This window comes from Hibiscus syriacus, unplaced genomic scaffold (assembly GCF_006381635.1).
Source record: "Hibiscus syriacus cultivar Baekdansim isolate YM2019G1 unplaced genomic scaffold, ASM638163v2 tig00112236_pilon, whole genome shotgun sequence".
Lineage (NCBI taxonomy): Eukaryota > Viridiplantae > Streptophyta > Magnoliopsida > Malvales > Malvaceae > Hibiscus > Hibiscus syriacus.
In genome coordinates, this window is record NW_024063279.1 from 260,047 (window position 1) to 332,135 (window position 72,089).

Sequence of the window (72,089 nt, forward strand, 5' to 3'; positions counted from 1 at the left end):
ATTTTCTCACTATGCCATCCGGTTCTCGCAGTGCTTTTGGTTTTCTTCTTCATTAGACTCTGTAATTTAAAGGATATGGATAAAAGAGGTTTTCAAAATGGGTATTTTCACAAATCTGCCTGCAGGCTTGTATAGTGAACAACTATGGCTTTTCAGCTAGGGGTTGATGATCATCAAGATCAAACCATCCATGCCCTGCGACTACCAACTAAAGAAAAGAAATGGTAAAGACGTTGTTTGAAAAATAAATTTATCTGAATGAATATTCTGTCATACAAGTGTTTTAAATGTAACAAAATGTGGCCCGTAAAAATCGAAATTGACGAACATTAAAACCAAACGGTCATAATGATACATAGGTAGTAATAGCAAGTGAAATATATCCGACAGCAAATGCCTTCACCTTTCATGAGATGATCAGAGTATCCCTTTTACATTTACTGATCATCTCCAGGTGTTGTAGGTTGCCCAGAAGATTTATCAGTGGCCACACTAGCTTTCTTACTCCCCGGTCCTGAAGAAACTTTAACCATCGCTGGTCTTAACAGCCGCCCCCCAAGGAGGAATCCACGACGAAATTCTTGAGTGATAATCCCTTCTTTGAACTCTAGAGACTCTTCTCGTGCTATGGCTTCATGTAGCTGTATCCGATAAGTGAGACCAGATGAATCAATAACAGAAATGACTAGGAATATCTTATCACTACAAAGTCCAAAAGCTACAAGTTTATTGTTCAACCGAATTTCTGGATAGTATATGTCTTTTTTCCAGAAAGAATACGCCTAAATCAAGAATGTATTCCGAAGACCTAACTAATGACAACTATACTGGATGATCCAGACTAGAAAACTACAGCTAAAGGGTATATGTACTACCAAGCATTGTAAACTTCTCATTCATGATCTAGAACAACCCCTAATATGGACTCGTCCTCTGAATCCTAGAGGCATGCTTTTGCTGCTGACATCCCCACTTCAGAAGTCGAAAGCATTTTCAAGCTATCATAGGAACCTAGGAGTAGCACAAACACACAATATAGTTTCCGAATGAGATGTGACTAACATAACAAACCCCATCACATGCAAGCTTCAAGGATTATCAGGCTATGGGCTTAGAAACTTAAAAGAAAATTTGAAAAAAAAATACAAAACTAGCAATTGAACCAACGTGTTTACTTGACTGGATATTTGGTTACTATAGTACATATTCTCAGAAACATTCATACAATTAACCAAATCATGTGTGTGTACATAATATATCCCAGTATGCTACACTTGCAATATGTTTTCTAGTGTGACTGAATCAGATGAAACCCTATAGATGGCTAACAGAAAAAAAGCAAGCATTATGAATAGCATTAAAACACTTACAGAGGGGTCAAAGGGCTTTCCAACTGTTGGGACAACAGCTACTTGCAAACTCCTCATGATCTCCACAAATTGCTTGTATATACCCTGATAACTCGTATCTATCTTCTTTTCTTTATCTGTTTCCGGTTTTATTTGTTGCTTGGCTCTCTCAAAACTGTCAACCATGAGCAAAAGACTCTTGATCACTTCGCCTTGAGCATCAGATCTCGTCGTAACTCTCTCCTTCTCCGATCTTTTTCGATAATTATCAAAATCAGCTTGCAAACGGATATACTTCTCTTTCCCGGAGGTTATCTCTGCTGATAATTCCAAAACTCGTTTTTCCAATCCATTCTTTTCATTTTCTAAAATGCTTATTCTATTCTCAATCTCAGCTACAACCCTATCATCTCCATTAAGAAGAGCCTCCTTGTAAACTCTAATCATGGCCTTTAAATTGCCTCCCGGTGTTTTTATATTTTCCTGATAAATTTCCTTAATGAAATTATTACCATTACATACAATTAAACAGTAATAAGCAACTCTAATAAATTCAATTGCCATCTCCAACTAATTTTCTTCTACTTCGTAATAGTAAAAACTGGAAAATTCTACAAATCCTTTTTTTCCCCTATCCAAAGTTACGACTCAGCTCACAAGAAGTATAATGAAAAGAAAACAAACAACCCAAGAGGGGGGGGGGGCTGAACTTACAGTGCGAGCAGATTCCTGGGCAGAAAGAGAAGCATTGAAAGTCGTCCTATTGGGACACTTTGTGCTGTTCATAGGGAAGGAAAGATTAGACGGAGAAACCCCAGAAAATGGTTTTGGAAAACGAAGCTTTTGGCAGGGAAATTGAACGCGTAATAAAGATGATTTGGTGTGGCTTGAGGGTTTTAAAGAAGAAACTGAGAAGTGAGGAGACAACACAGAGTGATTAGAGAATGAAGCGGCCATTTGCTTGTAATATTGATAACACTAAGTTTGTGTTAACAGATTTTAGTCGAAGATAAGGGGTCCTTGTCGGCCGACTGCCCAACGCCGTTAGTGGAGGATTTCTTCCTCTGCTCCTATGTTTTGAAGAAACAAACTCCCAATGGGATTAAACTATTCTCGAACATTCTCAAATTTTACTGCCTCCTTTTTCTGAATAAAAAAAAATCTTTACTATAATTAACCTCGGGAATTTATATTTTTATTTTATATAAAATTCATAGTAATAGAATTTCTTTTTAATTTCAGAGAAGTTTAATTAGACATAAATTGAAGACCGAGTACAACAGAAATTCTTCAAGATTAACATATTAATTCAAGATGGTAACTGATAACCGCATCAATCAAAAATTCTTTTAAGATCAGATGTGAAATCAAGCATCACAAAGTAATTTAATTAAAACTTCTGTAAAAAGCATTTAGATGCGAAAAATAATCAATCTAATATATAATTTATTAACCTTAATTAAGACTTGTATATTATAATTCTCCTCACCGCTTCTCTATCTTTGCCTTCCAAACAAAATAGAATATTTAAAAACTAAAATCGAAATATTTTAGTTAAAATTTTAGAAATTAAAAATAAATAATACATATAAATCTTGATTAAACAACAAAAATAAAAAATTGATTAAAGACTTCTTAAAGTGTCACGTAATTGGATGAAGATATAATTAAATGGCGAAATCGATAAAAAAAATTCTTGAAGTGCAATATTGTTAGACGGATGTATAATTTCTTTTTCAAGTATTCTTATGTGATCTCGTGATGATATTTGTTATAATTTAACTTTGAATAAATCCATGCGTAAATAATTTTGTTTGAACTCGGATCACTTAAGGAAACTTGTCACTCTTTATCATTGAGATTATCATTTAAGTTTTGAAGTAAATATAAATTGAGTGTTTAAATTAATAAAAAAAATCTTGAAGATTCACATTGTTACGACCTGTTGACAGTGCTTTTGAAAATTAATTTTAAAAGGTTGTAAAAAAACTTTTAAAAGTTTTGTTTAAAATTTGAATGTTTTAAGATTATTGTTAAAAAATGAGTTTAAAAAAATAAAATGTTCATTATAGATATTTTGTTAAATTAAAATATAAAATTTAAATTATATTTACAATATTGTGATGTATAAAAATATAAACTTAAACTATAATAAAAATATAAAAATATTTTAAGATAATTTATTAATAATATTTTTATAATGAAATATTTTATTAAGAAAAATATATTATCAAACTTTTTAACATGTGATATAAAATCATTACGAAATAATAATTTAAATACTTGTTTTGATAAAAAGAATATTACAAAAATATACATTAGTACTTGTAAACTAAAGTGAATTTATTAAACTAGAAGATATGATATCTCTCATTAATTCCATTTGATAACGAGAAAGAATGTTTAGTTATTCCAATTCAACATCAATCACTCATTTAAAACTTAAAATAACATAATTTAAATGATATATTTGTCCTTTTTAACCATTCAAAAATTAAAAATATATATTATAAATAAATTTTAAAAGAAATTATTATTATATATGAAATATATCAATTTAAAATATAAAAAATATAAAATACAAATAAAAATATATAATTATAATGAAAATATATTTTATAATAACTCATTATTAATATTTTAATATATAATATTATTTACTTTTAAAAAGTTAAAATAATTTATTAAGTAATAAATTATTTTTTAAGGATGCTATTATTAAATTATTAAAATAAAATGCAAATACATAATTGAGTGAAACCCATGCATTATAATTTGCTCCCAAACGCAAAGTTGAACATGAAAAGTCTAAAAATCATAGCTTTTACGATTGGTTTGAAACCACTATTTTCACTGTAATTTATTTTTTTATTTTTCACTCCTTTGACATTGATTTTGCGATCAAAATGAACTTTTAAATTAAAAGTTTTGTTAGAAAATCACACCAAACGTTACCTTAGATAAAATACAATTAAGTGGTTAAAAATTGTATTAATCACTCTATTCTTAAAGAAAACATTTTTCTATACATTGGTGATATTCGAGTTTTAACATTAACTATATATATATACAGTAAGAATGAGACCGAAAAATATGAACTTACATAAGTCCTTTTAAAAACTTAATTTGTATAAAAAATTATTACATATTTTATTACACTAGGATAAAATTTAATAAAACAATAACGAGTTATTTTTAGAAATATATTAATAATAAGTTTACAAAAAAAAATTAAATTAGAGATGATAAAGTAAAATTGAATAATTTTTTTTACCGAGGATAGGCAAATCAAATCGAGCATAGAAAACAAACGTTTAGTAAAAAAAATACTATGAAGTGACATGAAACACATATGTATATAATTCAAACTGATCATTGCCTTTATGACTAGTATTTTCTTCTTACTCGTTGAAAATCTATAAACGAATCAGAGTTTTTTACGAAGTTCAATTAACCATAACAAGCCAAACCTCAATCAAAGAGTTCATAAGTTCATCCCTACACGTAAAACCCAAAGGCAGCACAAACCAGAGAGCAAACCTTCAGAAACAACACCATCTAGCACATCACGCGGGTCGGTCTCAAATTGATAACAACTTTGTCAAGAAGAAATCCAGTAGACCAAGATCCTGATTCCAGCTTATATACCGCATTTTTAAAATATATTATTGTCTAATAATAAAGAAACTGGAAACGGGTATCATATTGAGCCAAGGCCAATTCAGTTCATGCAGGAGTACCAAAAAAACAATGCTTTATAACTCGAGAAAAACATAAGAAACTCAAACACAATGTGACAAACTAGATTCAATTCGAAGATTTCAGCAACAAGGAACAAAGTCGGATGAACCAACCCGGAATACCAGACTCAAAACAGAACAAAAACCATGAAAACCAAAAGCACAACAGAGAGCACATCGCTCACCGTATTTTATTCAAATTACACAACCAAGTGCTGAACACTGAAACTTATATAGCCACGGTAGAGAAACTTATTGCTACTTCAAATATTATCTTCCATAAAAGTACAATATATGCTGCTATATATTGAGCTTCAGAATCATTCATCATCGGACTCGGCATTCTGCAGCCATTCAATGAAAGGCTCGACATTCTTCCAGATTGGAGAGCTCTTATTACCACCGGTCACACCCTTCTGGTACCATTCCATTATGAACTCTTCTTCCACGATGTCATTGTCATACAGCGTTTTAAGAACCAAAGCCACCTCCTTCACCGCATCGAGGCTTGCATTGCCACAAAAAGTCTCGATAGAATTGAGGAGCACCATTTGACATCCCTCCTCTTTAGCTGCTGCTGCTGCAAGGTAGTTCTTCTTTTTCATTGCTTCCTTTGCAAACCCCTTACCGACATTATGAAAGAGTGCAGTAAGAAGGGCATCCATGATTTCTTGGGAGCTCCCAGAGAGTGAACCCAGGAAGGACTGAAGCTGAGTAGCGGATGACCCCTTGTTCAGGTATTTCTTCATCTTATCTACTAGTTTCTCATGGGCACTGATACCATTTTCATGTGCCTTAACCTCTTGCTCCGGCGACTTCTTCCCTGATTTCTTTTCTTCATTGGTAGAAAGCATTACCATATCAGCTGTAACAGCACTCAACTGCTCTTGAATACGCTGTTGAGCAGCTGCCAGTGAAGTATCTGTTTGCCACTGCACGTCGTCGTCGTCGTCATCGACACGCTGTTCATTCTCATCAGCCTGGCTGTGTGCCGGGGGAGTGATCCTCGTCAGAATGTTTGCTTTTCTTCTTGGTTACTACACCTTTGACGTGAGCAGTAGCCTTTGAAGCAGTGGACGAACCTTTCTTTTTTGCTTCTTTTTTGTTCTTCTTCAGCTCTTCATCAGCAGCCTCACCCTCCTTGAGTCTTTCCTTCTCAGCCCTCCTCATTGCCTTCTTGTCTTTCGACGACTTCTTCGACTCAGGTGGGTTTTTAAGAATGAAAGTTGTAAGCTTATCTCTCATGTCGACATCGGAAACAAACCCACATGCAGCACATTTCAGGGTAATCATCTGCGTCTTGGTAATAATTATCTCAGTTTCAGGGTTCCCACAGCCATAGCACTGAACATACTTCTTGATGAAGTTCTCAAGAAGCCCTGCAAGTTTGGCAGTGTCATGGGCCCCATTTACAAGAGATGTTCCAGTCTTCTCATCGAACTTGGATTGGGCTCCCAGTTCACAACCAAAATATTTTGTAGTGTAAGAAGCAGGTCTAGTCAAAGCCTTTGCAATTTCGACCATGTTAACCACATTAGTCTTGATTCCATTTCCTCTCCCTTCAATCTTAGTTATCATTTTGGGCATCTTATACCTATAAAAGGCATCATCACTGTTTGAAGCACCAATATTTTGCAAAGCCATCTTGATCAAGCTGTGGGAGACTGTTAATCAGAAAGGACAGATCAGATACTGGTGTTCTCAATTGTGGCGAGAGATCCTTTACTAGGCAACCTCCTTGCTCTTGGAAGATGTTGCATAAAACGGAAACCCAAACCGTGTGTGTGATTGGCCTCAATATGCATGCAGCTAATTCCAGAAGAGGAACTTCTAGTCTTTTTTCTGGATGCGGGACAATACTCTCCGAGCAATCCAATTGATGACAAAGAGGTCCGTTCAGACATAAAAGACAACTCAAAAGTAACAAGCTCCACTTTGACAATCTGCAAGCACAGCAGATTAAACTGTCAACTTCCTAAAAGAATGGAGTTTATTCAGACAAAAGTCAAAGTAGAATATATCAATAACTGGCGGCAAAAAATAAAATGAAGAATGAAAATACAAACAATCAACATCAGGAGAACATGAAATTGCTACATCAATAAAATAAACCTTGTGGAAAAAATATAACACTACAAAAAATAATATCTTAAAAGCTTACAACATATTCAAATATATTAGATAATCAAAACTTCGGATACTAATTAAAACCAAGATTAAATTAAAATTAAAATGTAAATAAAATAATGCATACAATTTGTTAAGGGTGAAATAAAGAAACAAAATTAAACAGATCATTTAAAGTAAATAAAAAATTCCCACTTCTAAATCTCTTATCACACTAAAGTATTTACTAAACTATGTTAAAAAAATCAGGTTAACCAAATGAAATTCAATAAATAATTATGAAGTACAACAATATCGGTATGAATTACTTAAGCATTGCATCCAACTTTAGATAATGAAATCTTAAGCAGAAAAAAACATATAAATCAATATCTGCACATGTATCATCCAAATCCCATAAATACAATCAGAGAAATAGAAAATAAAACATCCGATCATCGATCGAATCATAAAAAAAATAATCCAAAATCAAAACTAAATTAAACATTAAGCTCTTAAAACATAAGAACATATGCAGATCTACAACGATTAACAAAAGAAAAGAAATTTCTAGCTAACAGGCAAAGAAAGAAAAATTAAACAAACTACATAACAAGTAAATAAATCGAAAAGATTGATCGAAAATATAAGAATAAAAAAGAGAATAGAAGATCAAACCTTGATGAGAAGGTAAGAAAAGGTATGAGATAGATTAGGAATTTCGAATAAAATCAGAGGCAGGAGGTTTTCGAGGGTAAATAGATATCGAGGGTTTTATTGTGGATAAGGGAGAAGCTTGGAAATTTATACACGCCAAGGAAGGGAAACGTGAAAAGTAGGGCAAACTCAGCATCTTGATTTTTCTATACTAATTATTCTAGTGGACTTATTTTATTACATTATTGTCTTTAATTCTGTTTCCGTTATATATTTTAGATTTTTTTTAATAATTGAGGTAATTGTATTAATTTATAAAAGATCTATTGTATTTGTAAAATTATCTTAATTCATTAATGACTCGAACCACTTTACATAGATAATTGTTTAAATTTGGATAATTTAGATAGGATAACATTTCTTTTTATTGGATACTTGATCATTTGGTAGCATAAATTACTAATTCAAACTTTAAATATGTTATTTCTAAAAATTTCATATAATCTTAGCTCATTTAATACACATGATTTTACTATAAAGTAAATTTTTTTGGAATAATTTGGGTAGTAAGGTAGTATCTGTTTAAAACCTTTTTTTAGTCATTAAAAAGATAACGTTCTATAGATATAATTATTTGAACCTGTTAATTCAACATTTTTTAATAAAACAACTAAATAAAGATAATTTTATTATAAAAAAAGAAACTTATTTTTAATGTACTTCAAACTATTTTTTATGCTATTCGAAAATATATATTTTACTATTAACATCCGAATGTTATTTTTTTATGATATTCAAACTATTATTTTAAAATATTTATATATTTTATAAGAGAAATCGCCTCAGTGACAAAAATGTCTTATATACGATTTTAACCAACTTTTTTTTTTTGCTATTCGAAAATATATATTTACTATTAACATCCGAATGTTATTTTTTTATGATATTCAAACTATTATTTTAAAATATTTATATATTTTATAAAGAAATCGCCTCAGTGACCAAAAATGTCTTATAATATACGATTTTAACCAACTTTTTCCGGATTTGCCAAAATGACCAACAAAATCGCAATGCGATCGCTAATTCGCAACGCGATCTCCATTATCGCAAATTCGCGTTGCGATAGTTGGAAATCGCGTTGCGATGGTCTACAGTGTCGTTGCGATTTTCCCAATTCGCAATGCGAATAAGTAAAATCGCAACGCGAATTGGGAAAATCGCAATGCGATACTGACTATCGCAATGCGATACTTACTATCGCAAGCGATAATACAAAATCGCAACGAGATACTGACTTCGCAACGCGATTCTGACTTTCGCAACGCGATAATACATAATCGCAATGCGATTTTCAAAGCGCCATTAGTATCCTGGCCAAGTATTTTATTTTTAAATTCCAAACACGAATATTAATATTGGAACACTGAACCGTCCACAGTATATCCCGTAATCGCAACTCATAACCTAAAACCTAAAATCACAACTCAGTCCATCTCCATCTCTCACTCTCTCACCCATCTCCGACGAAATCCGTCCCCATCTCCAGCGAAATCCGTCTATCTCCATCTCTCAGAGCCACCCTCACAATCAGAAATGGAAAATCAACCAAATCAACCAACGAGGGTTAGTTTTTTTAATTATTTTTTTTTTTGAAATTTTTGCATTATTATTAGGTTTTCATATTGAAATTGATGATAAGTTTACTGGTAATTTCAATAATAGATTAACCATTTCACTTAGATTGCTTATTAAATCAACCGAGAATCGCAACGCGAATTTTAGTTTCGCGTTGCAATTTTCTCGTTGCGATAGTCATTTTCGTGTTGCGATTTTCATTTTCAGAAACTATTCTTCTTCTGCAAATTGAAACTTGAATGAATTGCATTACTTCAACCAAAAACAAAGACAAATACGAAATTCACAGTGTTGCAAATTTAAGTTTGAAGAATAAACTACTACTCTTTATGTTTATTATTGTTTTTGGTATATCTTCACAGTGTAGTTTTTGGTATATCTAACTTAGTATGTTTATTGTTTTTGTAGAACTTTTATTCGGCTCAATTGACCTTAAGAAATAAAGTCAGCCTGGCCAAAACAATTGCGTCGAAGCTTTCACCTGCACAAAGAAAAATGTTTGAGGATACATGCTTCGGGCCATGACGAACAACCCCCGGTGGAGATGCGATGTTGACACACCTGTTTCTTCAAACCATGACTAGCGATCTACCAGAGACTATACAACGTCGTGATGAAGAGATATGGTTTGATTTTCCACGGCGTATACGTGTTTTGGGCGGGAGAGTTTTGCTTAATCACCGGTCTACGCTTCGGACACGATGATGTAGTCGGTACACTAGACACATTACACGCCCATCATGGCTATCCCGGGTTTTTCTTGAGCCGGAGAGGCCGAATCTACACGTAGAAGACCTGACAAGATTGTTGAATAAGAAAGATGGTTTTACTCGGATGGATGACGTCGACGTTGTCCGAGTATGCCTTCTAATTCTTTTGCATGCCGGTTTTTTAGGCAGAGAGGCCAGACAACCTATTCCAAATGATCTAATCAAATTGGTAGAAGACCTAAATGCGTGAAACCTGTTTCCGTGGGGCTCGTATTTATGGAAAGCTACATGGAATAAGTTATTGTCTGCCTTGGATCGAAAAGTTTGCATGGCGATAGTTCCAAATACACTTTGACATGGCTTTATTTGGGCCTTTAAGGTAAATTTTTATATAATGTTTCCAAAATTATAAGTAATTATTTAACAATTACTAATGTTTGTTATTATATTGTTTGTAGATTTGGATATTTGAGGCCTTTCCCGCCATGAAGACATATGCAATAAAAACTTCAAATGATATTCCCAGGGCTATTTCCTGGAAGAGAAACGACCTTGCAATGGGAAGATTTACTACGGTATACGACAATAAATAATGTAAGTTAACATAATACTACCATATGTTTATAAGTTATTACTAGTACACGTTTAACTTTGTTTGAGCTTTTATATTGTTAGGAGGCCAACACTCCTCTACAGAGGCTGACACCCACGGAAGCTGAGCTTGCCACTGATTGGTGGCAAGCTAGTAAGCGTTTTTTTGATGGAACGGTGATGAGCAGCACTCCACTTCGGGAGCCATCACCTCGCCCAGAGCTATCACCTCACCCAGAGCCATCATCTGAATTGACCCGACTATACACCTCCACAATGACAGCCATCACCTATTCTGTCACATCATCGAGCCTCTTCTTCCCATCACCGCAAGATAGGCGATCGGCAAAGATGCCACGACGTTTATCTCCCTGTTCTCCACCTCCACCTCAACGGGATGAGTTAGGGAATTACGTGATGAGGTCAATGCCTTGCGTGAGGAGGTCGATACTTTACGCAAAGACGATGGGCATGGCGTGTTGAGGTGTCTACATTACGGTGAGGTAGCCGCTCTACATGAGACAACGCGGAAATGGCTATCGCAATGCGAAATGAAAATCGCAACGACAAAAATCGCAATGCGAAATGAAATCGCAACGACAAAATCGCAACGCGAAATGAAAATCGCAATGCAATTGTGTTTCACGTTGCGATTTTGTCGTTGCGATTTTCATTTCGCATTGCGATTTTGTCGTTGCGATTTTCATTTCGCATTGCGTGCATTCCGCGTTGCGATAGTCATTTTCGCGTTGCGATTTAGGTTTCGTGTTGCGTTCATTTCGCATTGCGATTTGTCGTTACGATTTTCATTTCGCATTGCGATTTTGTCGTTGCGATTTTCATTTCGCATTGCGATTTTGTCGTTGCGATTTTCATTTCGTATTGCGATAGCCATTCCGCGTTGCGATAGTCATTTTCGCGTTGCGATTTTAGTTTCGTGTTGCGAAAGTAAACTATTCTTTTTCTGGAATGTTATATATGTTGTCCTTTTAAATGTTATATAAGTGCTTACTTCTGGAATGTTATCTGAGATTTTGTGAACTATGATAGAATAACTTGGGTGAATACAATGCTAGTTTGAAACATATTTGTCTTTGTTTAATATCATGTCGTTTATTTACTTATTTATGTATTAATTTTTTTAGCGGCTTGATAAGGTAGATGCTTTACGTGGGTTTTCCTTGCACGACGGGTTCACGCATTAGACGGCGTGGACGTGCTATTACGTCTCCGTTCACCAATGGTGTGAAGACTCCGCAAGAAGAAGCCGACTCACCTGTCATCCCTCAAGAGTCCCCTCCAATCGTTTAAGAGGCCCCTATCCTCCCTCAAGAGTCCCCCCCACCGTTCAAGAGGCCACTGTCATCGTTGAAGAGGTCCCTCCCACCATTCCAGAGTCCGATTCACATGGGGTAATATATCGAAGTATTGAGAAAACCCCACGGTTCTGGACATGATGGATGAGAGTTGGCTCTCGTATGAGTTACCGGCTAGTACCCTTCCGGTATCTGAAGTGGAGAGGAGACAACTACCGGAAACAATTATGGATAATACCCTTTGGGCTAAGACGCAGTTGATTTTTATCTACATGAGCGGAGCCAAGGGTGTTACACTGACATAAGCAAACTCAACGATGAAATGTTTTTGTTGCTTGATCGGTCTTGGTGGGGGTGCTATTAGGGGTTGAAGACAGTGGCTATTTCGATGGGGAGGTAACTCTTATATTTGTCTTATATATGATTTTGATTAATTTTTTTAAAAATGAATGTAATTCACTAATATATATTTTTTTGTAAAACAGCATATCGATGCGTGGGTGTCACGTCTACTAATAATAAGGAAGCTTAGGAAAAATAAAAAAAAATCGCGATATACAATAATGCCGGCGGCTTTTCACGCAGTTCACTTGAAGAATCAACGAGATGATCATTTTCGTTGGGCAATGGACAAGATAAACTTTATCCTGCATGGTGGGAGGTCGATAAGGTTAGTGTTTATTTTTAAATTTTTTAAAGGTGTTCATAAATAAGTGCGCAAATAAATGAATGATAGGAGTGGACTCTTGTGTCTTCGCACTATTGGGGTATACGGAGACTTAATAGCACGTGCACGCCGTCTGATACGTGAACTCTGTCGTGCAAGAAAAACCCGACGTAAAGCATCCACCTTATCGGTCCGCTAAATAATTAAATACAAATATCAGTAAATAAACAGACATGATATTTAAACAGTGAAAACAAGACAAATATATTTCAAACTTTCAACCAAAAGACAAAACAAAGACAAATACTAACTTCACAGTGTTAAAGAATACACAGTTAGCAGAATTGGCAGCAACCGAATAAATTTACTTCAACCAAAAGACAAAACAAAAAGACAAATACTAACTTCACAGTGTTAATAAACAGTTTAGCATATTGGCAGCAACCGAATAAATTTACTAAGCAATCTAAGTGAAATGGTTAATTTAAGTGAAATTACGAGTAAATTTATCATCAAGTTAAATATGAAAAATCTTAAACTTACCTCGTTGCGTAGAGTATGAACCTCATTCTGCAACGATACTACCATCTCACGTAGCGGCAACCTCACCACGTAAAGTAGACACCTCCACACGCCATGCACCATCGTTATCGAGTAGAGTACCGATCTCCTCACGCAAGGCATTGACCTCATCACGTAACTCCTTGACTCATCCCGTGGAGGTGGAGACAGGGAGATAGAAGTCGTGGCATCTTTGCCGGTCGCCTATCATGAGGTGATGTGGAGAAGAGCTCGATGATGTGACGGGATAGGTGATGGCTCTCGTTGTAGAGGTGTATAGTCGGGTCGATCAGGTGATGGCTCTGGGTGAGGTGATGGCTCTCGAAGTGGAGGAAGTGGAGGCTGCTCATCATTCGTGCCATCAAGAAAACGTGACTAGCTTACCACCAATCAGTGCAAGCTCAGCCTCCGTGGGTGTCAGTCTAATTAATGGAATGTTGGCCTCCTAAAAATATAAAACTCAAACAAAGTTAAACGTCTACTATTAATAACTTGTTTATATATGATAGTATTGTGTTAACTTACATTATTTATTGTCGCATATGGTATTAAGTCTTCCCAATCCAACAGACGTTTCCTCTTCCAGGAAATAGCCCTGGGAATATCATTTGAAGTTTTTATTGCATATGTCTTCATGGCGGGAAAGGCCTCGAATATCCAATCTACAAACAATATAATAACAAACATTAGTAATTGTTAAATAATTAATTATAATTTTGAAAACATTATATAGAATTCTTACCTTAAAGGCCCAAACAAAGCCTGACAAAGTGTATTTCGACCTCGCCCCGCAAACTTTTGCGGTCATCAAAGGCAGACGTCAACTTAGTCCAGGTAGCTTTCCATATACGAACCCCACGGAAACAGATTCCATGCATTTAGGTCCTCTACCAATAATTTAGCTCCTGAGGAATAGGTTGTCTGGCCTCTCTGCCTAAAAAGCCGGCATACAAAGTAGTAGAAGGCATACTCGGACAACATCGACGTCATTCATCCGAGTAAAACCATCTTTCTTATAAACAATTTCTTCATGTCGTCGACGTGTAAGTTCGGCTTCTCTATTGACTCATCAGGAAAAACCCTGGATAACCATGATGGGCGGGTGATATGACGAGTGTACCGGCCTACATCATCGTGTCCGAATCGTAGACCAGTGATTAAGCAGAACTCCTTCCGCCCAAAACAAGTATACGCCGGTGGAAAATGAAACCATATCTCTTCCTTACCACGTTGTATACTGTCGGGTAGATCGCTAGTCATGGTCTGAAGCCACAAATGGGTCAAATTAGCATCTCCACCCGGATGCTGTACTCTCAGCCATGGCCCGAAGCAGGTTTCTTCAAATAATTTTTTTTGTGCAGGTGAAAGCTTCGAAGCAATTGTAGTGGCTAGGCTAACTTTATTCCTTAATGTCAATGAAGCCGAAAAAAATTTCTACAAAAACAATAAACATACCAAGTTAGATGTACCAAAAACTACACTGTCAAGATATACCAAAACAATAAACATAAATAGTAGTTATTCTTGAAACTAAAATTTGCAACACTGTTTTGTCTTTTGGTTGAAATGAAAATCGCAACGAGATAATGAGAATCGCAACGCGGAAATGACTATCGCAATGCGAAATGACTATCGCGACGAGAGAATCGCAACGCGAAATGAAAATCGCAACGCGAAATGAAAATCGCAATGCGATTTTGGTTTCGCGTGCGATTTTTATTTCGCGTTGCGATTCTCTCGTTGCGATAGTTATTTCTGCGTTGCGATTTTCATTCTCGAAACTATTCTTCTTCTGCATTACTTCAACCAAAAGACAAAACAAAGACAAATACTAACTTCACAGGCTAAACAGTTTAGCAGTATTGGCAGCAATCGAATGAATTTAATAAGAAATCTAAGTGAAATGGTTAATCTATTATTGAAATTACCAGTAAACTTATCATCAATCTCAATATGAAAAACCTAAAATAATGCAAAAATTTCAAAATAAAAATAAAAAACTAACCCTCGGAGGTTGATTTTCCATTTCTGAATGATTGTGAGGGATTTTTGACTGTGAATGGTTGTGAGGGATTTCGCCGGCGATGGGGACGGAAATCTTCGGAGATGGGGACGGATTTTGCCGTAGAGAGTGAGAGATGGAGATGGGATTGAGTGTTGTGATTTTGGGTTTGAGGTTATGAGTTACGATTACTGTGGACGGTTCAGTTTCCGATTTATTAAGAAAAAATTCATGTTTGGAATTTGAAAAAAAAATACGCGTTAATACGAATGGCGCTATGTAAATCGCGTTGCGAAAGTCAGAATCGCGTTGCGAAAGTCAGTATCTCGTTGCGATTTTGTATTATCGCATTGCGATAGTAAGTATCGCATTGCGATAGTCAGTATCGCATTGCGATTTTCCCATTCGCGTTGCGATTTACTTATTCGCATTGCGAATTGGGAAAATCGCAACGACACTGTAGACCATCGCAACGCGATTTCCAACTATCGCAACACGAAATGCAACGCGAATTTGCGATAATGGAGATCGCGTTGCAAATTAGCGATCGCATTGCGATTTTGTTGGTCATTTTGGCAAATCCGGAAAAAGTTGGTTAAAATCGTATATTATAAGGCATTTTTTGTCACTGAGGCGATTTTCTCTTTTATAAATATAATAGCATCCATATTACATATTTTTATATATTTATTTTTAATAAAAATGTTATTTTTTTCATCTACATAAATGGGCTAAAATTTTAGGATAATGCTTTTGATTTTTTTAAATAATGTTTATTTGATATTAATTGCTTCAATGGGGTGAATGCTACATGAGGGGTGTGTGTTGCATTGGGGTCTCGACGATAAAATGGAGATGACATGTACTCTAAGTGTCCCCCATGGTGTGTCGCATGGCTTGTAATGTGTCTCCCACCTCCATCAATTCAGGTAGCACGAGCAGGGGAGTAGACTAGATGAGTAGGGGTTCAAACTAGGCGAGGAGGGGAGCAAGAGTAGATGAGTAGGGGTTCAAACTAGGCGAGCAGGGGAGCAGGACTAGGCTATTAACTTCGATTAGATAAGGTTTGATTCTTGTAGCTATCCTATGAACTGAACTAGATACAACTATAACATAGAAAAATATTTTTCTCGGCTATATAATTGTATGAATGAGCGAGCTTATTCGAGAATGAATTAAACAAAAAAAGGAGATTGAAAGGGAGAGCAATTGATAGAGGGAACAATTCATAGACAGGGCATTTCTTATGAATTTTGCTAGAGAAAAGGTTAAGTAAGCGTGAAGAAATTTTATTTGAAGTATTTTACGATCGTAATATATGTACATGTATTTTTTATTGTAAATAAAAATTTTTAATTTGTAGAAAAAAATGAGCAACAACTTTTTCACGATTGTCCATTATAATGGACATATTATACAAAATAAGGTCGGAGTTGTTTTCCAGTCTGAAAGACCTATAAATATAAATTTTAAAAGAGACATCACATTTGTAAAAATGAAGCAGATGATAGAAAGAAACATTCCAACTACAGTTGATGGTTCGAAGTACAGGTTTATGATATGTCCCAATCTAGTTAGATATGTTGTAGTACCACTTGAAGAATATGATGATATCAAAACCATGATTGGATTGCATGAGTCAACAAATATTGTAGTTATTGAGTTATTTGTCGAGGTGTGTAACATATATGATGTTTTAGGTCATCAAGAAATGTGGCTGAAAATTTATCTCAAATGGTTTTCAGAAGTGAATTTGAGGACTCAACATACAAGTTGATAAACAACTTTATGAATATATTGGAAAGTGGAAATTAAGTTGATGGGACATCCGCAACAATAAAGTATAGAGCAATAAACATATATAGTTCAAGATTGATTATTGATGTTGATGCTAAAAATCGATGTGAAAAATACATGATGATTCCAACAAAGATGAAGAAACTAAGGAACACATTTTGGCTGACGATAACAATGTCTGTGGTGGTGGTGCACCTAATTTGGCCATCAGTGAAGTTTCAACACCGTATCAACTTACCTCCCACATGTACGAGATAGATTATGATACGATGAGGGCACCTGAATTCCTAGACATGTCACATTTAACTCCATATCACATGGCAAAATCATTAAAAAATTTTGGGTGAATTTTCAATTGGGATATAATTTAAAGGAAAAAATGAAGCTACGTTGGCAATTAAAGAGTATTCCATCAAAGGTCATGTTGATGTACATATTGTAGAATCCAATAAGAAAACCATATATTTGAAGTGTGTTAAATATGTCACAAAATGCAAGTGGGAGATCAAAGTATCAAAAATTAAAAGTCGCAATGCTTGGGTCATCACAAGGTACAATGATCATCACACATGTTTGTGAAACTCCATCGAACAAGACCACTGACTATGAGACTCCGATGTAATATGAGAATATGCGAAGGTGATGGTTAAAAAATCTAATAATCCATTATTCAGTGTTAGTTTCATATATTTGAAGTCTGTTTGAATACCAAGTAAAATATGACAAGGTTTGGAATGTGAAGTTGAAAGTAATGAAGCTGACATAGATTAGGATACATCGTACAATGAGATACCAAATTTGTTACAAGAAATGAAGTGATTCATCCCAAGAACCATAGTGAAGTATGCCTTCATACGAAAAAAATGTCAACTTATTATGGGGAAGAAAATACATAAACTCTTTTGGGCATTCAAGTCATGGATAGAACGATTTCCATTTTGCAAACATATGGTCCAAGTAGATGGTATGTGGTTGTATGGTCAATATAAGCATGTATAATTTATAGTAGTTGTGCAAGATGTGAATGAAATATCTTTCCAGTTGTATTCATCATTGTTGAAGGAGAGACAACAGAGGCTTGAGATTTCTTTTTTACAAATATGCGTTAATATGTCGTTCAAGAATATAGAGTTTACGTGATATTCGATCGAGGAACGTGCATTTTGACGGTAATTAAACTACCAAGAAGTCATTGGATACTTATGCATGCATATCCCATATTTTTTATCTGTTATATTGGTAAGAACATTATCAATCAGTTTCATAACACCCGCATTCGCAACGAGATAGTAAGCATGTATAAGTTTTATTTTATTGTTAATATGTGTGTATCTAGTTATGTTTTTTAATTGATGTTTAACAAAATATATATTATGAAATAGGATACAAACTAAGCCAACCAAATTTTGATAAGAGGTTAGAGAATTTGAAGGTGGTTTATAATGAGCTTGTTTGTAATTGGCTTCGAAAATTCTGCGGGAAAAATGGTCACAAGCATATGATAGTGGTCAGTGATACAGATTGATTACAAAAAACCTTACTGAGGCCATTAGTTCAATACTAAAAGGAACACATGACAACAAAAGAGTAATTGGTAACCTCAATGCTTGTTCATAACTTCGACTGAATTGGTCATGTATTTGTTGTGTCATGCATACACCGCAACGATTTAGGAGAATGTTAAATATTTAGAGTTGATTTACTACAGAGATTGTGTGATTGTGGTCACTTTCAGGCATGAAGATATCCATGTGCTCATGCAGTTGTTGCATGTATATATGCATGCTGGTATAAGCATGTACAATTATGTTGATGAGTGCCTTCACCAATAGAGACTATTAAATGTCTATAGTTATACATTCGAATAGATCTCAAATGAATCATATTGGTCGAAAAAGGCTCATGACAAATGGCTGCCAAATTCAATACTTTGTAGAAGTCTAAAGGGATGACTTGAGTCCACTCATATTCATACTAGTATGAATTTCCATAGTAGAAAGAAAAGTCAACTGAAAAGATGCGAGTTATGTAGGGGTGAATGTCATTAAAAAAGTGTTCAAATCTACCAAGATATAGGCCTCGTCAGTAATCATATTTGTCTTTGTATCAAACAAATATTTGAATTTTTTATTTATTTCAATTTGAATGAGTGTGATGAATGGATTCTCATATTTTATTGGAATAAATAAATGTTTGGTTTTTCCTATTTATTTTTGAATCATTGTGAAGAATTTTCACATTTTATTTGAATTAGAGTGATAAATTAAATAAAATTAAACCACCTAATTTGAAGAATAAATAACATTTTATTTAATATTGGGATACAAATAACAATGGATTGTTTATAATTCTTGTCGATGTTGGGTGTTATGGAATAATAATGTCGAGGCAAACGTTGATTGCGTTGTGGCCTTTGTAGTTGTTCAGGAGTGCGATAGTCATCCTTCTCATTCACTGAGGGCATATGATCTGGTGTTGTAAATATTCTTCCACCAGTCTACTCTTTTATCCAATCACTATGATCTCTCATCTCACTACTAAGCTCTCTCATCTCTATTGGAAACATAGACTGACAAATAGTCATATTTGACATGATATATGTCATGTGCTCAAAATCATATGTTGATTCAAACATGGGAGACTATATTAGTGCCTGATGATGCATCAATTTTTCTAGATGAGGATGAATAAACTCGAGTATGTATACCAGAACAGTAGAATAATCAAACACTTGATGAAACAATCCCACTTCATGGTGAGAATAACTTTCACTCCCACTCGGTATAGATTTTTTGGTTTTATCATATTTTTTCTTATATTTTTAAAATTGTTACCTTTCAATCTGCATTATCAAATACGATTTTCCATTATCTCAATACTAGTTAAGGTAAGCTGAAGTCTGAAAATCAAAGTCATCATCTTGAATGAGTAAGAATTGACAAAAATGAGCCTTTATCGTTCCAAATTTTAATGAAAATACATGTTTTTTTAACTTAATTCTCGTCATGCTTACCCCTTGTATCTAATTTGTGGAGGTCTTCATGATCGTATGGAAGTTACGGAATAGGTTGGTGGAAGCCAAACTACCTGAACACTCTATCCGAAGATTTGAACTCGACAAAAGAAAAATAGATTAACGGTGTAACAACACACCAATATTAACAACCATCCCAAACATAGTGTGGCACACACGATATAATTTCATCACCTACGTACGATCTCTAAATAAATTGTAAAATAAATTAAAAAATAGATTACATAAATTAATTTTTCATTATAAAATATATATATATATATTTGCCTTATATATATATATATATATATATATATATATATATATATATATATATATATATATATATTTCTTCTAATATCGATGTTCAACCTAAACTCTTAATATTATTATGTACTAACCCAATTCTTTCTATTTTATGCCTTTATTTGTATGTCAATTAAAAAATCGTTAATTATTTTTAATCAAAATAAATAAAATTCTAATCACGATTTTAAATCAAAACGAAATATAAATATTATCCTCCAACAAGAGGAAAATCAATCGTAGTTCAACTAATTAGTGTTAAAAATGAAAGTTGTGCAAAGCTCATGACTGTAGTAACATCAGACATCCATCGAGTTTCATTGTAATAGTATTATTTACGATTAATAGCGCCTTGTACATCTCAAGACACAAGAATGCAAATATCGTTGATCTCCAACTATATTGATGAGTATTGTAACACACCGAAAAATCCCCAATTTAAAAACCTTGTAATTGGGAAATTTTGACTTAAATTCCTAAATTGTAAACATTGACCAAATTGTACATTTGTAAAGCTTGAAGCTGTAGTTCCAAAACCCTAGAAAATTTAATGGCCTACTTTGCAATTATACCTATTTTATTTGAAAACAAACTCTTCCCTACCCCCGATGAAACTCTGCTCAATGCCCTCTTTTATTTTAAAACCCTAGCAGCTGGTGTCGTTCTCCCTTCAAGCTGTCATCGCTCTCTTTTTCATTGCTGATCACGCCGTTTGATCGTTCAGGCAAGCTCGTCGATAGCCTTCTTTAACCCTATTTCTATTGCTGTCGACCCAAATTACGTTCGCATGAAACCAGTGAGTTTTGCTCGCGAAAACGCCACCGTCACCCCCTAACCGACATTTATGGCGCTTGTTTGGCCGGCAATCTTGTGAGGAAGGCTTGAGCGGTCTCTACTCCGTCAAGGTCACCTCCGCCGGCTGTGTAGGAGTCGTTTTAGCTTCTACCAAACCTGCCTTGCTCCTCTAGCGTCGTCGCCGGCCGTTTAAGGCCACTGTTAGTGTGGTCGTGAGTTCATCGGCCCTAGACGCTGCTGTCAGTTCACCTCGTCATCGATAGCCTTGTTTTCTTATACCGATAAAATCAAATACTTGAACCAAACCACTATCAAGATTTTGATTGAATCAGAAATAACTTTGAATCGTCATTAACTAATATTTAGTGATCCAAAATCTCCAAATCGGGGACTTATTTGGTCGTTGAAATTTTTGCAAAGGAAGTGGAGCCGAGAGCTAAATTACCGCCTCCTCCGTTGTTACCCACGAACTTCGAACCGGATCGTTTAGCTCGTGTCGACTGTGAGTATTAACCGAAAGATTATTGAACGTTAATTTCGTAGTTAATTTTAAAATAAGCTATTTATTTAAATTAATTGTCTTAAGTACTGATTTGGATCGATATACTTAAGTTGACCATGGTAGAGGTTATTACCGTCGTTAGCTATCTATCGAGGTGTGTCTCTTTATTCGGTGTTATATTATTTGTATGATTACTATTTGTTTCGTTGGTTGATATTATGATTGAAAACATGTTTTACTGTGAGTTTGTCTGCGATAAATGAAAGTTGAAATATTTTTCCATGTGATGCATGTTTAACTATCACATTCGATACATGAAGGTACTTACATTATCTGTGAATATGTTGTTGACTCGGATATGTGCTTCAAAAATATAAATAGTTCATAATATGTGCTTCAGATAATTGTTATGAAATAATGTTATTCAGATCAGATCTGACATTGGATAACTATCATTCTGTATATCATGTTGGGGCGAATTCTGATAGGGGAAGTTCAGTGCATTCATATGACGGGGTAAATGTCACTTTTCAGATTTAGTGGCCTCTGCCTTTGTGGCAAACCCCATTTACATGGTATGTGTGGGTTGGAATTAATGTGGTTATTAGGAACCCACTCGCTTCTAGGTGCGATTGGAGTACGGGTGGGTGCATGAGCATTTGCATATCATTTGAATTGAGATTACCGTTGATTTGTTGTCGTATGAATATTATTTCTTACTTTGGACTATGCTATTACTTGTGTTTGAATGCACTTTAGAGGCACACTAAGCTTATTAGCTTACACCCTTTTAGTTTCTCTATTTTAGATTATCGGGTTAGGACAACCGATACTTGGAGTTCGACATTATTCAATTTTCAGTATTTCATAGTATGACATATTATTCAGTTTTCTGATAGTATTTTTATTATTTTTCTTTGGACAATATTCATTATGTTAAATACTTTGGGATATTAGATTTAAACACTGTTTGGACTTTGGGATTTGAACTTTGGATTTTATAAATGCTCGTTTTATGTTTTTAATTATTGAAATTTTATTTTGGATACATTAAGTATTTGATTACGATAAATACAAGGGTAAATTTTGTTGTATTTAGGGTTTAATTTGGGAAAAACAAGATGATTGGCCTCTTGGAATCGATCTTTTCCCTCTAGGTGGGGTAAAAATATTACATTTAGTGGTATTAAAGCCAGGTTCAACCCTCAGACAGTGGCGCTCGATCGTAAAATTTTAAATCAAAGAATGATTTTTGTTTTGTATAAGATATTTTATTTAAAAGGGAATTTTTTGAAATAAATATTTGTTATCATTTTTTATCACTGATATTTATAATTAGGAGACTCCAAGTATTAACCTTAATGTTAGGTGTTAACTTTTGTAGATATTATTCATGGCACTGCGTAAGAGTTCTCGTTTAGAGGATCATACTACTCAGGCCAAGACTGACTCTCCACGTACTGTGGGTCAAACCCAAAATTTGAATCCAGATAATGAGACCAAGAGAGAAGAACAACCTACGAATCAGACGGAAGTTCATCAGGCTGGGAATGAAAACTCACCCGCACTTTAAACTCAGAGTGAGGGATCATGGGCATCCGGTGACAATGAGACTGTTGAGTTAGATAATGTTGCAATGAATCGAAAACTACTTCGTTACCTCCTTTAGACTGAGAATGTTAGGAAACCCATATCTACTGAGTTTTTAGCTACTGAGATGACTGTGTTTGTGGATAAGATTAGGATTGACCCCATTGATCCTTAATACTGGTTGAAGAAGCTAGAGTGACTGTTTGAGGAAATAGATTATCTAGTTAATCGTATGTTGAGGGCTGTTGTGTCATTGTTAGGTAGTGAAGCTCGAGATTGGTAGAAATCTAAGCATGATACAGTTTCGGTTGGATGAGTCACTTGGGAGCATTTTTGTCAGGTTTTTCAATATTGCTATGTGGAGGTTGAATAGTTGGCAAAGTATCAAGAAGATTTTATAAATCTACAATAGAATAATATGTATATGACTGACTACAAGATTGAGTTTATAAGATTGGTCAAGTATGCTGTAGGGTTAGCTTCGAACGAGAAGGAGAAGTGTGATTGGTTCTTGAAAGGTCTATGCCCTTTTATTCATTCCGCGATTGCCATATTCTATAACCCAGAATTGAATAGTTTAGTTGGACGGGCCAGAATTGATGAGAAAAGTAAGTCATTACCTGTAGGTCCTAAACCCCAGAATAATGATAAGAACCGGGGGTAATTTGGACCACCTACACAGACGAGATATTTAAATCAGTTTGGCAAAAGATCGAGGGATGATACGAGTTTTTAGGGTTATTTTAGAGCAAGACCGGTGATATATATACTTCTTTTGTTGTTAGCGCTGGTGGCTCTACTGATGGTTATGTGATACCTTTGAGCTCTTATTGTAACAAGATACATCATAGGGAATGCTAAAGAAAGATGAAGGGTGTTTCCGATGTAGGTATCGGGAGCACCATTTCATAGATTGTCCTCTTTTAACTATTGGTTCTTACTGTCCTAGTCAATCGCATAACTCAGTTAAGGCACCGACCCGAGGTAGATATCAGAATAGATCGGGTAGTTCTGTTGTAGGTTCAACCAATAGAGGAAGATCGACACAAAGTAGGGGTTCTGATAGTCAACAGTGAGACAGACTGGGTTAGTTTATACTACTCGGAGGCACGAGGATCGGGATGAGCCAAATGTTATTGCGGCTACATTTTCTATCAATTATGTTTCATATTTTTCACTTCTTGATAACTGTTATACACATTCATATGTGCTGAGTTTTGAAATTGAGGGTCTTGAAATTTCTGTTGAAAATATCGAGATCGTGATCTCAGTTCATCTTCACGCGGGTGCTCAGGTGAAAGTTAATAAGGTTTATAAGAATTGTCTATAGAAATTTACGATAAAATATTTTCGAGTAATCTAATGGACTTGCTTTTGGGGATTTCAACCTTATACTCGAAATGGATTGGTTAATCTCTCACATTGCTAATCTGGATTGCGATATGAAAAGGGCTATGTTGAAGACTTTTGATAACCATGAAGTCACCTTTATCGAAGAACGTCGTGGGTTTCTAATTAACATAGTGTCAACTCTGAAGACTAAAAAGATGATTAAGAAGGGGGTCGTTGTTTACATTACTTATATTCTGGATCCGAGGTAGTCTGATGATGGTATAAATAAGATCAGAGTTTTGAGAGAATTTCCAGATATTTTTTTCAAAAGAATTACCTGTCGTACCTCCTAAATATAAGGAGATTGACTTCGACATTGAGGTATACTCGGTCTCAGCTCTGATGTCTATAGCACCTTACCGGATGACACCTAAGGAGTTGAAGGTTTAGTTACAGGAGTTATTGGACAGGGGTTTCATTCGACCAAGTGTGTCACATTGGGGAGCACCTGTTTTGTTCGTTAAAAAGAAGGACGGGACACTGCGATTTTGCATTGATTATCGAAAGTTGAATAAACTAATAATTAAGAACATGTATTTGTTACCTTGTATTGATGACATTTTTGATGAAATTTGTGGATTTCAGTATTTTCTAAGATAGACTTGAGATCCAATTATTACCAACTCAAAGTTAAGTATTTTGATGTATCTAAAATGGCTTTCCAGACTCACTATAGTCATTACGAGTTTCCGGTGATGCCTTTCGATCTGACCAATACTCCTGCTGCATTCATGGATATTATGAATATAGTATTACAACCTATCTAGACCAGTTTGTTTTTGTCTTCATCGACGATATCTTGGTTTATTATAGGTTTGAAATCGAGTATGAGGAACATTTGAGGATTCTCTTGCAAACCTTAAGGGAAAATCAGTTTTATGAAAAGTTCAGCAAGTGTGAATTCTGGCTTTCAGAAGTGACATTTCTAGGGTATATAGTCTCTGTGAAGGGTATTCAGGTGGATCCAAGAAATATTGAAGCTACATTGGGTTGGAAACAACCAAAGAATGTGCCAGAGATTCAGAGCTTCTTAGGTTTGGTTGGTTATTACCGGAGATTATTGGACGTCGCCCTTTTAACGAAGCTTCTTTGAACGAATGTACCTTTTGAATGGACTACGGCCCAGTAACTAGCTTTGAGAAGATAAAAATCGTGTTAACTAAAGCACCAGTTATGATTCAGCTCGAACTTGGTAAGGCTTATATTGTGTATAGTGATGCATCTCACACCAGATTAGAATGTGTACTTATACATGATGGGAATGTGGTGGTTTATGCATATCTTCAGTTGAAGACTCATAAGTGTAACAACCCTATATATATATAGTTAGAACTCGTAATCTTGCCCTTAAGATTTGGCGACACTATCTTTATGGTGAGAAATGTTACATTTACACTGATCACAAGAGTCTGAAATATCTCTTAACTCAGAAGGAGCTTAATTTGAGGCAATGTCGATGGTTGGAGTTACTCAAAGATTACGACTGTGAAATCGAGTATCACCACGATAAAGCTAATATGGTTACCGATACGTTAAGTCATACTACTATTGTGAATTTGAGGGCTTTGTTTGCACGAATGAGTTTGTATGAGGATGGTAGTCTCTTGGCTGAGTTACATGTAGTTCTTAATCTTGTTGTGGAGATCCGTGAAGAACAATGTAACGATCCATTTTCAATCCATCGGATTAGAGAGGTTGAGAGTGGTGTATCTTAGGATTTTACAATTGATTGGGACAATGCTATGTGTTTCAGAGGTCGATATTGTATTCCGAGAGATTCTTGATTAAAACAAGTTATTCTTCGTGAGGCTCATAATAGCCCGTATTCTATGCATCTTGGTGGGAAAAAGATGTACATAAATCTTCAGGAGAAGTATCGGTGGAAAGGTCTTAAGAGGGATATCGTCGGTTATGTGTATAGGTGTCTGACTTGTTAGAAGGTAAATGCAGAGCATCAGCGTCTGTCTAGGTTGTTATAGCATATCAAGATTCCACAGTGGAAGTGAGAGCGTGTGATTATGGAATTCATTTTGGGTCTACCTTTGACTCTGTCAAAGGACTCTATTTGGGTTATCATTGACCGTCTTACCAAATCCGCACATTTTATTCCAATTCAGGTTGATTATCTTCTGAATAAGTTGGCTCGACTTTACATTGCCGAAATTGTCTATTTGCATAGGGTACCATTATCCATCATTTCAGATCGTGACTCGAGGTTCACCTTAAAGTTTTGAAAGTCTCTACATAGTGCACTTGGTACTCAGTTAAAGTTCAATACTTCTTACCATCCATAGACAAATGATCAGTCAAAGCGAGTGATTCAAATTCTTGAAGACATGTTGAGAGGTTGTGTCATTAACTATAGTGGCAATTGAGAGGAGTTTCTATTGTTGGCTGAGTTTGCCTACAACAAAGGCTTTCAGGCCAGTATTAAGATGGCTTCGTATGAGGCTCTATACGAATGTAAGTGCCGAACTCCAATTGGTTAGACTCAGGTGGTTGAGCATAGATTATTGGGTCTGAATTTAGTTTTTGAGGCATAGCAGATTGTCAAGATGATTCAGGATATATTGAAGATTGTTGTTTATAGACAGAAATCTTTTGCTGATCTGAAATGTTGGGATATTGAGTATGATGTGGGTGATGAGGTTTTCTTGAAGGTATCTTCATGGAGAAAGATACTTCGCTTTGGTCGGAAAGGCAAGTTAAGTCCACGTTTCATTGGGCGCTATCGGATTATACGTCGTGTTGGACCAGTGGCCTACCAGCTTGAGTTACCACCTGAACTTGCTCGTATTCATGACATTTTCCATGTTTCTGTGTTGAGAAGTTACTGAGCTGACCCGCTTTATGTGTTGGAGTGGACAAGGTAGAGATCCGACTAGATTTGAGATTTGAAGAGGAGTCACTTGAAATTATCGAGAAGGATGAGAAAGTTCTTCGGAGAATGATCGTTAAGATGGTCAAGGTATTGTGGCGTAATAGGGGTTATGATGAGTCCACGTTGGAGACTGTTGAGACATAAAGGTTCAATATCCACATCTCTTTCCTCCAGGTAAAATTTCGAGGCCAAAATTTCCTTTTAGGTGGAGAATTGTAATACATCGAAAAATCCTCAATTTAAAACCCTAGTAATTGGGAAATTTTGACCAAAATTCCTAAATTGTAAATAGTGACCAAATTGTACATTTGTAAAGCTTGAAGCCGTAGTTCTAAAACCCTAGAAAATTGAATGTCTTACCTTGTAGTTATACCAATTTTATTTGAAAACAAACTCTCCCCTACCCGATAAAACTTTGCTCAGCGCTCAGTTTTATTTTAAAACCCTAGCTGCTAGTCCCCTTCTCCCTTCAAGTTGTAGTCGCTTAACTTGTTTTTTTGCAGGTCACGGTTGTATGCATGCTTCACCCGTTTTTTGCAAGTTCATGGGAGTAGCCAGGAGCTAGGGGACGCATTACAGTCATGGCGTCTCCTCGATTCAATCGAAGTCACATTGTTATCATGGCGTCGGGCATGATCACATGGATCATCATGCGTCTTCGGTGACCATTGTAAAAACACCACATTGGATCAATTAATCTGAAACAAACATGATTTTAAAAAAAAAATCAAAAGCATTATCCTTTGTTTGTTTGTTTTTACATTTTTATATACAATTAAATAGGGTTGGCAGTTCACGCAATAAAACTGAAATCGGGAAAAATAATTCTAAACTAATTTATGAGACAACCATTTTATAATCATAAAATATAGTATAGATGATTTGAACAGACGTATGAAAGAAAGAATCACATTCAATTTGAAGGTAATTTTTTTTAAATATTTTATCCATATATTAGTATAGATGTTTTTTTGTTGTTGTTTAAATTAGTTAATTAGTTTAGATTATTTTTAGATTAAAAATTGTTCTTATTTAAATTAATGTTTAGATTAACTGTTGTTAAAAAATTAATTTTTTTCTACATATTCGTTCAAATGACAGAACAAAATTAACTACTGAGACTTGACAACCAACATATTTCTAACAATTTGGGAATGATTGTGTTATTATTATTTAATAAAATAATATATTTTATTTGAGAACGAATTATTATTATTAAATGATGTTAGGTTTATTTTATGATTAATTGATTAATTTTATTATTTAATTAATTTAGGAAGACGTGTAATGAGTCCTCCGTCATCGAATCAATCTTCCCAAAAAGCCATACCATTTGATTAAATATAAATTGCAAGATGCTGAATTTTACTATGTAACAACATTTGTTCGAGAGTTCAAGTTGATCCTGGGTTTGATCAGTGCGTGTATTGAACATTTGAGACCAAAGACACATACGTTTCATTTTCCGTGTGAAGAATATACGATAACTCTGTAGAATGTGGTCATGCAAGTCGGAGTCCCAACAAATGGGATGCTAGTGCTGCATCATAACAATTACAAGGTAAATCAACTTTGCAATGTGTCACTTGGAAAGATGGTAGTAAAACCATATTTAAAAGGCCATCGTTTGAGGCTATCAACGTTTGGTATTACACTAAAAGATTCTTATTTGAATAGACTAAAAAAATTGATCGTCTACTTGTTATATCCTTAGATTGTTTTGAGAAAGTTTCGACGTAAGAAAAAGAATATGTTTCAAGAAGGAAAATTTTCATTCACAAGATGTTTGCGTCATTCTACCAGAATACACTGTTTCATTTGTTTACAACGTACTGAGAATCTATAAGATGTCAGTTGACTGCCCTTTGTCTAATAACCTCAAGGTTCATCTGCATGTACTTTGGACTACTTGTTGTGGGCTTGTTTACGATCAGCTGAATCCCTAACCTTTGTTTCTCAATTCCCAAATTACTCTCTTCAAGCCTTCCTTCTTCTCCTATCGTGACACTACCACTTTGAAAAGACTAATCTTCATTTATTTATGTCATTAAATATGTAGTGTCGAATTAAACCAAAACAAATTCTCGAATTTGAATTAAAATGTAATAAAATGAAGATAAAATTATTATTTGATATTTCTATTATACTCAAATTTTTGGAATTTCATATTTATATTTTAATTTTGAGTAAATTAATCAATCCTCAATTTTCTTCTTCTTCTTATTTAATTAAGATGTTATTACATCCGTTTTTTAAACTTTTAAAAAAATAGAAACAAAACCTCAACGGAAGTTATTTGAAAACCGACAGTTATCACAAGTTTTTCATTAAGGGAAACGGTGGAGGTCTCCTCCGACCACTTCCATATCATTTTTTACTTAATTATTGTTGGTTTTGTTAATTTCCAGTTATATTTTAATGTATTAATTAATAATATTTTTAGTCTTTTTGTCTAATAAAATGTATCATGGTTCCCGGGTACTTTTAGATTTTTGGTGTAAGTTTTTTTTTCGTTGGTATTCTTCTTAGTCTGTGGTTCTTCGGAATTTCTTGGTTGTTTTTTTTTCAATGCCTAGTTTCTTCATTCATTTATATTTTACTTTCGGTTGATTCTCAAACATGTGTGCCATATTATATTGTGATTAAATGATGATTCATTTTTATTTGTTCATTTTGGATATTCTCCTGATTTTCCTTCTTTATGTATGATGCTCTTGGACGCTGAAGTGGTATGTCTCTCTAATTATATCAGTTAGTCTATTTCTTTCCTTGGATGGATGTTCACACTTGATATGGTAAGAATCCTTCACAATTTTCTCTGACTTGTCGTCTCTTGCCATATCTACCAAGCTCCTGTGATCATCTTCTGATATGATACCACTTTCCATATTTGTACTTGTAGTATGAACAGACGCTCTAGCATTTTTCAAGTGATGGGCTAAGTTTGGTGGTCTTGGAAAGCCTGATACTTCATATTGAACCCCTTTGAGGAATTCTTGCGTCAATTTCCCGATCCCACGGACCGTTACATTCTCCTCACCGAACTTAGTGAAGCCCTCGTCACTCCAATCAAACTATCCTGGGCTCTCCCACCTTGGATTCTTCTTGCTGCCTCGGCTTGATGTGATTCTTCCATGAGAATTGCTTGCCTTGGTTCATGCCGCAATGTAACTCCACGATCATTTGTTCCATTCTCCAAATCAACTTGGTCGTCTAGCACCTTGGCTTGCCGATGTCCTCCCACAAGGAATGGTCCCCCATTAGGACTGCTCACTTCGGCTCTTGTCTCTAAGTGATGTTGTCGTTGGCTACATCTCCCTCGTAGGAGCCTTCTCTTACCAACTTTGATTTGCCTTGACTTGGACCCCCTTAGTCCTTCGACAAAGACTTAGACCCCCTTAATCCTTCAACAAAGACTTGGATGACTCCTTCAAGCCTTGGGCCTTTTCAACGCAATGGTTAGGTCTCTCCCAACCTATACTCATCAAAGATGACAAATCAAGCTAAAAAACACTAGACTTGCGTTCAAGATGTACCTTCTCGTCTTCTCTGGCATTTTCACTTCCACACGAATATCCAACCTTAGTGGCTTGTGTGGTCACATTTGCTCTAAAGCTTCTGCATCCATCAAAGCCTTGAGGGCTTAGTTTCGGCCTTTGTTGAGTTTGCATGTAATTACTTTAATTTTTCACTCTTACTCACCAGGTTGTCATTGATTGCACACCGTTATATTTTACTTATGATAGTCATGAATGTATTTGTCTCGTATATGACAAGACATTTGTTGAAGATGTTTTATTTGATTAATAAATATATTATAATTCTATTTTCAAAAAAAGAAATTACAATCTTATTGTATAATTTTTTTCTTAAAATTTAGGCATGAATTATTTTGTATAGTGTATAAGGGTGTTTCTAAGAAAAAAAAAGTTATTTGCATCACATGTCCTTAAATTATGACTCTAATTTTAAATTGTTCTCTAAATTTTTAAACGTTCCAATTTTATTTCTAAGCTATGGCTATCATTCTAAATTAGTCATCAAAATTTTGAACATTTCAATTTCATCCCCAAGCTATGACATTCATTCTAAATTGGTTTCTAAACTTATTAAACATTCCAATTTCATCCCAAACTATACGTATATGCTAATCACATCTCTTGTAAATAAAATCGTTATGTCAAGTTATATTATTATATGTTTGAAAAAAAAATTAGGTTAAAATATGGTTGATACTAATTACATATTTTGATGAAATTGAGGATGAAATTGAAATATTCAAAAGTTTAGGGACTAATTTAGAAATATGATCATAGTTTAGAGATGAAATTAGAATGTTCAAAAGTTTAAGGACTAATTTAGAATGAGATTTATAATTTAAGGATGAAACTAAAATATTTAAAAGTTTAAGAACCAATTTAAAATGAAGATTATAATTTGGAGACATATGATTAGTGGCGGATCCATAAATATTTTCAGGGTGGACACATATAAAATTTTAAGGTGGTCATCATCCGTAAAATAAGTAAGTAATAGAATAAAACTCAGATTTCAGAGTGAACACTAAAAATTTCAGGTAGAGACCATCAGTAAAATAATTAACTAATTAAAAAAAATAAAATTTCAAGATGGACACGTGTCCACCTTCCACCTCTGCATATCATGCATAAGAAAAAAACTCAAGTAAAATTTAGTTAATGAAGATAACTATTTAAATTAATTAATTAATTAATAATATTATAAAAATAGAGAAATAAATTAAATCAAAATATAGGGGTTAAATATAAAAATTGAACACAACACGAACACGTACAGAAACTTTTTTTTTTGAGGAAACACGTACAGAAACTTCATATACATAAATGCGGCTATTCCTTTGATGCCTAACACCTCTCAAAATTCTGTTATTTATACGCTCTGTCGCTCCAGCGCGCCTGAAATTCCGTCCAAATTTCCCTTACGAGAATTTCCTCAAAACTTACAACAGAATCCAAACTTTGTTCATAGATCTTCTCCTTCCCTTTTCACATCACATCTCCAGCTCCGCCTCGCGCCTTCCCTTCTCTCCGCCATGAAGCAACGTTCTACGAGGATAATCTCCGTTAAATGGATCCTATTTCTCCGCATGTCCTTCTTCGCCCTCGGAGCTCTCTTCAGCCGTAGGTCCCTCTCTCGTTCTTTCTTTGAATCTTCATTTTTTTCATTTGTTTTTCTTTTATTGATCGATGAAATGGTGTCAATGGCAATGCCCACTCCTTTTACCTTTTTTATTTTTGGGTTTGGGGTCTTTAACTGTTTGGTGGAGGGCTTTTTTTTAATGTAAATTGGATTTTTGGTTTCAGACTCTGGAATACAACTACATCCAACTATCCGCATCGACGTTAACGGGATTTTGGCTCGGACGATTGTGACAGTAAGAAAGTATGTTTCTGTTATGTTCTCAATGACAATTTAACCGTAAGTTTTGTTTTTCTTTTAAACAAAGCTTTGTTTTTTGTCACAGAAGCCTGCAGCAGATAATGATGTAATGGGTCAAGTCTTGAAAACCCACGAAGCAATTGAGTGAGTACACAATTTATGTTTTTTTTTTTGTCTTGCAAAGTCTTCTCTCTTCCCTGATATTTTCTTTGCAATTCTGATATTAGAACTCTGGACAAAGCAGTTGCAATGCTTCAGATGAAGTTAGCCACCTCACGTAGAAATCAGGAAATGAAGAATTGGGATGCCACCGGTGCCTTCTCAACCTTGGCTCTTGCTCACAACGGCTCGAAGAGGTAGAAAGTGTTCATGGTCATCGGGATTAACACTGCTTTTAGTAGTAGGAAGCGGCGTGATTCCGTTAGAGAAACGTGGATGCCACAAGGTCTTTTGTAGAGTACTCGACCGATTGGTTTGTTCTTTGTATTAATCTCTGAAATGAAGTCTTATGTTCACGTATGAGAAGGGAACAAACTTGTTCAGTTGGAGCGTGAGAAGGGGATTGTTATCCGATTTACGATTGGCCATTGGTAAAATTGTTTTGCAGTTCATTGTTCATTGTTCATTACATTCATATATAACAACTTCGGTTTGAAATTCAAAATATTTGTTATTGATATGAAGATTTCTAGGCAAAAGTATTGCTAATGTTGAAGTGTGATGAATATGGGAGAAATGTATTTGACTGTGAAATTTGAGCCGACATATGCTTATATCTGCCTTATTTTTTCTTAGTCCAGTGCAACATCCAACAGCATTTTAGATAGAGCTATTGATTCAGAGGATGCTGAGCATAAGGACTTCCTTAGGCTGGTTAGACAAGCGCTCCAACGATAATATCGAGAACTCTTATGAGACAGTATGGCATTTCTTACCAATAACTCGTATAAATTTTCTAATACAGGAGCATGTTGAAGGATATCACGAATTATCTGCAAAAACTTACTTTTCTACTGCGGTCACAAAATGGGATGCCGAGTTCTACATCAAAGTGGACGACGATGTCCATGTTAATCTTGGTAGGTTTGCTGTCTCTAATCTCAGAAATACTTAGCACCCAAAAGAATGCTGATGAAGAAGTCGGATTGTTTCGTTAGTGAATTTCTTATGCATGTTTTCCCGTAGGTAAGCTAGCTGCAACTCTCGGCCGTCACCGTTACAAGCCCGGGGTGTATATAGGGTGCATGAAATCCGGACCGTTTCTTTCTAAAAAGTAAATATCCTGGTATTTTTTTCATCATTGATAATATAACTCTCCAATTTGCTTTGCTCCCTCTTGCAAATTTTGTCATACAACATTTTCTTCAAATCTTTTATGTTCATTAGATTTGTCAAGTACCATGAACCAGAATACTGGAAATTCGGAGAAGTGGGGAACAAATACTTCTGAAAAGCAACCGGGCAGATATATGCAATTTCAAAGGATCTCGCAGACTACATTGCTATAAATCAGTAAGATTCTCGATTTTTGTCTGAAAGTTACCCTGAAATGGTAGGCAGGGCTAATAATATTCAGTTGTGATTCTGACTAATTGCAGGCCTATATTGCACAAGTATGCCAACGAAGACGTGTCCCTCAGTTCATGGTTTATCGGCCTCGAGGTTGAGCACGTAGATGATAGGAGCATGTGCTGCAGGACTCCAACGACTCGTACGATGTTGAAGAAGTCAGGTAGTTTGATAGAAACAAGCACACTTGTTGCCAAAATCATTGTTGAAATATTTTTATGTTTGTTTCCAATGCAGTGCAGACTGTGAGCGGAAGGCACAAGAAGGTAATACATGTGTTGCATCATTCGATTGGAGCTGCAGCGGAATATGCAGATCGGTCGAGAGGATGCAACTCGTTCATCTGAAGTGCGGCGAAGGGTGTCATAACCATTTTTTTTTGTAAAACAATTAAATATTATTTTTTTTAAAAAACAATTATGACTTTAATTTGGAAAAAATGGGTGATTTTGAATTGATTTGAATAAAATTAAAAAGAGTCGCCATCAACCTTTGGGTTAGGTAGGTCGAATACCTAAAAACGTCTTTTAAAACAATTTTAAGAAAAATCATTTTTTAAGACAAGATTCGGTCTGCGTTACCAAAGATTCATTTAAATGGATTCGGGAGTCGGTTACGTGCGGGGAAGGGTAAACACCCCCACAACGCCCAAAAATTGGTACTGTGTCGCTTACACATCGTTGTAAATGGTGGAAATTATAAATTAAATATAAAGTTAATTTATGATCCATTTATTGAAATTTAATTAATTTACTTCGAGTTAACTATTTAAAGAAAATCCTTTAACTCGATAAGAAATCTTGAAATTTGCAATCCTCCATCGGGAAAGCTATTTCAACTATTTCTCTTTTGTAAAAGAATATTCTACCATTGATTATGTAAAAAATTACGAATCAAATATAACTAAAAACGATGTTTACACACGAGTAAATTGATTAACTAAAAACGTGAATTGAATACAAATTAAAAAATTTGAAATTTACATTCTCATAAAATAAAATAAATTGTCACTTAAAATAACACACATTGCATCGTTTGAACAAATTAATTAGCAAAATATACTCGACTTATTTCAAGTTTCTATGTTGTTAAAATGCCGTACCGGATCACACCACTTCGATCAAGTGGTACTTTCCACGCCCATTCTACACATACGTGTTCTTGAAAATATAATCGAATATTTCATACATAGATAAAAATATAATGAAAATAAATGTAATTGGAAATACAAAAATAAAATATTCACATTACTAAAAACATTATTTACATAATACAAATAACCGAGTAACGAGTACAATAAAATCATACCTAAATGACTAAAATAAAATATTATAGATCTAAACACAAATATAAATAATCACATTTGATTTTAAGGTACCAAAATAAAAATAATAAAAACCTAAAGGAATAAATAACAAATAAAACAAATAATCCAGGGCCAAGAACAAAATATTAAACAGTATGCAAATTATACACAAATAAGATTAGGGACCAAGATGAAAATAATAGAAACTTAAAAGGCTAAACAATAATTATAAATAAAGAAGAGCCCAGATAGCAAACATTAAATAATACATGAACCAGAAATATAAATAACCCATAATAATGCTTAGGACTAGATTGCATTAAAATATAAACATGCAGGCTGAATAAAACATTAAACCAAAAGTAAAACAGTGACCAAAATGAAAGATTTACAAATGTTGCTGTCAAATTCGAACATAAAAAAAATAACATATGATCAGTGACTAAAATGTAAGATACATAAATATCATATCCAAATTCGAACGTTCACAAAAACTAAGCAATACACAAAAACCCGTGACTGAATTGAAATAATTATAATATTGGGACCAAAGTCAAATATAACCAGAATAGCATAACAAGTAATAGCAGGACTAAAATGTAAGGAAGGAAAAACAAAGGCTCGAAATCAAATAATATATAACTTCATTATATGACTTAATAATTATATTACAAAGCGCGGGGGACTAAACGTGTAGTTAACCCAAATGATGAAATTACAGATCGGTCCCCATTGAAACTACGTCGTTTCGTGGGAGATGTATAACCCTAAGCCCAAAGCTTTCTCATCTCATATTTCTCATTTGCTTCCTTTGGCAAAAACCAGAGAAGAGAGAAAGGGAGGGATTCCCTCAACTCCCTCATCGGGGAGAGAAGCAATGGTTGCCGCCGACGGAACTCACGGCGGCCAACGGCGGTGAGAGAGCGAAAATCACCTCAAAAGCTCCCTCTCTCTACCCTTAACCCAAAAATCAAACCCACTTAACACAAATCTCACTATAAACTCCTAGATCTAGAGTATTACCTTCGAAAGTTCGAAACTCCCGGTGACCTTCAAGCTTCCCAAGCTATGAACTATGGTAAAATCTCTTTTTTTTCTGTTTCGTATCTCTCTTTTTTTATTTCTCTGTTTTTTTTTATCACCGACCTCCTCTCCTTTCGTTTCTTCTTTTCTTTTCTTTTTATCTTCCCCCCCTTAGTCTTGCATGCGTAGCTAATATTTGATGGATGATTGATTTTCGTAGGGTCATAATATCCTAGAATTAGGATAAGATTTCTTTTGGATTTTTTTTTCTGATTTTATGTCCATTTTCACTGTTTGAGGGACTTTGGTCACTGTTGTTGATGCGTTCGGATTTTGGTCACTGTTGTTGATGCGTTCATCAGATATGATCGGAAAGGAGGCTCGGCTTGGTGACTCGGGAACTCGACGACGGCTCGGTGATGGGAATCTGGCTTGAGCGGCTGAGGAATTGAAGTCGGCGGCAGCTGGAAGTCCAACAGAAGCGGCGGCTGAGCTGATGATTTAGGGTTTTGAAACCCTAATTTTTGTTGGGTTATCATATGATGGGCTCGGGTTAAGCCTAGGTTGGGCCTTGTTGTATTGGGCTTTGGCCTGCAAAAAAAAAATATGTAAAAATATAATATTAATAAAATAATAATATAAATATAAAAAATAATAATTAAAATAGCGATAATAATAATATATAAAAACCCGAACAAAAACGGGTGTCTACAGCTGCCCCTCTTTGCACATTCTTGTGTTAACAAGAATAGGGCAAAGACGACAATACAACACGTTTTTGTCTGGTTCTTCCTCTTTTTCCTATAAATTGGATATGCGTGTTGGGGGGGGGGGACGACACTGCTCATACGTGATGAAGAGGTCTGGTCGTCTAAGGGTGGATGATAACTCGGTTCCTACGTGATGAGGATGACTGGTTGGTGGATGACATGGCTCGTACGTGATGAAGAGTTCTGGCCATCTTTAGGAAGGGTGATAACACGGTTCCTACGTGATGAGGACAGCTGGTTATCTAGGGTGACACGGCTCATACGTGATGAAGAGATCTGGTCGGGGAATGACACGGCTCATACGTGATGAAGAGTTCTGGCCATCTAAAGGTGATAACACGGTTCCTACGTGATGAGGACGGCTGGTTATCTATGGTTGACACGGCTCCTACGTGATGAAGAGATCTGATCTAGGGAATGACACGGCTCATACGTGATGAAGAGTTCTGGCCATCTAAAGGTGATAACACGGTTCCTATGTGATGAGGACGGCTGGTTATCTATGGTTGACACGGCTCCTACGTGATGAGGAGATCTGGTCTGGTGATGACACGGTTCCTACATGATGAGGACGGCTGGCCATCTTTAGGAGTCATGGTTTCAAGAGAAACCAAATTAAAGATTTGTTTCAAGAAAAATAAACTCAAAGATGATATTTTTTTAAAAGCAACTGTCTCAAAAGAGACAAAATTCGTTTTAAGGGAAACGACTCAAAGACGACATTTAAAGGGAAACTGTTTCAAATGAGACAAAATTCGTTTAAAGGGAATTGATCTCAAAGATCAGGGTTTCAAAAGAAACAAACTCAAAGATGTTTTTGTTTCAGGAAAAACATACTCAAAGACTTTGTTTGTTTTGTTTCAAGGGAAACAGATTCAAATGATGGTAAAATTTGTTTCCAAAGAAACAAACTCAAAGATTTTTCTCAAAGAAACTGTCTCGAGAGAAACAAAATTTCGTTTACAAAGAAAGAGATTCAATGATTTTTTTTTAAAGGAAACAAACTCAAAGATTTTTTTCTCAAAAGAAATTGTCTTTAAGAGATAAAATTTTGTTTCAAAAGAAACAGATTCAAAGATGGATTACATCTTAAGTAAGACCAAATTTGTTTCAAATGAAACAATCTCAAAAGTTAGTTTTTAATTAGAAACTGTCTCAAGAGAGACAACATTTGATTTTAAAAAATAGACTCAAAGATGATTTTGTTAAGAGAAACAAACTCAAAGATTTTCAAAATGAACATATTCAAAGATTTACTTCAAAAGAAACTGTCTCAAGAGATACAAAATTCATTTTAAGAGAAACAGATTCAAAGATTTTTTCCCAAAAGAAATTATCTTAAGAGAGACAAAATTTTGTTTCCAAAGAAACAAACTCAAAGATTTTTGTTTCAAAAGAAATTATCTTAAGAGAGACAAAATTTTGTTTCCAAAGAAACAAACTCAAAGATTTTTGTTTCAAAAGAAATTATCTTAAGAGAGACAAAATTTTGTTTCCAAAGAAACAAACTCAAAGATTTTTGTTTCAAAAGAAACTATCTTAAAAGAGACAAAATTTTGTTTCCAAAGAAACAAACTCAAAGATTTTTGTTTCAAAAGAAACAATCTCAAAGATTTTTTCACAAAATTGTCTCAAGAGACAAAACTTTGTTTCAAAGTAAATAGACTCAAAGATTTTTTTCAAACGAAACAACTCACAGATTTTTATTCCAAAGGAACAAACTCCAAGATTTTTATTCAAAAGGAACAAACCCAAAGATTTTTTCAAGAGGAACAAACTCAAAGATTTTTTCCTCAAAAGAAATTGTCTTTAAGAGATAAAAAAAATCGTTTTAAAAGATTCAAATATTGTCGATTTTGTTTATATGGAAATAATCTCAAAGGTGTTTTCAAAAGTGTTTATTTTGTTTCAAATGAAACAATTTCGGGATTTGTTAAGAGGGGAAATGTCTCGTGCGAGACAAATCAGCTTTGAAAATCTCAAGTGATATTAATTTTGCTTTAAGTACAACAACCTTGAAATTTGTATTATGAGAGAAAATGATGTCTCAAGCGAGACGAAATTTGCTTTAAGATATAGTCTCAAATGAGACAAAGTTTGTTTTTGATATAGTCTCAAATGAGACAAAATTTGTTTTTAGAGAAATTGTCTCAAGCGAGACAAAGTTTGTTTTTGAGAAACGATCTCAAGTGAGATCAACTTTGTTTAATGTGAAACAAATTCGAAATTTGGATCTCAAAGGGAAAAGGTCTCAAGCGAGACAAAATTTGTTTTGAAAGAAACAACAATCTAAGGTGAGATTTTGTTTTTAGTGAATCAAATTCAAAATTTGTATCTCAAAGGAAAAATGTCTCAAGCGAGACGCAATTTGTTTTAAAATTCTCAAAATTTGTGGAAAAATGTCTCAAGCAAGACGAAATTTGTTTTGAAATAGATACGATCTCAAATGAGATCAACTTTGTTTAATGTGAAACAAATTCGGATCTCAAAGGGAAAATGTCTCAAATGAGACAAAGTTTGTTTTGAAATAAATTGTCTCAAGCGAGACAATATTTGTTTTGAAATAAATTGTCTCAAGCGAGACAAAATTTGTTTTTAGAAAAATCTCAAAATTTGTGGAAAAATGTCTCAAGAGACTGAATTTTACTTCAATAATAAAAAAAAACCTCAAAGGTGATAGATAGTCTTCTTGTTCCTGTATGTTGAGGAAATGTCTTGATTGTTGACTTCAAGAAGTCAAATCATTGCTTCTTCAAGTTAGAGATATCTGGTCATTTCTGAGCTTTGATTTCCTGAAAGATCAAAATGATGTATTTTTGACTAACTATCTTGGATGTTATGATGTCATGATGAAGTTTGTATTTTATTTGTCCTCAAGAGAGGGAAACTCAAAGTGTTTATTGCACATGGTGATAAACGTTTGATGCAAAGATGCAAACTTATGTAACATGTATGTAAGTGTATGTATGTATGTATATGTTGATGTATGTTTTTCTCGAGCTGAAAGGAGAATGGTTGCGAGAGCAGTCTTCACTCTATCATTGATTCAGTTTGTCCGTATTTCCACCAATGTGTACCCTTACAAACCTTGACCTGAGACGATTTGTTTGTCCCATCAAATTTTGTCCAAAAATTAACTTTCTCTTGCCCCAGCTTCGATTCTGAGCTTCGGTGAGATATTTGTTGAATTCTAAGATATGCCTCCAGAGATTATCTTGTTTGAAAATTTTTTCTTCTTCTTTTATTTTCAAAAGTATGAAAATATCAATTAAAATAATTTTGAAAAATGTTTAATCAAAAGATATGAACATATTGCCCCTTTTAAGGTTTCACAATTGACAAATCATAAAACAAGAGTTCATTGGATATCAAAGAATTAATTACTCTTTTAATCCTTCAATAAATTATAGCTATTTGACAAGTGTCAAGATCAATGCTATCTTTGAGAGATGGTTAAGTAAGGAAGGATAAAAAAAAATCTCAAGTGGTTATTTTTGGTCAACAGTATAGTGTTCTCATTTATTTGATGTTCTCTGATCTGATGGAGTAGCTTCTGTACTCAGCTATTGGAAGTGTGCTCTGACTCCCAACTCTCATGTTCTCATTCATGTTGTGTGATGCCTCATCAAGGGATTTGAGCAATCGTCTCCTATGTAATAACCTTCATATTCGAGCCGCCCTTTCAGGTTTTCAACTCGAATCCTCCTTTGGTTTCAAGACGTTACTCAGAATTTTACGTCTTTAACCCCCCCTTTGTTATTTTTCTCTATCATGCATTAAAGATTTTTAGAAAACTTTTTTATAAGTAAAATATTAATCCTGATAGGCGGGATGAAATATGAGGATAGTCTCTTCCGCTTAGAAATCCATGTATGATTAGAAGGGACTTGTAAGGCACGTAATGTAGGTCATGGTTCAGGGTTATGAAAGAAAGGGATAAAAGGCCCAAACATGTGTTTGAAGGGTATTTGAACCAAGGATCAATTAACTCTGATGCCTTCGATCTTGTTTTGCTCCATTTGAATATGCTCGTATGAGTCCTTTGTCTTCTCTTGATGTTCTATGATCTTCTGGTGAACTAATTCTGGATCAATCTCATAGTTTGAAACTTGATGTACCATTTGAGTTGAGAGACTCTTTGTATGTGCTATTTGTCCACTTTCTCTTCTTTTTTCTTTTCACTTTGTTTCTTTCTCTTTGCTTTAATATGATCTTCGCACTGTGTATTTGGTTCACCTTTTGGTATCTTATCTGGATCAATGATCTTCACTCATACGAGCAGATTTCCTCCAACTTGCCCCCCAATATGGAGGGTGATCCTTGATTAGGGTTGAATCAGAAGAAAATATCATTCAGGCTCAAATGGGGACACAAGGGATATATTTTCTCCTTTTGTGAAGGGATAAAGAAAGAAAGCCGTTCATCATCTCATACACAGAAGTCCTTGCAGAAGAGGTATCCCCAGGGGATAAAGTTTCAGGATTAATTTTTATTTAAATGAAAACAGTAATTAATGCATGATAGAATTATTTTGAATGAATTCTATTTTTTCTCTTCGCTTCTTGCTCCCAACATGTCTCAATTGCTCATGCTCGTCTTCAGAAAATTGATGCGAGATGCCCCACACTGTGTCTTCTTTGTAGGAAGGTTTATGTTCAATTGAACATCTTGTACTCAATGTCTGTAGGTTTTATTGGTAGAAAAAAGTTGGTTTTACGTCTAAGAAGACGATTGTGACTTTATTGACTCAAAGAAAGGTATGGGTATGACTTTTGTGTCTCAAAAAATAAATGCAGTGTTTCAAGGTGGAAAGAATGTTTCAAGGTCTCAAAGAGATAGAATGTCAAAAATTGGTTATTTGGTAGTGACCAGGAATTATTTCGGGTAAAAATTGAGAGATTTTATTTTGGGTTTAGACAGAATAAAATAGGTCTAATCTTGCCATATGTCGAAAATCTATAATTCTTGAAGAATTAAAAGAATATGCAATTCATTCGATATTCAAAGAACTAAAGATTAAAATTCGTTCAATTATTTAACCTTAGAATGTATCATCATTTCAGTCATCAAAGATTAAAAATATTTAAGCAAATATTGAAGAAAGAACAAAAACGAGTTCAAACAAAACAATCTCTATGGATGCAAGTAGTTGATGCAATGACTCTATTTTTCTTTGATTGTACATGCCCCTGAATCCATTATGTTCTGGATCTTGCACTTCAGTGCCTTACAATTTTCAGTAGTATGCCCTGAGATCCCAATGTGATAGTTGCATATGGCGTTAATATCATGGCCTTCAGGATATGGGGTCTCTCTTGGTTTGGATTGAACTGGAGTCACAATGTTCCTCTCAACTAGCATTGGGAGCAATTCTTCATATGTCATTGGGATTGGATTGATGCGACAGAAAGCCTTATGAGGTTTGATCCCCAGATTAGCTAGATAAGATCCTTCAATGTTAATATCATCTCTTTCCTCATTGTCGGAATGACTAGTGCCTCCTATCTGGCCATTATTAATAGCTCTTTCAATCATTTCTCCACACATGACAATGTCAGAGAAACTCTTAGTGGCAACCCCTATCATGTAGTCGATATAAGGAGACTGTAATGTATCTATGAATATAGTGATGAACTCTCTTTCAGTCATTGGTGGATGCACTTGAGATGCAATATCCCTCCATCGTTGTGCGTACTGTCGAAAACTCTCATAATTCTTCATCCCCATATTCTGAAGCATTGTTCGATCGGGGGGCCATATCAATCATGTGCTTGTATTGGCCTAGAAAAGAACTAGCCAAATCCCTCCAGGAGCGGACTTGAGAACGACTCAGTTGGTGGTACCACCTTGAAGCGGGTCCAATCAAACTGTCTTGAAAGCAGTGGATCAACATCTGATCATTGTTAGTGTATCCAGTCATCCTTCGAATAAACATCATGAGGTGGGCATTGGGGCAACTGGTTCCCCTGTACTTTTTCAAACTCGGGCATCTTGAATTTGGGCGGGAGCACCAAGTCGGGAACTAGTACTAGTTCTGTTGCATCCATCCCGTTATGAGAGGTTTGTCCTCTCATTCCCTGAAATGTCTCTCTGCACCACTGTTTCAGATTCTCTGGGATCTCGTTCTTGGCTCTTCTCGTCGCTTGGTGACTAGGAATCCTGTTGGACGAGATAAGTGGTTGTGAATTAGCCTGTGCTTTCACACATTTAACTGTTTCACGGGTCAATGAAATCTTTTCTTTGCCTTTTTCTTGGTTGAGCTCAGCCATCTTTGCTACCATTTGGTCAACTAGATCTTTTTGGTTTTGCAAGATACGATCCACGGTGGTCTTTTGCATCTGCTCCATTTTAACCTCCCACTCAACTTGCATCTTTTGCAAACTCTCGTTCAGCTCTTTCTTTAATTCCTCAAACTTTGCATCCATTCTCAGTACTGTATGAATGCAATTGCACAGTTAGAAGTGCTTCCTCAAAGTTTCCAGCAAGGTATGATTAATGCATGTAAACATGCTTAAATGAATGTTATGCAAAATGCAACGATGCAAATGCAAATGCAGAAATGTGGATCCCAACAATGAATATTTTAGAACAATTTTCACCAGAAATAAAAGTTTTCACATTACAAGACAGTCCACTTTACAGACTTGACTTCTCTTAGATGTTGAATCTGAAATGGGTCGCTGCTTCATCTTGGATCTTCATCCTTGAAAATGATGCCCCTCAAGCGTTTTGTAAACAGACTCTTTTAATGCCCCGGCGATGCTGAAGTCAGTGCATCACTCTTCGATGAATAACGTCGGAACGATCGTAAATAATAATCTACTGCTGGATTAATCCCCAGACTTCAGTCTTAAATGTTGCACGATCTTCGAGCTCACTGCTTTGTCTTGGATCTTTGTATTTGGAACTGATGCCCCTAAAGCATTCTGTAACCTAACTCTGTTAATACCCCAGTGGTGCGGAAGTTAGTGTGTTGCTCCTTGATAAATAGCGATGAAATGATCGTAGATAAAAATCGACTGCTGGATCACTCATCGGATCAGTGGCTCATCATTTTAGTCTCGAACGTTGCACGATCGTCTTGAGCAAGTCTCCTTCTTGTACTCTGTGCATTTCTTTTTAGCCTTCGGTGCATGTCTGTGTACGCGACTACTTGGTTGAAAATTTTTATCTCTTCTTGTGAAAATTTTCTCTCGAATATCCCCTTGCTGATCAACATTTTCGCATTAGGTTATGATGATGCAATGTAAAGAAGAATGAAAAAAACAAAAACAACAGAAAATAAATAAGTTAGTGCACACAAAGAGAATAAAAGAAATTAGTTAGTATAGGTAAGACAATCGATATAGATAAAAGTGTTATTAATATAACACCTACTCATCATGATATCTACCCGAGCATGCTTTAAATAGATAATAGTCCTACCCGTACATGTTATCTACCCAAAATGAATAATTTCAAAAAATTGGTCCTAACCGCATGGTATCTAGTTCGCATGCTTTTATTCAAAAAGAAAACAAATTCTACGAAATTAAAACAAAAGATAAGGGTTTAGAAACACTCCTCCTTTGTGTACACCTAGTTTGGGCACCTACTGACGGACAAAGGTTCGGTATGACTATACCTAGGGTGATCGTTCGACGGTTCACTATATGCTTGGTTTCGGCTCTAACGGAAAAAAGGGACTCGAATTGTCCTTGATGTCGGTGCTCCCTTGGGCTGCCAGACCCTCAATCCTTACCCATTACAGGTTTCAAACGGACCGAGTTCAATTCGAGGGGATTCACTGCCTTATACCCATACGAGGAATAAATTCCTACGAAGGTATAAGGTATGTATCCCATGGGTTATTTGCTAAAACTCATACGAAGAATAAATTCTTACGAGAGTAAAGCATTCACCCCAACTAATTTGGATCGAAGCTCGTGTCTAGAGCTTATGTTATGCACATGATGTGATGTGTGTGAGGAGGAACATACCTACCTTTGACTCAAAAGGAAAACAAAACAAGGAAAAAAAATGATAAAATCTTGACAAAGCTGAAAGCTACAAATAAACTGTTAGTATGACAGAAAATGAAGCAATTAAAAATTTCAATAAACGGATCATAAGTTAACTATGCACTCAAACTTATAATTTCCACTTGAGACCACAATGTGTAAGCGACCTACAGCTTGACTCTCTAAAAAAAGGTCCCCAGCGGAGTCGCCAAGCTGTCATAACCATTTTTTTTTGTAAAACAATTAAATATTATTTTTTTAAAAAACAATTATGACTTTAATTTGGAAAAAATGGGTGATTTTGAATTGATTTGAATAAAATTAAAAAGAGTCGCCATCAACCTTTGGGTTAGGTAGGTCGAATACCTAAAAACGTCTTTTAAAACAATTTTAAGAAAAATCATTTTTTAAGACAAGATTCGGTCTGCGTTACCAAAGATTCATTTAAATGGATTCGGGAGTCGGTTACGTGCGGGGAAGGGTAAACACCCCCACAACACCCAAAAATTGGTACTGTGTCGCTTACACATCGTTGTAAATGGTGGAAATTATAAATTAAATATAAAGTTAATTTATGATCCATTTATTGAAATTTAATTAATTTACTTCGAGTTAACTATTTAAAGAAAATCCTTTAACTCGATAAGAAATCTTGAAATTTGCAATCCTCCATCGGGAAAGCTATTTCAACTATTTCTCTTTTGTAAAAGAATATTCTACCATTGATTATGTAAAAAATTGCGAATCAAATATAACTAAAAACGATGTTTACACACGAGTAAATTGATTAACTAAAAACGTGAATTGAATACAAATTAAAAAATTTGAAATTTACATTCACATAAAATAAAATAAATTGTCACTTAAAATAACACACATTGCATCGTTTGAACAAATTAATTAGCAAAATATACTCGACTTATTTCAAGTTTCTATGTTGTTAAAATGCCGTACCGGATCACACCACTTCGATCAAGTGGTACTTTCCACGCCCATTCTACACATACGTGTTCTTGAAAATATAATCGAATATTTCATACATAGATAAAAATATAATGAAAATAAATGTAATTGGAAATACAAAAATAAAATATTCACATTACTAAAAACATTATTTACATAATACAAATAACCGAGTAACGAGTACAATAAAATCATACCTAAATGACTAAAATAAAATATTATAGATCTAAACACAAATATAAATAATCACATTTGATTTTAAGGTACCAAAATAAAAATAATAAAAACCTAAAGGAATAAATAACAAATAAAACAAATAATCCAGGGCCAAGAACAAAATATTAAACAGTATGCAAATTATACACAAATAAGATTAGGGACCAAGATGAAAATAATAGAAACTTAAAAGGCTAAACAATAATTATAAATAAAGAAGAGCCCAGATAGCAAACATTAAATAATACATGAACCAGAAATATAAATAACCCATAAATAATGCTTAGGACTAGATTGCATTAAAATATAAACATGCAGGCTGAATAAAACATTAAACCAAAAGTAAAACAGTGACCAAAATGAAAGATTTACAAATGTTGCTGTCAAATTCGAACATAAAAAAAATAACATATGATCAGTGACTAAAATGTAAGATACATAAATATCATATCCAAATTCGAACGTTCACAAAAAATAAGCAATACACAAAAACCCGTGACTGAATTGAAATAATTATAAATATTGGGACCAAAGTCAAATATAACCAGAATAGCATAACAAGTAATAGCAGGACTAAAATGTAAGGAAGGAAAAACAAAGGCTCGAAATCAAATAATATATAACTTCATTATATGACTTAATAATTATATTACAAAGCGCGGGGGACTAAACGTGTAGTTAACCCAAATGATGAAATTACAGATCGGTCCCCATTGAAACTACGTCGTTTCGTGGGAGATGTATAACCCTAAGCCCAAAGCTTTCTCATCTCATATTTCTCATTTGCTTCCTTTGGCAAAAACCAGAGAAGAGAGAAAGGGAGGGATTCCCTCAACTCCCTCATCGGGGAGAGAAGCAATGGTTGCCGCCGACGGAACTCACGGCGGCCAACGGCGGTGAGAGAGCGAAAATCACCTCAAAAGCTCCCTCTCTCTACCCTTAACCCAAAAATCAAACCCACTTAACACAAATCTCACTATAAACTCCTAGATCTAGAGTATTACCTTCGAAAGTTCGAAACTCCCGGTGACCTTCAAGCTTCCCAAGCTATGAACTATGGTAAAATCTCTTTTTTTTCTGTTTCGTATCTCTCTTTTTTTATTTCTCTGTTTTTTTTTATCACCGACCTCCTCTTCTTTCGTTTCTTCTTTTCTTTTCTTTTTATCTTCCCCCCCTTAGTCTTGCATGCGTAGCTAATATTTGATGGATGATTGATTTTCGTAGGGTCATAATATCCTAGAATTAGGATAAGATTTCTTTTGGATTTTTTTTTCTGATTTTATGTCCATTTTCACTGTTTGAGGGACTTTGGTCACTGTTGTTGATGCGTTCGGATTTTGGTCACTGTTGTTGATGCGTTCATCAGATATGATCGGAAAGGAGGCTCGGCTTGGTGACTCGGGAACTCGACGACGGCTCGGTGATGGGAATCTGGCTTGAGCGGCTGAGGAATTGAAGTCGGCGGCAGCTGGAAGTCCAACAGAAGCGGCGGCTGAGCTGATGATTTAGGGTTTTGAAACCCTAATTTTTGTTGGGTTATCATATGATGGGCTCGGGTTAAGCCTAGGTTGGGCCTTGTTGTATTGGGCTTTGGCCTGCAAAAAAAAATATGTAAAAATATAATATTAATAAAATAATAATATAAATATAAAAAATAATAATTAAAATAGCGATAATAATAATATATAAAAACCCGGACAAAAACGGGTGTCTACAAAGGGGATGCTGTAGTTTGGACTGCCTTAATCTAAATCGATATAAAGGTTTTCTTGGGTGGGGGAACAAGATTAGAACACTCATGGTTCATCAGACGTACGAGATAACAACAATTGCAAATAGATTCACCCCCAGCGTTTGCTTGGAAATTGAAAGCAAACTACACAATTTTTGTTTTTATTTTTCTCATAGAAATGTGATGTGTAAGGAGGTGTAAAATGGAGTTTCATAACCCCCAAATGCTAATGTATGATCGCATTTTTGTATAACACACTTCAATTCAAACAAAATTATAGAGTAAAAAATTAAATCAAGTACAATTATAGCCTACTGATTTTTTTTCACAGTAAGTAGCTGATGAAACCAAATAGAAATGAGAAACAAACAAATTTATTTCTTAATATTAACAAGTATTTTATTTATAATAATTGTATACAGTTGGAGGGTAAGGAGACAGATAAGCAAGTCTTTGATTCCGTAGGCAATCTCTGGCGATGATATATTTATTATTTGATGACTGATCATGTACTTGCACAAAAGTAACACTTCCCTATGTTTAACCCTTTGCCATCCTGCTGTTAACTCAAAATGACACCTTCTCCATGTGGTCGGAGAGGTAGGCTCTGTTATTTTAACTCCATTTGGACTGCTACAGGTCTCATTTTCTTACTTAGGAATATATTAAAATTTATTTTAAAATTTAACAATTTTTTTATGATTCGAATCTTAAAAAAAATATTTGAATCAAATTTAATATAAATTAAATCTGTTAAATTTCCATCTTTCTTCTCAATGCGAGATAAATGTCTTCTTCCTTTCTTTATGCTTATTTTATATCGTCATCTTTCCCATCAGTATCATCTTTAAAGTTGGATACTTGACATAGACTCACTGCTACCCGACCTTTGTTATTATATGTAAAATTGAAGTATATATAAAAGTTTGTTTTAGGGAAGCGCATGGATGAGGAGAAATGGTGAGTCACCGACAAAAACATGTCTTTCGAGATCAACCCGATCTCCGAGTCTGACATGTATTGTTCAATTCAGTCGTAAAGAGTAATATAATAGTACCATACTTCGTTCATATTTTGACACAAAAAAAAATAAACTCAAACTCCCCGACTAAAAAGAAGCTGGAAATCTTCCGCTATCTCTCCATTTCTTTCTTTCTTTTCAGGTTCGTCGTCAGAGTCTTCAAATTTCTTCCAAGAAGCTAAGGAGGTGACAAAACATGGGAAGTACATGTAATCGCCGTCAGAATCTGCAGTTTAGTCACAGCAGCAAGGGGAGTATCTTTTTGCCCATGTTGTGTTCAAAAACATCCATCCATAAAGATGTGGTGGTGAGGCTTCCCAGATGGGAACACAAGTCATCCGATGACCCTCTGTCTCCAAAGATCAGTTGCATGGGACAAGTGAAGAGGAACAACAGGATTGTCGGATTCCCTGCACTCGATCTCGCCACCAAGACCAGTAGCGGCAATACTAATACGAGTAGTAATATCAAGTACTTGAATCTCAAGAAGCTGTTTTCTGGCAACAATGGCAGGAGGAAACAAAACGGTGGGAAAGAGAATTGCGGTTCGAGTTCAATCAGCGTCGAGAACATGGATCCCCCTTTGCCTGTGGTCAAGAGAGTTCCGAAAAGAGGTGATGAAGGAGATGGAAACACTCTTTGGCAGAGGAGATCTCGTGGAGTTTCGCTGGAAAGCTTACAACTTCAACAGATTCAAGTTAACAGACATCAAGAACCACAACAGTTTGAGAAGACACAAACAATCAAACATTGTACAAGGTTAGATAATGTATATGATTTGTTCTTTACATTCTAATTTTTGAAGATTGTTGTTTTCGCTGATGTATTTCGATAAATGGAATGGAATTATGGTGATGCCAGTCAAGAACTCAAAGATGATATGAATGAATATTCATCCAAGTCCAAAGATTCAGACATTAATCTCTAAAATTGTTGATAAAGCCATCATTATGTTCTGTTGCTGCCAATATGAAAGATCAATAGTATGCATTCAAGAGTCGGATATTTTTCACATCTGTTTATTTGATAGGATTAGGATGCCTAACGCCAACCCCTTGGATTATTTGCTTTAAAACCTAAATGATTTTGTTACACGAAACTACAAGATTTGATTTTTCACCAGAAAGAAACACTGCTTTCTTTCACATCCATTGTCAAATTAACAGTTAGGCAGGCCAACGTTTTAGAAAAAGGGACAAGGCATCGTCCATTTATATAATTCAAAGATTTGAGTTTCAAATGTCAAACCAAACGAGGGTGGGTTGTACAAGAAAGTCTCATGGTGACTAATTCTACAGAATGTTTTCAATTAATGTATTTCTAGTGCTTTTTTTTAATGACTTTTAAACCTGATCTTTTAGTGGTAAATGTTTTTCTATCTTGCAAACCAAACACTTTGATATTCCATATATGTCCACAGTCCACTGTTGTTAGCCCAAAGAACAAAAAATATGCAATGCCTTGATATCTTATTATCTAGTAATAACAACTGCGGCCTTTTAGGTGGTGGTTATGCTTGGACATGGCTTTTTTCTTATGTTAAGACTTGACAGCATGGGTGACATTATAGCTTGCTATTCGTAAGATCATCCTTAATGTATATCCAAATTCCAATATTTACATTTGCAGTTCACCTATCCCAAATTCAGATACCTTTTGTCAAAAAAATAAAACAATCTCACATTAATTAAGAGCAAAAGAGTGTCATTTATCTCATGGTTTTAAGAACTCCATATACAGGTAAGCTTGTCGCACATGTCTTGAGATGATGCTGGGACGAAGCTATTGACTTCTGATTGCTACCCTCTATTTTTATACAACACAAGTGACAATTGACTAGTAAGAAGCAAGTAGCAGATAAACTCGAAAGGCATGCAGCTTTAACTCTGTTCTTTATACGGTGTCCAGATTAACTTGCTAACATCAACCTCAAGACCACCACGGCCTGCAGCTTTTAGATGACGATCCAACACCTTGGGATCGGCTCATATAACATGCTGCCCCTTCCTGTATTGTATCAGTTCTAGACTTTGAAGAGTAGTCAATATATCCTCGGCCTTTATGGCTGTCATAACACTAAGTTCCTGCAGCGAATAGGTTCATGCAGGAAATAGTCGTAACAATTCAGTGACCAATATTGAACCAAAATTTACCAAGAATTTGTAGTAGATATAAACACTCAGCGACAGCTAGCTAATAAACAAGAATAATAATTTATCACACAGAAGCATCATCAAACCAATCAATTCATGCATGTTTTTAACATCATGTTCATACTTTTTTTTTATTTTCGATATGGGAAGATGATCTAAAATCACTAGTGTTGTCATATTATTCAAGGATGATCGTCTATATTTTCTAGGTAGGCCCATCTATTCTCTGATCACCCACCATTTTGAAGTGAAAGCAACCACGCACACTTTACAATCTACACAAGCTTGACTGAAAACATACCCAGATTCAATTTAATGTCCGCATGACAACTTGAAGTGGTTTGAGTAGTCTTAGCAAGTTCTAATTTTCAAATCCAATGTCTCAAAGTTTCATATATTATTGAATAGGAGATGAGGTGTTCCTAATCAAACTTGGAACTTAATTTTCTAATAGCTGGGTCCAGTTGAGTTGAACTCAAGAATATTTACTGTGTAAGCTTTAGTCTACTCAACCACACTCATCAGCAACTCATCCACTGCTAACCAAAATTTTGAAATCCACTAGCAGGTTTACTAGGCATACCCTTCTAGGATATATTAAAATAAATTTTTAAAAATTAGAAAAAAAAAGGAGACATATGACAATATTTTTAACTTCATTATGGAATTAAAGTTTTCACAGTGGATAGAGTAGAAGAAATTGCATAAATCACAGCCCACTAGACTTATATGGCTTCAGTAGTGATACCTTGATGGAAATAATTCCTTTATGTTTCTTCAAGATGTCTAAAAGAGCTCTTGTCCAGTACCCTCTGTAGCTCAACAGACCTAGGTCGGAAAGTGGTCTTTCAAGTGTGCCAACTTTACCTTCTTTCTTTGAGAGTTCATATGTTGTGGTCCAAAACGAAGACAAATAAGCAATAAAGCTCTAGTTAATAACCGATAGGATGAAATTCCAAAGGACAAGCATAGAGCTTACAAAATGTAATCAAAAATTTTCCATAGCCTTTCCTTTGATAAGGAGGAAGGATGAGGATATAAGCCAAATTATAGGATTCCTCTTAATGCTTTTCCTGCATGATTAGATTCAAAATGCTAATATATTTGTTTGTGTTGGGGTAACACAGTCTAAATACTGTGAACAATGAAATACATATATATATAATTAAGAAACAAGAAAGATTCACAACATCTTAAGAAAAGCCGATTATTAGAACTACAGAGTTTTTAACCAACACATTATGGGTAATGATGTTATAATTCACGGATAGAGCCGGTTATTAGAACTATAGAGTTTTTAACCAACACACTATGGGTAATGATGCTATGATTCACGGATAGACAATAAGTTCTATAAATCAAATCACCTAAATGATGCTATTATAGCTAGTAGATCGCAACAAAAAAAAATACTAAAATAGCCACAGACTTACAAAGGTTTGTTTTAACTCCAGACCGCATCAAATTATATGCAACAAAAACCTAGAAGCTACCTTAGAGAAGTATCCCACCATATGGCAACCTTGATCATCACATTCACACAAAACATAGAATAAAAATAGGTCAACGTCGTAATAAAGGGTCTTGTGGTCAAGGAACAACTTTGCTAAATAACAAAGATTCTGCCCATAAACCTTGTTCTTTTTGCTATCAACCTGTCTCAAAATATTTGAACAAAGGAATACCAATGTCAGCAAAGATCTGTTGTACTCTATAACAAGACATGTTTAAGCAGGAAAACACAACAAAGGGATAGGAAAAAAGAAAAAGAAAAATGGTGAAAAATATTTATATGCTCATATTGGAAGTTGAAACAAGCATACACCACCTTTTTTTTCAATATATCTTTCAAGAAGATCTTATGATTATTTGATTTTATGTAAAACAAAAAGTTGTGAAAATTGAACTTACAAAAACCAAAAGCAATAATGTGGGTTCAAAGAAAACCAAAATCAGATAGATTTTACTTAACTAGAATGAGGAAAGACTTTTCTTTTTCATTTTTTGAGATTTGGAACATAAAGTAGCAGCAGTAAAAACTTTTCAAGAATATACCTCAAACATTGACAGTGTACCACTTCGATATATTTCGTCCCCAGGGGATGCTTCAAATCACACTTTCTCTACGGAGTAAAAATTAAACAGAGAGTTAATATTGATTCTGCCTGCCCCATTTGTAACTTGCAACAATTGGAAAGGCGGGAAAATCAAAGACAATACACACACACATATCACCAAGAATTTTCAAAAGGCTTTTTTTCAAGGCAGCAATATCCTACATATGTACAACATTCCATCCTATCAAGTCATAAGATAGGCAATTACACTACAGAGAATGCAATTTAAGATATTAATTGAAGACATGGAGAATAAAGATTATTCTTTCCATATATTGATCTTAAAACACAAACTTCGTTCTTAACCATTTGGGAAACAAATGAAGAATAACATTGGCACCATTAACTAAGTTTTTGTGATTTCCAGGTACTAAAAGAAAAATATATATTGATAATCAATCATATATAAGAACCAGATACTTGCAGTTTAGCAAGCAAACAACACATCCCATACTTGTTTCTATCTTAACCAATTAGGACAAAAAGGAAAGAAAACGAGGAAAATCTCGACTCACATATCTACACCTATATAATTTGTATAGTACTAGAGGATCGATAGAAGGATAATTATTGTTTTATGCACAAATTAAGCGAAGCAGCAACTAGATGAGAAGTATCACTTGCCAAGACAAGATCATTGACTTCAATCCACAGCATACATGGAAAGAAGAAACGTCAGACATCACTTATCAAATCATTTAACACTCGGTTACTTTCACCCAAAACATACATAACAAAAATATGTGGTAAACAAAACTTATATTCATGATAAAAAAAAGTAAAATCACATTACAATATTCAAGGTTACCATAAAGAAACTAGAATATAGTCAACAATTAAGTTACTATAAACTAATGGAACCCAAGTATTGTAAGGGGGAAATTTCTATTACTACATTGAGGCAAAGCTCACCATATGCCTTTGAAGTTGCTCTTTACGTTTCATGAAGTTGAGGCAAAACTCACAAAAGTACAACTTCAATGAATCATTATATTATGGTGGAAAGGGGGAAAAGTACCATGTCTCAATTTCATATCTTCCAAGTTCTATGGTCGAAATATTTTTCACATTTGTGAATTCCTCATGCTCACGCAAGCTAGCAACATCTAGCTCTTCATGACCCTGTATAAAAGAAAGTAACACACAGTTACATATAACAGAATTTCACAAAAGCAACAAGTAGAAATTTTAAATTAGCTTTTGATATTTACACATCATCGAGCAAAATGTGTACATTTACTTACAACCTCGATGTGTTTCTCATCAATCTTACGTTTCTGGTGGCGCGTCATTTTTAAGCTTGTAACCTGAGAACCCCATGAGCAAAATCTTAACATAAATACACCCTAAGAACACAAATAGAGAATAAACTGAAATGTAATGCTCGGCATTGTAAAAGAAACTTTACCTTGTCTTCAACCTTAACATCAACAATTGTTTCCACGGAATCAAGATCAAGCTGTTCAAGCTCCACCAATTCATCTAGCCTCCTATTAACTATAATTACCATAACAAAAAAACATATAAATTTCCAAAGTTTCCAACATAAATAATTCTAAAATTTTCAATTCAATAATAAAAACCTAAAATAATTAAATTTAATTAGAAACCCTAGGGAGAACAGAAATCTTACACTCGGTGTAATGAACATAATATTCGTAATCATTAGGCTCAGAAAAATGCATCTTGCGACGTTCGATGACTTTGACAGGATGATACTTGTCGTCCCTACAGCGGCACATCACGCGAGTACCCACCTCTAGAGGGAGTATACTTGACCTCTTCTTTTTCGTTGCCTCAGGCTCGGACGCTCCGTTAGAGGAGGCCAGAGGCTTCTGGTCGTCACCGACCTGCTCTACAGTGGTGTGGGATTGTGTTGAACCATTCTTCGTTATCGTCGGCGTGTGTATTGAACCCATAGTGTCAGTTTGAGAGGGTTTCAGCCTTCGAGTGGGCTCGACAATATAAAAAGGGTTGAAGAAACTATTTTTGGGGCTTCAACCCACGGAGTTCATTCTCTCAAAGTAAGAGTAAAATACAAATTTGATAATTAAACTTTCATATAATTCCTATTTTACTTACTTCACTTTCAAAATTTTTAATTTACTCACTCAAATTTATAGATCGAAAATATTTTATCACTCTGCCTCACGCCGTTATGACGTGGCTCACTTAAACTATTTTTAATCATTAAATTTCTTATATAAAAAAAGAAAATAATTAAAAAAAATAAAGTAAAAGAACAAAGATTTGACTTTGCCCTTTACCTTCTTCACTGTCATGTGACTTTCTCTAGCTAGGATGGAAATGGAAAAACAGAGAACACTGGTTTCAGCAAGTTTTACGAGGAATATTAGGTGAGGAGAAACGAGAGGCTGAAGTGGAGAGGCAAAAACGGGACAGAGGTGAACAGTGGGCACCATCTTGGACTTGGGGTAACCATTTAATCTTCAAAGAAAATACAATCGAAGAAGCTCAAGAGCTTGAGGAAATCGAAAGCATGACCAAGACCAAGCAGTGTCTATGATTGGCTACAAACAAAACTACGGTTATAACTTATTAGAGCTGGTATAATGTCTGGAAATGAAAAATACTAAAACAGAACATATATTGAATGAGTTTTGTGTTTCATCAAGCACAGTTGTGAATGATGATGATGTTACTAACATGATGGAGGCGTTAGTGGTTTTGAATCATGTTTGTTCTCTCTCTAAAAAATGAAAATGCCAAAATAGTGTAATACTCTTAACTCTATATGGATTTGAATACGAGTCAAAGATATCATTTACATACATACTATAGTTGAAAACCAATGCACTTTTGAATCTTTAGAATTTATTCAATTTAATCCTTCTAATATAAAAATATAATCGTGAAAAATCATATTATAATATTTAAACATCCAAATCAATATCAGCTTAAGACAGCAACTGGACAATTCTATATTGTTACTTATCTTAAAGTAAGCTTCCTAAAAAACTATCTAATTTAAAATATTTCTTTATGCTAACAAAATATAACTTTTATTTAAAATACAAAACTTAAGATTCATATTCATATTCATAATAATATATCTTAGACATTTCTCATTTGTATACATGTCATCTATAAAATTTTAAAATAGTAGGATGTCATTACTGATACCTGTAATTATTCTTTGTTGATTGATGCCAAACTCCACTCCTTACTTCACTTACTCTTCTTTACCTACACGTGAAAATCATTACACATTAAATATTTACTTAGTGAGACATTATAAACAACTAAGGTGATATAAAATATAACATGACTTTATATAATCAAACAATATATTTATTTATAAAACTTAAAAATATCATAACAATCTAAACATCAAACTTAAATTCAAATAACATCATTAAATATCCAAACTGTTTTATTCGAACCATTTATCCTCTTCAGAAGTCTGAAAATCATCATCTTATGGTTTTGTCAAAACCATGATAATTAGTATTAGACATAACAATCATGCCATATTCTTTTCATTCACATACATTTCAGAACTTTCAGATTCAGAACTTTTCCATATTCATAATTTATTTTAGATTCATAGCTTTACTATCAAGTTCATAGCCTAATGTATATTTATAAGAATTCAAGGTACGTGAGTAAGACAAGTGTGCACAATAAGGACTTAATGATGCTATCATCAGAATCATAAAATGCACTCCAAGTCCAAGTGCAATCATATCATTTGCACCAACGGTGCTATACAGAATGTACCAAATGTACCAGATACAGAATCATAATCACTTCACCTCATGGTATGCAAATTGTACATACGACTCTCAATGCAACATACAATGGTTTTTACTTTAATTTCATGTCATTTATAAATTCAACATTCCAATTAGTAGCATTTTCCAATATCATTTACCAAAAAAAGTGCATTGGGCAGTTCATACCCGAAACCATCCATAATTATAATACATATATCATATAAAACATATTGGATGTTTCATATCCAAAATAAATCATAAATCATTTCGTTAATCATTATGGAAATATTCCATAATTTGATTCAATCTTTTCTTTTAAAATCATTCAAGATTGTCTTATCACAAGTCTTTCTCGATAAAAAATAACTTGAATAAATAAATGCACTCACTTTGACACTTTATTTATAAGTCAAAATATAAGTCTCACTAAGCTTTAAATATAATCCTTTGCTTTCAATTTGCTTCAATCACGATATTTATCAAAATTTCATACTCTGGCAATTTGTACTACCTTCAAAGAAATATTATTTTGTATTAATCTACACACTTAAAAATCATTCTATTTATACCAATGAAAACTAGACTTGAATACAAATATAATCATATAAGGCACTTATTCTATTTCAATTTTTACAATTTATAATAAATTTTCAAAGCTGACTTACATAAGTTGTTTTTAAATAGAATTTGTTGCCTTGTTTTCTAATATATTCTTGATTAAAAATTCATATCTTTTTGTTTACTTCTTGAAATCAATATCTGATTGTTTTAAACAAAACTATACTGATATATGAGTCTAATGGTTTAATAATCATCCTCTAATCATTTCTGTAGAATATATGATGATTTTATAAAATTACTACTCGACTCACAAATCTAGTCAGATTTCACTGATCTGTATCCGTAACTTATTTACTGATTATATTAGCTTACTAAATGAACATATATGCATGAATCACAAAATCTATAACATTTAAGAGCCACTTCTTACCATAATAATTTTATCACTGGCTCATCGCAAGCCAATGTTTGCACGATAACATAGATACAAATTAAATATACTCTCACATGGTTTCCTTAGCTTGAAAATCTTTCTTAGAATTTCACATTCATCCTTAAGCTTCTCCCTGGCTTTAATATTGCTTGATATTGATTTCAATCATAATCTAAATGGACACCATTTACAAAATATAAACATTTCAAACCACATGTTAGAATCTAACTAATATAGGCACACAATAGAAAAATAAAGGGTAAATTATGCCAATAGTCTCCTTTGTTTCCAGTTTGATCGACCTTGGTCATTGGTTTTTTAATTAAGTATGTTTGGTCCCTAACATTATCGATTCGTCCAGTTTAAGTCCCTTAGTCTTTATTATTCGTTAACCTATTAATAGAAATATTACATGACAGTTAATTTTTTTTAAAAAAAATCACAGTATCCACGTGTTCATCAACACTACTTCTTCACTCTTTTTCCACTTCATACAATCAGAACCGTATGATTCATGACTCGAATCGGCATTAACGAGTGGACCGATGGGGTAAACAGGTGGCTTACTCTCTTGCAAGGCCTTTATTGGTCCTCCTTCCAACTCCATGAAGTTGTTCACCATGATCCCTTGAGCCAATTTATACCTCTCTACATGATATTAGCAAAATGAGCAAGCATGTACTGCATGTCATGCCACATTGGATGTGCCAAGTTGGCAGAGGTTGTTAAGAGGAAGTTAGGAGGTTGTTAAGTTGTTAGAATTGGTTAGTTTGTTAGTGCAGTTATGAGCTGTTGTATTGTGTATAAAACAACTCTCTTGCTTTGTAATCAAGTCAAACATTACTTCATTAATTCTTTCTTCATCTTTACTCTTCTTCCAATATGGTATCAATCGCCATTAATCTTAGGGCTCTATTATTGACTTTTGTTGCTTGAGCAATTTTTGATGGAGTTTGCTATGAATTCGAAGTCATTTACTCACAAGAAAGTAAATGTGGTTCTATACGAGATAAATTTTCTTCTTTGGAAGCAGTAGATTCTGCTCACCATTAGAAGCCATCGGTTAGAGCGTTACTATCAGGTGCGACGGTGACTCCACCGGAGACTGTGGTTGATGACGATGGCACGGTTCATGTTAATGATGAATATAAAGACTTTGTGGCTCAATATAGTGCCATTGCATCGTGGTTGCTATCCACGATCAGTCCTCATCTTCTTTCTCAATTCGTTGGCACTAAAACGGAAGCAGTTGTCTGGAATACAGTGCTTCATTTCTTTGCCAACCGTTCAACGACAATCGTTATGAGTCTTAACTATAAACTTCAATCTTTAAAGAAAGGTGGTGACAGTATGCGACCTTACCTTACTCATGTGAAGGAGGTATGTGATGCTCTAGCTTCTTGTGGTAGTAATATCCCACAAGTTGAATAAATTGCAAGCATCCTCAAAGGGCTTCCTCGAGAATACAAACCCTTCATGGAAATCACATCCATTATGGAAACTCTATCGTTAGACATCATTTCTATAATGCTAATTGATGCAGAAATGTAATTGGTGAGCTTTGATGATCAGCTTGACACCTTACCTATGAGTGCAAATGTTACACAGGGCGAGGTACGAAATACTTCACTGGTGACTAGCACTTCTTATTAGGGTCTGTCTATTCCTATAATCCTCGAGCTAGTGGTAGAGGTCGTGGCATATATAGGGTTTAGTGTCAACTTTGTGGAAAATTTAGACACTTGGTTGATCGATGTTGGCATAGGTATGATAAAGACTTCTCGTGTGTTACCTATGGTGATCAATGACAGTATCAATATGAATATAAAACTAATTCTTCCTCTAGAAACTTTACAATTTCATCTGCAGATAATGGTTGTGAGTGTTGCGCCAAACGAAAGAATGGTTCAACTCTAGGTGATCAACCACAAGCCTATGCAGCTACCATGCAATCTGAACCTTGGGTGGTTGATACAGGAGCTACGCATCATGTTACAGTAGATGCTAATAAACTGTTAAATGCTTCTGAGTATCGTGGTCCATGTAAACTTTTAATTGGGAATGGTATGCCTCTTAATGTTATTTCAGTTGTTGATGCTCGTGTAAATACCTCTTCACGAGTGCTTTTCTTGAATGCATTGTTGCATGTTCCACAAATAACCAAGAATTTACTCTCAGTTTCTAAGTTTTCTAGGGATAATGATGTTTTCATTGAGTTTCATGCCAATCAATGTTGTGTTCGTGATGAAGCTACTGGAAGGTTGCTACTCCAAGGTGAAGAAAGTGATGGTCTATACTCATTTGCTATGGATAATAAACCCTTAGCGGTTAATGTTGCACAAGTAAATACCAGTGTAGAATCAACTTCAATGGATGAACTTTGGCATCAGCATCTTGGTCATCTAGCTGCTGCGACTTTAGCAAAACTAGCCTCTGAACTAGGATTTAAACTTCACTCTAATGTAAATAGAGAATATATTGCATGTCATTTGGGAAAAAGTCATAAACTGCTCTTTAATGAATTAAATTCAATGGTAGCTTCCTCATTTGAACTTGTGTTTAGAGGGCCACCACATGTATATTCAAATGGATTTAGATTTTACATCTCTTTTATGGATGCATTTACTCGCCATACTTGGATCTACTTGCTGAAACATAAGGATGAGGCATACCCAACGTTTCAGTTATTTCAGAAACTAATAGCTAATCAATTTGGTAGTACTATCAAAGCACTACAGACATATTGGGGTGGTAAATTTAGAAGTATTTCATCGTTTCTAGCTCGAGATGGGATTGTGCACAGACTCACATGCCCACATACCTTTGAACAGAACGGCGTGGAAGAGAGAAAACACTGTTATATTGTCGAACTTGCATTGGTTCTATTAGCTCAGACATCCTTACCTATCAAGTACTGGTCATATGCAGTTATTTCTGTAGTGTACCTAATCAATCGTTTGTCTACTAAGGTGCTACAAGATGTGTCACCATTTGAAAAACTGTTTGGAAAAAAACCTGAATATTCTATGATGAAGGTTTTTGGTTGCCAATGCTTCCCTCACTTGAGAATGTTTCAAAGGCATAAGTTGTCCTTCAGGTCTCAAGTGTGCACTTATCTGGGAGTTAGCCTTCAACACAAAGGTTTCCAATGCTTGGCACCCGATGGACGAGTATATGTCTCTTGTCATGTTATATTTAATGAATCTATTTTTTCATTTGCAGGGAAAGAAATTTGTGCCACGTTGAAGTCTGCAGTTAACTCTAGTTTGAATCCGTAGCTACTTCGAATCATTGCAACAGTCAGAAACACATGACATCAATCCCGCATCAGTTACCAAATACAAGCATGAAGAAGTTGATGATGCAGCAGTCGCTAATAAGGTTGAGGTGGTCAATGATGAATTTCAGCATGTTTCTGATGATATTTTGCAGCATACCTCTAATGCTACTAATTCAGAAGAGATTGTACCTGATGAAGTTGTTGATGTGGGTGTAGAAGCTGGTAGTATGCTAGATGGTGGTATGCAAGATAATGTTTCTGAGCCTGATGCTAGTGTTCCACTCAGTTCTGAGGTTGTTAATAGTTTTTCTTAGACTCGTGTTCATCATATGATGACACACAGTCGATGTGGGATCTTTAAGCATAAATTGTTTTCAACTGTACTAGATGATGATACTCCTACTATAATTAGTGATGCCCTTCAGTATCCCCAATTAGCTGCAGCAGTTCATGATGAATATAATGCATTGCTTAATAATGACACATGAATATTGGTCAGACTTCCTAAAGATAGAGTGGTTGTTGGATGCAAATGGCTCTTTCAGGTTAAACATAACTCTGATGGATCAGTAAATAGGTACAAAGCGTGTTTGGTTGCCAAAGGTTTCTCACAAGTTCCAAGCTATGACTTCAAGGATACTTTTAGTCATGTGGTTCAATTTTCAACATTTAATAAATGTCTAATGGATGGGAGCTTCGACATGTTGACATCAATAATGCTTTCCTCGATGGAGATCTAAGTGAGGAGGTATACGTGCAACAACCTCCTGGGTTTGAGCAAACTGATCATCTTGGTAAACCTCTTGTATGTAAGCTCAAAAAGGCACTTTATGGCCTTCGAAAGACACCTCGCAATTGGCATGTCAAGCTTAAGAAAAATTTGTTACAAATGGGATTTGTAGTGTCTCGAGCAGACACATCTTTGTTTATTAAGCATGTTGGCGATGGCTACATCTATGTTCTTGTATATGTAGACGATATAGTCATTACAGGTCAAGCTCCTACTACTATACAAGAGTTTGTTTCAATGTTACAGACTCATTTTTCACTAAAGGATCTCGGGGAATTAAGCTTCTTCCTAGGCATTAAGGCCAAACATCTCAATAACACAGTTATGTTAAGTCAAAGAAAATATATCTTAGAACTATTGGAGAAGACTGAGATGTTGAATGCAACAAACTGTGCAACATCAATAGTAGTGTCTCCTAAACTCTCACATGAAGAAGGTCAACTGATTCAGAATGCCAGTGAATACAAGAGTATCATTGGTTCGCTCTTGTATATTTGTCATACAAGACATGACATCTCATTTAGTGTTAGCCAAGTTGCTCAACACATGCATGCACCACGAGAAACTCATTTTGTTGCAGTAAAAAGAATATTGTGTTATTTAGCCTCTACTCTTAATTTTGGACTTCTATTTATATCGGTTGCTCATGGATCAGACATAACTGTTTTTGTTGATACAGACTGGGGTGGAAGCATCGATGATAGGTGTTCTATCACTGGATATGGGGTCTTCTTTGGCAAGTGGCTTGTCACTTGGTGTTCAAAGAAACAACGAATGGTCTCTCGATCCACAATGGAGGCCGAATACAAGAGTGTACCAGATACAACCGTAGATATAACATGGATTCAAGCACTCATGTATGATCTTGGCATTCATCAGGTTCATAAGCCAGTTATCTGGTGTAACAACACCAGTGTTGTGGCCATGAGTGCGAATCCAGTATATCATGCTCAATCCAAGAATGTTGATCTAGATGTCCACTTTGTACGTGAGAAAGTTATTGTTGATGAACTATGTGTCAGCTACGTTTCAGCCATGCATCAAATAGCTGATGGATTCACTAAGCCATTGGCCAGGACTGCATTTGAAGAATTTTGTTCTAGAATATGTGTTCATCAATTCTGAAGATGAGAAGAAGCATAAAGAATATTCGCATAATGAGCAAGCATGTACTGCATGCCATGCCACGCCACATTGGATGTGGCAAGTTGGCATAGGCTGTTAAGAGGAAGTTATGAGGTTGTTAAACTGTTAGAATTGGTTAGTTGGTTAGTGCAGTTATGAGTTGTTATATTGTGTATAAAACAACTATATTGCTTTATAATCAAGTCAAGCATTACTTCATTAATTCTTTCTTCATCTTTACTCTCCCTCCAATACATGATGAAGAAGCCACTTGTATGCGTCGTTTTTCCGGTCTTGTGTCGGGTCGAGCAATTATTTCCCATGAATAGGTATGTGTAACATCCTCAATACCGGGTTAGTGACCAAATTGTAATATTTCAGGATTTGGTTATTTAAAATGGAATAGTTGAAAAGTTCAATGATTTATTTGGAAATATTACCTTAAAGATGCTAGTAATTATAAAAGGTATTAAAGGGTAAAAGGGTCATTTGACCAAGAAATGAATTAAAAAATGGGATATGGTAAGGATATATACACGTGGGAAATGAGAGATTTCTCCAGAGCTTTCTTCTTTATTCTTCTTCATACGTGAAAGAGAGCCAAGAAAAGGTAAGCTTTCTGATCTGTTGATTATTTGTTAATTTAAAGTTTGGGTTTTGATCGTTAGATGATAACTAAGCTTAAGGAAATCTTAAGTTATCTTAAAATCAAAAGATAAAAGAGTTAGGGAAGATTAAATATTTGGAGTTCTTGAATGAAATTTTGATATAGAGTTGATAATTAGATTTGGAAGTTGGATTTGACTTGTCATCAATCTAGTTAAGACATATGAAGTGTTAGATGTGTAATTAAATCATGTTGCAAAGTTGGTATAATTCTTCAATCTCATAAGGATGATAGGATTTTAGGGTTTAAGATGAAATAAATGAGTATAGATTAGTTTAAATAGGTGTATAAGAGTTAAGAATAGAAAAATGGATGAAATATGAAAAGTTGAGAGAATAAAGAAGGGATTTTCGTGCTCAAAGTATCATTTATGGGTTGTGTACATCGATGCATCTTCAATGTGCATCGATGCACTCTCAAATAAATGAACATCGAATGCAATTAGTGCATCGATGCACCTGCTTAAAATGTAAACATCGAATAGGAGTTATGCACCGATGCATGGATAGTGCATCGATGCACATGTCCAGGGATGCATCGATACATGGTGTAGTGCATCGATGCATGCCTTCATTAAAAGTTGAAAATGACTTTCTTCTAGCCTATAAAGTGATAGCTTAGAATATATCAATTAGTATATTGATATGTATCAATGTGTTATTATTATATAGATATAGAATGAAAGCTTGTTCCGGAACAATTAAAGAATTAGAATCAAATCAAAGCAAGCAAGGCTAAGGTGAGTGCAATTTCATTGTACTTATGTTATAGAATAAGCATTGGCTTGAGATAAGCCAGTGACGGAGTTACTATGGTAAAAAGTAACTCGTAAAATGTTATTTGATTTGTGAATTCTATGTATGCATGAGTATATATAACATGATTTATATGATTCATATGATATGTGATACTGAACTACATGAATATATGAGAATACTATATCAGTGGTGTGATAGATTTGACATGTTATTTTATGTGATAAGTGTTTACCTGATCACAAGACATGAGTTATATGAAAGAAAATATATGTGATACGTGAAAATGAATCATGTGTTTATATGAAAAGTGACATGAATTACAGGAAAGTAAACTATGTGACTATATGCACATGTGATATGTGACAGAAGAAAAGTAATATGTGATCATAAGAGAAATGAAAGTGTATAAGTGAAAATGCCCATGTTATGTGTATTGAGAGCTAGAGGTATAGTTGGCATGCCAAGAGTCGAGGGTTTACCTATGTTCTAAGGAACATATGGACAATTTACCTAGGTTCTTCAGGACCTATGGACAGTTACTGAGGATCTTTATGACCTCTGGATAGTTACCGAGGATCTTTATGACCTCTGGATAGGTCCTTCGAGACATTTATACTAGCTGTGGTGACAACATAGTGGTGCACAACCTCAATAGACTCAAGTATCTATAGTTCTCACATGTGTACCATGGGCTAATAAAGAGATAATATTAATAAACTGGATATGATGATATGTTTGTTTCCTTATGAAATCTTATGTATGATATATGATGCTACAAATGGTAATTATAAGATTATATGATAAAAGGAATCAATAATAGTGATAAGAATGAAGATGATGATATAGTTGCTTATGTGTATTTGATTTACGATAAGATATATGTTTTACATAACATGATATATATATGTTATAAGGTATATATGAATGAGTATAATTGATTGACATAAGGATATAATAACAAATCTATAAGATATATGATATGGATATAAAAGATCATAGGAATAGGAGATAAGAGATATGAATGATAATGACATATATGTATGTATGTACTTGTTATATGTAAAAGTATGTGAGTTGTGTGAAATGATGGTAGTAATTGTTTATGTATGATTACTAGTTAAAGTTACATTATATGTTTATTGCCTCACTAAGTCTGTGACTTAGCGTGTAAGTGATTTACACGTAGGTATCAAGAATTGGGAAGAACAACAGCACTGCTAGAAAATCAGATCAGAAGTAATTGTTAAAGTATGTATTTTGATAGTGTATAGTGTGTTGGCATATAAGAAAAGTGTTAGTTACAAATGCTCTAATCAGTTTTGTCTTGTTTTGGTTAACTCGTGTACAGTAACAATGTTATTTAAAAAAAAGTCTTTAAATTTCCTTGGTTTTCGTTAAAAGTTAAAATTTGAAAAGTCAATGTGACACCTCAGACTTGTATCCGGGTCGGATACGGGTTGAGGGTGTTACAGTATGCACCCTGGTACTCTCACATGTTCATACATGTCTCTGTACTCTCATGAAACCATTTGTTCGAGCTCCGGTAAGTGAAGAAACAAAGACAACGCCATCAGCGTCAATAGGTAAAACATGTACGGTGAGAGACCGATGAGGTTTACCTTTGCTACCAGCGACTTGAAAGTGTCACGGAGGTAAAGAAGTGAACGAGACACCGTTAAAGAAATCACTGTTTCGATCTTCGAATCACTAGAGAGATCGTTTAAGTTAACGGGATTGAGGGAAAACAGAATCAATGGAGCTTGGAAGTGAATCGAGAGTTGATTTTTGAGCTTTAGAATGGGAGTCGTCGGTGGAAATGACGAAGGTGATGTTGAAGATGTGTTGGTGAACGAGTCTCTTGGTGAACTTAACAAGTGTAATGAGGTGATCCATCCCTGGACTCGGTAGAATTACTATGTGGAAGAAAAAAGAATAATAATAAGAAGACTGTTGATAAGAATGGGTTGTAGGAAGAAGAAGAATAGTCAACGTTTGAAGCAACATAGGTTTTTTATTATTTTATTATTTTTTAATTACCGACTAAAACTTCTGTCAATGAGTTAACGAAAGTTATCGGCTGAGGGACCTAAATTGGATGTATTGATAACGTTAGGGACCAAGCATACTTAATTAAAAAAATTGGTAATCAAAGTCGATCAGACCGGAAACAAAGAAGATTATTGGCATAGTTTACCCAAAAAGAATTCCTAAAAATCTTCTGGCGCTAATTTCTCTCACAACATAAATGTTGATCTCAAAGCTTCCAATTGACCATTCAAGTCCCCTTTTATCCATATTCATCGCTAAGGCACAAAAATTTTCAAACTTCACATTTTAACCATTAATTATGAATTTTTTTCGAATTCATCTCAACTTCTCAATTTTACTCCAATTAATCCCTTGCCCTATAACTTAAATTCAAGCTTTAATTTACATAATTAAAAATTCCAGCATTTAATTCCAGCCCAATACCTCAATAATTATATCACTTTCACTTATGTCACTAACTTTCCCATATTTGAAATTTGGCTCTCAAACTTTGCTAACTTCCCAAAATGGTTCAATTTCACATTCTAACATCAAGTTTAACACTCTAACATTAAATTCTAGCTTAGTATGTCACCTATTTAACAATTTCACATTCAACCCTTAACTTTTCATAATTATTGAATAGGTCCCCAACTTTCAAAAAATTACAAATTGGTCTATATAGCTTTCTAAATCTTGTAGAATCTTCCAAGCATCATTTCAAAGCTTAGGGAAAATTTTCATAATTTCCCCCCCAATTATTTCCTCAAGGTCGAATGATTAGATTTAGAATTAATTGATTTTCAACTTGATTCAAGCATGAAATCAACATCTAAACAACATTTCAAAGCTTTTACAATTGAACCCCTAATATAATTTAATCAAATCAAAAACTTCCCAAAATCCTAGGTCATGGTCAAATTTCACATATGTCTCTACACTTGATTTTAATTATCACTCATGCTTTAGAATTAATCTACAACATCAATAACATAAAAATCAAGCCTTGAAGCATCAAAATCAAACATGTTCTTCATAAACCCTAATCACCAATATCATCATCCAAGCATGATTTCTATGAACCAATTATACCAAATGATAAAGAATTTCAAGATGATTAATTCTCTATCTAATAGCTAATCCCAAAATCAATCGAATAAGCTTAAATGAAATAAAAAAAATCCTTACCTAACTATTGTGGTTTACATTTTGAGAATATGAAGATGCTGAAAATTTCTTGATTTTTCCTTTAATTATAGTTTAATACACTTGTCTTAACTTAATATAATTGAATTTAAAATTCAATTAATGTGAAATTATCATTTTACTCTTAATGAAATATGAAAATTTCAAATTGCCATTGGAATATCTTCCATTTTAATATTCCAAAGTCAAAGATTAACAAATAAAAATTCATTTTCCACCTTTTCCCTTGCAAATTTTTGAAAACTACAATTTAGTCACTAAATTTTCCAATTTCGACTAAATATGGAAAATCGACTTCAGTTTCACTGATCCGCATTAAATTTCACTATTCAAAAATTTGGAAATAATATTTTCAGCCTTTATCTATCATCCTTCAAATTTTTTGTGAAATTTCGGTTCGATCAAATTATCTGATTTCCTATCAGACTTTACTACTTTATAGCTTTTAATACAAATTCTGAACCAAAATTATGATTCTCACGAAAACCTTAATTTTTGAACTAACTATTTATTTACGGGCAAAAATATATAACTTTTAAAATTATACTTTTGGTCCCTAACTTTTTAAAATTTATACTTTGGCAATTAAACTTTCAAAACTTATATTTTGGTCACTACCCAAAATTTGGGATATTACAATTTTTCCCTTTAAGAAAAATTCACCCTCAAATTTTCAATACGTACTGAATGTAAATAAATGAGAACATTGCTTTCTTCATGCCTTATACTATTTTCAATTAGCTTCCTCAACATTTGATTTCTCTAATTGACTTTAATAAGTGTTGTCCTTTTTCATAAGTCAAATTCTGAATGAATCTTAATATCCTTCAGTGTGATAACATGAGAAGGATTTAATCGATGCATTAAGAAACATTTAGCATCAACTTGCTAAAAGATCTTTTTTTTCAAGTCTGAATAAGACTTCTGTCGATCGACAACTATTTTGAAATTATCTTAAATCATCTTTACATATTACAAAGTTCATTGTAATTTGTTCCTGTTCACACTAACGAATGGAAATCAATTACAACAATCCAAAATACACTTGATGCTCTACCTTAACTTGTTGACATGTCATGCATTTAGAAATAAACTCGGTGATAGCTACTTTCATATATGCTTCTAATATCGACTATTTCCTCTATAATACAAGCATCCATCAAACTTAGCACAATAATTTTCATATTTTCTTTGAAGATCCTTTACTTGATCTAGCAACATAGACTATAGCTTTAATTATACAATGAGAGCACCTTCTTTCTTTAAAGACAATCACGTATTCAAAACTCTCAGAACATAATATCTTTAGACTTTATCGTATTAGTCACTACATTAGCCTTTCCTGGTGGTAGTCGATAAGCACATCATCATTGTTTAAGGAATTCAATCTATTCCCTTTAATTTCACTCCTTCGAGTTAACACATACCTTTAACTTTTGAGATCCTCATAGATATAACGTCGCTCATTATATAAATAGTGGCATTGTATCAATGAAGTAAACACAACTGTTGCCAAAGCGAGATAATGAGTCAGATAATTTCTTTCATGATTATTTAGTTTCTTTAAAGCATAAACCATAATTTTTCCCTCTTGTATGAGCACGCATCCCAAACCATTATGAAACTCATCATTATAAATCACACAATCTTTTCCAGATTGGATTACACTAACACTGTGCTTCTGTCAGTATTCTTTTTATTATCTCAAAATTTTCTTGTCATTTATCAGTCCAAAAGAATAACACATTTTTTAATAACTTGGTCAAAAAGGGATTCAATCATCGAAAAGTTATTTACAAACTTTTGATAGTAACCAATAAGTCCCAAGAGACGTTGAATATCGAAAACATTCTTTGGAAGTTACCATTCGACTATGGCTTGTACTTTCTTGAGGTTTATTCCTATTATCTCTGCTAAGACCACATGGCCAAAAAATACATTTTTAAATAACTATAATTCACACTTTGTCAACTTAACATACAATTTTTCTCTCAAAGAGTTAGGAGAATTATGCAAAGTTATGCATCATGTTCTTCCTTAGTCTTAATATCAATCAAATTGTCATCAATAAACAATACCACTAATTAATCTAAGTATAACTAAAATACTCAGTTTATCAAATCCATATATGTCACAGGAGCATTCGTTAAACCAAATGGTATTACACAGACTCATAATATCCATACTAAATCTGAAAATTGTCTTAAGAATATCTTCTTTCTTAATCTTTACTTGACAATATCCACATCAGATATCAATCTTGGAAAATATCAATACACCTTTTATCTAATCAAAAGATCATCAATCCTCAGAAAATGATACTTATTATTCACTGTTATTTTATTTTGACCGACGATAATCCATGTGTAATTCCACAGACTCGTCTTTCTTTTTCACAATTAACACTGATATGTCTGAGATGACACGCTTTGTAAATATCTAATTTTCACAATTCTAATAACTACACCTTTAATTTTTTGGGCTTGTTCGTAGCCATTTAATATGAGGTTATAAAAAATGCAGTACCTGGTAATATCTCTATTTTATATTCTACACCCAGGTAACTCAAACATATTGGATACTCTCGAACAATTGGGATATCTTCTAATCTAATTTTAAAAATTTGCATGTCCTTCATATTGATTAAAAAGACTTAATAACCTTGTAGCAATAACTTTTTGGCAATTACTGCGAAAATCACGTCAAAACCTTCGAGTTCTTTAAATTAATCACTTTACGATATAATTCCTTATGGCATAGTAGGAAGCAAAAAATCCATACAAAAAGTTACCTTCGAAAGGTACTTCTATCAAGTCCAATAAAATTCAACACTTTGAATCCTTAACAGACAGTTACTGTCTACAAATACGATTCATTCTCGCACTTTGATCTAAAGGGTTAATTTCACATATATCACTTAGGATCAATTCTATCAGAATGTTCCTTTCTTTAGTCTTACACTGGCACTTCCTATCGTGTCAGTGCATTACTATAATCATACTGAACATGAGATCGTAATTAACTATGCTACAACCACTATTCGTTTATTCTCGAACTTTCTATTCTTTCACTTGCCTCAAACTCTTTGCGTAACACCCTAAACCTAATTGGGCCTAAATTGTTACACTGGGCTACCGAGGCAACCTCTGATTTTTAAAACTTGTTCATTTTCCTTTTAAACTTAATGAATGGTATCATAATTAAAACAAAATTAATTGATATAAAATATTTTACAAAACTAGAGCTCTGTAACACATACTTTAAAACAAAATAATACATCTTGAAGTTTACAACTCTAATACTTATGTAAGGTTCTATGAATACACATTCCCACTAAAGCTACAGTAAAAATACTCTGTTAGAGATGTTGTAAGCTCTGTTGTGACGGTGCTCCACGAACTACACAAGCTACTGACCTGCCAACGGAAAACATCTGAAAGATGAGTTTACAAAACCTAGCAATATAATTGCTAATCTAAAGCAGCATAAGAATTTCATAAACATAAGCATGTTAAAAGACAAGGTACTAAGTAGTAGGGACATGTATAACCTGAATCAATCGTTACCTACTTTGGGTTTGATAATTCTATCGCTATAGTTTGA

General features: G+C 34.4%; 1 protein-coding gene and 4 pseudogenes across 2 annotated transcripts; 1 reads left to right on the plus strand and 4 right to left on the minus strand.

Moving 5' to 3' along the window:
- Positions 1 to 315: 315 nt before the first annotated feature.
- LOC120176350 (protein GrpE-like) lies at positions 316 to 2,436 on the minus strand. 2 transcript variants are annotated; one of them, XM_039182793.1, is made up of 3 exons: positions 2,064 to 2,436; positions 1,371 to 1,844; positions 316 to 641 (listed from the first exon to the last, which is right to left on the minus strand). In XM_039182793.1, exons 1-3 carry the CDS (start codon positions 2,304 to 2,306, stop codon positions 438 to 440), a joined length of 921 nt encoding a protein of 306 aa, XP_039038724.1. In that variant the 5' UTR covers positions 2,307 to 2,436; the 3' UTR covers positions 316 to 437. The 2 variants fall into 2 exon arrangements, with proteins under 2 accessions (XP_039038724.1, XP_039038725.1); XM_039182794.1 differs by having other exon boundaries at positions 1,371 to 1,832; positions 2,064 to 2,430.
- Positions 2,437 to 5,250: 2,814 nt separating this feature from the next.
- On the minus strand, positions 5,251 to 7,979 carry LOC120176378 (annotated as a pseudogene).
- Positions 7,980 to 32,460: 24,481 nt separating this feature from the next.
- Positions 32,461 to 48,855, plus strand: LOC120176347 (annotated as a pseudogene).
- Positions 48,856 to 51,369: 2,514 nt separating this feature from the next.
- Positions 51,370 to 55,820, minus strand: LOC120176382 (annotated as a pseudogene).
- Positions 55,821 to 59,071: 3,251 nt separating this feature from the next.
- LOC120176363 lies at positions 59,072 to 67,256 on the minus strand (annotated as a pseudogene).
- Positions 67,257 to 72,089: the final 4,833 nt, after the last annotated feature.

Excerpts from the sequence above, each read along its gene's own strand:
- LOC120176350 (XM_039182793.1), bottom strand. The coding sequence starts at position 2,306 with ATGGCCGCTTCATTCTCTAATCACTCTGTGTTGTCTCCTCACTTCTCA. Across the intron at positions 1,845-2,063 it reads CCCAGGAATCTGCTCGCACT|GAAATTTATCAGGAAAATAT; the intron begins GTAAGTTCAGCC and ends AATTTCATTAAG. Across the intron at positions 642-1,370 it reads GAAAGCCCTTTGACCCCTCT|CTACATGAAGCCATAGCACG; the intron begins GTAAGTGTTTTA and ends TATCGGATACAG.